We start from the raw sequence: 72,089 nt of genomic DNA, 5'->3' as shown, positions 1-72,089 counted from the left end.
CTGATGACGGAACCGCTCCGTCATCAGCTGCGGTGGCGCTTTGCTGATGACGGAGCGGTTCCGTCATGGCCCGGCCGCCGTGCCTGCGCGGTGCGGATTCCGGGCCTGCGCTAGGCGTTCTATTGAGCGGGCGGGGCCATGACGGAACCACTCCGTCATGAGCACAGCGCAACCGCGGCTGGTGACGGAGCGGTTCCGTCACCAGCATGCGGCCGCCGCACGGCCGCCCCCTTAGCGCTGCGGCGGAATAGCCGCCGCAGCGATGCGGTTAATAACATCCTCCTGTATTTTCTTTGAGCTCAATTCCCCATTGTTCTTTTTCCGTTCTTTTTCTTGTATTTCTGTTAAACTTTGTATTTTAATTCCCAAATCAAATATTATTGAAGATATCACAGAACAATTGTAAACTTCATCTTCTTCCAGTCGGCAATGGTCAGCTGAAACCATCAGCCCATTCAAACGGAAGAGCGTTGCGAGGTAACCTCTGTTGTCATCTCCGCAATGTCATCTGACATCTTAACAAGCCCAATCAGCTTTAAAAACATACCCATCTAGTGAGACGCTCGCTCAACAGGCTCTATTTCCTTTGGAAATAGGCCCCACTGCTACGCGTCCTCTGACTCTATGGTCAGAAGAATCTAGACACGAACTCGAGACAGAATTTAAACAACTCACTGCTCGCGCTGCCTCTAAACTGTAGGCCCCTAGAAAATGCGGTTTTAAAATATATTTTCCTCTTTTCACTCAATTTCTTTTTTTTTAAACTTAGGTTTTTAATTATTTAAACAAACTTATAAATAATCAACCCTATCAAAACAATACACTAAACGCTTGTCCTATTACACGTAAATTGGGTAAAACATTCAAACATTCACCTACACACATAACTACCCTATCAATTAACATTATCTATGTTTTGAATTTCAAATCACCAGAACATTCATTTCTCATACAGAAACCCATACTGAAAAAATATACTTCTCTGCTCAGAAGCAGCAAACAAAAGAGGATGAGCCTGGAATGACGGGGACTTATGCTATGTTGGATGTTCTTTTTATTTTTTACCTCACTTTTTTTCAATTTAAAGCATTTAAGGTGCTGCTCAGAAGTGGCTAAATAAAAGGTTATGCATAATGCTAGCCTCCTGTCTTGCCATAAAATCAGTAATGGTGGGCCCACCTCTATAGCAACCGATTTGCTGTGGGATCAGGAGGTTTCAGGTCGCAGGGAAAATCAGTTGTGGCGGCCCCACCTCCAATGCGACCCTCTGCTGTGAGGTCACAAGGTTCCAGGTCAAGGGGTGAGGCAGGGACATTTTAAGGACATTGGGGGTTCTGGGCAAAACATATTTTATGTTTTAAATTTATAATACAATTTCAGCTTTCTCATAACTTCTTTTACGAGGTTACTGACACTAGATAGGCAGACTGGTCCAAATTCTGAATGTCTTTCCATCTAATATTTAGGGATAGTGATGTTTGTTTTCATTATTGTAATGTAGCAGTAGCTCACCAATAATATTTCACATAATCTCTACGACCCCCTGCCATTTTGCATATGTGAGATCCTGTTTTCATTGAAAAGTAACCTTTTTATAGATGTTGCATGGTGATGAAAAACATAAACGTTATATTCCCAATAATCACAGGAATATTCCCAATTATCACAGGAACTTCAATAATTTTTATCAAACAAACATTTGCCTGCGAACGCAATTCCGCTTACTTCCTTGACTCCTTTGTACAATATTTCTCTTGAGTCTAATCCTAAAGCTTCTTTTATATATAAACTTTTATCTACTCCTAATTCCGAAAAGACCGAAATCCCCAATTGAACCAGCTTGGGAACTAGGGCCCCGATTCACAGAACTAACTTAAGACAAAATCCTAAACTTGCTACCATTTTGGTATTTACAGAAGGCACTTACTCATTTTGTTATTCACAGAAGGCACTTAGGGCCATATGTATGAAAAACTGAATTTGTGATTCCCAAATTGCGATTCATAGCGAATTGCATTTTAAGAATCGCAAATCAGTATGTAAACAAAAAATCGCAAATAAATAGCAATTTCTTAAAAATCACAGATTTTTATGCGATTACCCGTTTTGCGATTCCTTAAGTGAAAATTTGCAGATTTTGAGAGCTCGCAATTAAGGAATTGCAAAACGGGGAACCTGAAACTCAGGTGCAGCTTGATGACATCACAACCAGGAAGTGTGACTACCCATGCTGCACCTGAGTTCCAGATTCAGAGTGAGAGCCTGGAAGGAAGGCTGAGGCACCAGTGCAGTGAAACAGAGAGTGGAGAAATGGCTGCACAGGAGCAGCAGCAGGGTGAAAGCCAAAGAAAGAGAAAACAGAAGTTTTCAGAAAGGGAGCAGGAGGTGCTCATCCAGATGATGGTGCAGAGCCATGAGCTTTTATTTGGAAAAAAAATCCCACAGAGTGCCAGAGACCCGGAAAAGGAGAATCTGGGCGGAGACCCAAGAAAAGGTCAATTCCATAGGCGTCACCCACCGCAGCGTCGAGGAATTGAGAAAACGCTGGTACGATATGCGCCAGTGTTTGAAGGAAAGGGTTGCTGCCAGGCTGCAGGAGACAAAAGAGACTGGTGGAGGGACATCCACTGCCCCCGCTTCCACGCCAATGGAGGAATTGGTGGAGGGTACTCTACTACCGGAGAGTGTGAGCGGCATGGCTGACCTCGACAGCTCCGACTTACCAGGACCAAGACAAGGTAAGAAGTATGCCATCACACCACTGATACCAACCTACCCCCCCCCACCCCCATGAGAGACCCAGGCACACATCACGGATGACAATCCAATGCAGGCACACACACATCCACAGCAATGCATTATGGGAGATGTAGTCACATCAAACAAACAGTGTAACAGTAAAACCCAGCTAGGCTCAATCAGTATGTGTGTATGAATGAAGGCATTATACAGACAGGCAGGATCCACGTAATAAACCAAATAGTGCAATTTATTGCATTACCAATGCAAGGCTGGACAGCAAATTAATGTGTGCATTTACGTCCACAGCACCACAAGAAACACAGGGCCAGAGGCCTGGATGGGAGGAAGAGTCCCACAGCGCAGCAGTACCAGGGCAAGTGGAGGAGGAGGAGGAGGGCAACCCAGTCATCTCACCCAAACGCCCTCGGCGCATTGCAGTGGCTCCATTGCCACCACTGGAGTACGAACTCGGTGACACAGATGACGAAGCCAATGAAGTCCAGGGACAGTCTGTGCCACAATCGAGACCACGAGCAATTCAAAGTCCCACACCTGTCATTCCATTCAGGCGCAGGTCCCGTCCATCCCCAGGTACATCTGCGGTAGGAGAGGAGTCAGTGTTCCGCGGCCTTGAGGGAAATATGCTTCAGGCACAGCTCCTGCAGGAGAGAGGAATACGGCAAATTCAAAGACAGCTTAGGGTGGGCTTCAGGGGCATTATGGGTGGCCTGGAGGCACTCTGTGCGGAGATACGGGCGGACTGTCCTGCTAGGCGCCGTGAAACTCAGCGCCTCCACACACACCTTGAACTCTTCACAAGGGCTGTTAACCGACTGGCTTCAGCCACCTCTATCCAGTCCCGGCCCAGCATTAGCATGCAGCGGGAGGTTGCACAAAGCAGTCAGGACATGGCCAGGGGATTACTACAGGTCATATGTACTGTGGATCAGCTGCACACAGTTGCTACAGATGGGACAGGAGTCCTCAGTTCCCTAGAAGAGGACGCACAATCAAGCCGTAGCCGCCTCACTCCACCACCCCAACAGGACAGGCAGCATAGTGAGCATCATGGCAGGGCTGCAGATGCCACTGATGAGGGGAATGTGCACTCGGGGCGCAAAGCAATGAGACTTCAGCGCCGCCATTGAGGTGCCAGGACGTACTAATGGCAATGGGTGGATCAACCCATTGCACAAAGAGAACAGTGACAATTTATTGCTTTTGCACTGTGAATGAAACATGTGCGTGATACTACTATCCACATTGTGTGCCACACAGGCTGTGTGATATTATGAATCCTGACTTAAAGGATATTAAACACAGTTTATCCTAAATACATTGCATTGTGTCAACATTTCTCACCTAGAAATAGTTCTTTGTTATGTCATCCCGCCTCTCTCTTTCGGCTGCTCTCCAATGACATCGGCTGGCCTGCATCCTGGAGCTGGTCTCTCCTCATCTGATGTGTCTGAATGGCTGAGCTCCACCGGGGTGCCTTTCGGGTGGCGATGTTATGCAGCATGCCACACGCAACCATCATCGTGCAGCAGGTCTCAGGGCTGTATTGCAGTGCTCCCCCACTCTTATGCAGGCATCTGAAACGGCTCTGGAGTATTGCCATGGTTCGCTCAATGGTACTGCGGGTGGCAGTGATGGCACTGTTGTACCTCTGCTCCCTTGCGTTTGCAGGATTTAGGTTTGGGGTCAATATGAAGTCCCGGACTGCATACGCACTGTCACCTGTGAGGGAAGAGGAAATAGGTTACACACTGTCCCGCCACTGCTGTGCTTTACTATTATGTCACTGTTTCCTATGCAATTACCTAGAAGATAGCCTTCTCCAAACTCCCCATTAGTGAGTCGACGGTGGATCCCACTGTGGTGAAAGATGAACGAACGAGTCATGGGTGCTGCCTGGGTATTTAGCTACAATGTCAGAGAAAATGTGCTTGGCATCACACACCACTTGTATATTCAGGGGATGGTATGACTTGCGATTCCTGAACACATACTCATTCTGGGAGGGGGGGATACGGCGACATGGGTTACTTCTATGCATCCAATGACGTGGGGAAATTGTGCTATTTGATAGAACTCCTGCTTGGTCTGTTCTAGTGCCTGTGGGGTGCAGGGGAAGTGGATGTGGTGGGGCAGCCTCTGAACCATGGCATCAAGGAAAGCATGGAAAAAATGCAACAATGCACTATGTGACACCTCTCCAACTGAGGCTATCACCCCCCTGGAAGCTACCTGATGCCAAGAGGTGCAGTGTGCACAGGACCTGGATGTGGGTGGGGATGGTGTGTGTCCTGCGTGTGGGGTGTTCAAGAATAGGCTTGAGTTCCTCAATTAAATCAAGGATGCTCTCTTCATCCAGCCTGTAGTGTGTATGGATGTCCTACTCAGTCCGCTGGAACAGGGTAATGCGAGCACGGAATATCCTCTCCTGGCTTCTCCTCTGTGCAGCAGCTCTGAGTCGCAGCCTCCTGGCTATCACATACAGCCCAGCCATTGTGGAAAAATCTGTTGCATTGTGGGACTCCTTAAATAGTTTGCACCTGATTACCACCTGGTCATACTTGGTGTTAATTGTGATTCTCTAATTTGCGAATTTCGTGAAATAACTATTTGTGATTTTTTCATACATTGCATAGCAATTTCTTAATTTGCGAATTCCCGTTTGCGATTTTCGAAAACTGAGAAAATCGCAAACTAAGAAATCGCTAGGGAATTCACAGAATTCTGGTTATCGCAACATAAGAAATCGCAATATTTGCAATTTCTACTTTTGCAATGCGATTGTACCTCATACATAGGAAATAGCAAATGTTTTATCGCAAACGCTGTTTTTTGCGAATTGCAGCGTTTGCGACTAAAAATTTGGTTGATACATATGGCCCTTACTTATTTCGGTATTCACAGAAGTCATTTAGGAGTCCTAAAGTTAGGAGTCCTAACTTTACTACTCATAAACTGTGAAAAATCTTAACTTTAAGACTTTCGGTATTCACAGAAGGCATTTGTGAGTCCCAAAGTTAAAACTCCTAACTTTAGGACTCCGAAATGCCTTCTGTGAATACCGAAAGTCTTAAAGTTAGGATTTTTCTCAGTTTAGGAGCAGTAAAGTTAGGACTCCTAACTTTAGGACTCCTAATTGACTTCTGTGAATACCAAAATGAGTAAGTGCCTTCTGTGAACACCAAAACGAGTAAGTGCCTTCTGTGAATACCAAAATGGTAGTAAGTTTAGGATTTTCTCTTAAGTTAGTTTTGTGAATCGGGCCCTATATCTCTTGATGACCTTTTCAACTCAAAAATGGAACAAATTATGGCACAAAGTTTTTACCACCTCTAGAGCTGCCAATATCACTCAATCACAATTTTTCTTGTATAATAAAGTAGTTCAGACACTCTTCTTTATGAATAAAATCAACCCCTCTTCCTCTCCTCTCTGCTGATCATGTCTTTCCTCTACTGGCACATTACTTAATTTGATATATCACTGCCCTAATGTTTTAAAGTTTTAGGAATCTATTTGGTCTTAATGTTCTAAGATATTTCATTTTTGTATTCCATTATCAATTCAAAATGTCTTTCTTGGATCTATGGCTGTTGATTTTTATGACACATGGTTCAAGTTGAAATTATTTGACGGTTTGACCTTTTTACTGCCCTTGAACTTAAAGTTATTCTTACTTGCTGGAAAGATAATTCTAAGATATGTACACTAACATGGTGGAATCTTATTTGTGACGAAAACAGAATTTCTACTGTTTCAACTTCATTGTGATCTCAAAAAATCAAGGCTGATTTATTTTGGTTACCTTTTACTACTTTCTTATTTTCACACTCATCCTTACACTGGTAACTATTCAATTACCCCTTTCCCAACCCTTCCCTTCTCCTCTTCTATTCATTTCCTTTCCCTTTTTTCTTCCTTTTCTTTTCTTTTTTCCTTTCCTGTGTCCTAAAAATATATAAATAACTAATAATTAGTATGTACCCTAATCTCTTTTCTTGTAATCTATAGCATAAGGTTGTATTTTACAGTCCTTTTCCCACTATATGTAGTATCATATCTTCTTTTTTTGTTATCTTTCTGGTTTTTGTTGAGCGTTTTTTAACCATTTTATTTATCTTCCTTATGCTGTTTGTAACTTTGATACTTTCCTATTTATTAAAAAAAACTATATTTTTTTGAAAACCAACAAACATAAACACAACATTTCTCTACAAAATGTCTCTAATGGACACCCACACATTACCTGTATTAAAAACAAAATAAAGGAAAATGGTATTTAAAATAATGTATGTTTGCAAATTATTCAAAGACATCAGGGCAGAACTGTGTGGAGATCAGAGCAAGATCTATCAGGGTCCCCCATGAAAGGCTGGGGCCCTGGGCCAGAGCCCACTTTAACCGTACCTTAAAATGTCTTTGTGGTGAGGTTCCTTCTAGATCTGAAGGCAAAATAACGATTGGACATGACTTTTGAGGAGAGACCATGTGGATGTCTGTGTTTGTTAGGTGTAATGTGATGCTTGTCCTTGTGTAGAGACACCCATTCTTTCTAGGACTGCAGCTTGCTTCTGCAGGTTTTATTGCTTCTATTTGGGTAAACCATGGATTGCTCTCCGTGATTTGTTTGTGCCTGGCTTTACACTCAGAGAGATCAAAGTACTTGTATTTCTCTCCCAGCCTAGGTGGTGATTTGACCAAACGCTAAACACAGGAAAGTGGATTTCCGGTTATGTGTCGCTAGTGGGCGAATATTCGGCCATATTATCAAGGAAGCTGTGGTAGTTTATCGCCGCTTTACCAGCAGGAAACTGCCGATAAAGCGGCGATAATGGGCTTGATAATATGCGATTCGAATTTCAATCGATGCCCAGGTTAGATGTGTGAACATCTAACCTGGGCTTCGATTGAAATTCGAATCGCATATTATCAAGGCCATTATCGCCGCTCTATCGGCAGTTTCCTGCCGGTACAGTGGCGATAAACTACAGCAGCTTCCTTGATAATATGGCCCAATATTTTACTGACAAGAGAAATCAGACCTGGCTTCAATGTTTCTTTTACTCAACCAATGCCAAATGATTGATGTATCCTGAGGTGTACTTCATTTTTACGGTCTGTCCTTTGGGGATTGCCATTTAGGGGTCATTTTTATGTATTAGGTAAGTTATAAACAGTGTTAGTGTTGATTCACTTTATAGCCTTTAGATGCATTCACCTTCTGCCAACGAGTTAGCTGTTGTCACCAGGATCTGTGTAAAGGATTACCCATCGTTGTTGCTGTCTTCCATCCTATTACCTGCCAAAACGTGCTCGTTAAGTATTGCACTATTAAGAAGCGATGCATTGCGTATTGTGTACAATCGAAAAATAAACGTAGAAAATGATTTATTCTCCAATTGAGTAAACAGCTGATTACATGTTGTGACCATCTCAAGAGTATGTTTCAGTGTCAGGAAGATGTGTGAGCCCAGAGGGCGTTCACTGAAAGACACCAGTAAATAGCAGTGTCACATCACTTAGAAAGGGGTGGGACAGCAGCTAATAATCCCTTACCACCATGACTGATGTAAGCATGTGCTTGGTTGGCTGTTAAGTGGTGTCCTGCAGTTTGTTTGGCGAGAGAGTGTTTTGGAGAATGGGTCACTTAATTTTCTGCGGTGTTGGAGAGGCCCTAAGGTGACAGCTCATCAGCAACTTCAGGGGTATGCTCCGAAGGAAACGTTTCGATACCTACACGCACAGGTTGGGAGCATGGCCCAGGGCTGGTCCAAGAGCTGAACATCCCAGGGCGAAACCAAGAGCTGATTGTCTGTACATTAGATCCATCCCAGGCCACTTAACGATGCCCCACTGTGGCCACCTTATGAAGTGACCTGGACATGTGTGGCATTACTATACAGTGGATGTCAGAAGAAAATAGTAGGGAACAATCAGGTGCAGGTCGCTAGACAGGGCAAATGACTCTATGGGTGGACCTGAGATTGGCCAACCCGCACCGTTATCGGGGGTGGCCTTGGTTCTTCAGATCCTCGTAGGAAGCCGGGCTCTGCTCCTGATAGGTTAACTTAATATGGGTTTTTGTATAATTTCCTAAAATATGAACGCTTGTGGGTTTGTAATATTTGTATCATGCTTCAGACAAGCATGATACAAATATTACAAACCCACAAGCGTTCATATTTTAGGAAATATTATTATTGCGGCTTTGTTTAGCAATAATACCAACAGAGCATTAGGGAAAGAGTACTCACTGCTATTATAGTACCTTTGACATGCACAGTTCTCTCGTACTTCAAGTATTTACTGTCCACGTGTGTTTACTTTGTAAATATGGTGGAATGTGGTTAAATTGCCCACATCTCAATATCATTGGGACACCTTGTCATGCAGTGACTTTTCATGCTCTAAAAAAAAATCACTCTGAAACGCTAGGCTTTTTTACCATCAGGCACGAAGGCTATCAGGATTACTACTTCACTAAAAATTCTCATCTTAAGATATGAAGATAGCCCTATTTATTAGAAAAGTATCCTGTTAGCTGGGAACAGTTTTAAGTCTATTATGCAGAAAACCTGTGGGAAGCATTATGATGCAAGTCTTTACTCAAGGAGTCACAATTCTTTCCCCACCTGTGTTCATGTTCATCATTCTTTACCTTTTACTGGTATCTTGGGGCATATTACCAACAACTAGCGATAATTTTTGTCTCTAACTTGTTTAGAGACAAAAATTATCGCCGCAAATCGGCGATTTGTATCGCAGATAAACCTTGCTATTAGCAAGGTTTATCGCAAATGCGATAAAAAACGGTCGCAATGCATGAATATCGCTGAAAAGTCTGCGATATTCATGCATTATCAAGCAAATGCTCTTATCCTTGTTATCCACCTCCCATTGGATAACATGGCTAAGAACTGCTCAGGGCAGGTGTTAGCTTTTGGAGATATTCGCGCTTAGCGTGAATATCTCCAAAAGTTGGTAATAGGAGATAGCGATGTTAGCGACTGTTTCCAGTCGCTAACATCTTGGCACGCCCACTTTGCATGTCATTAGTGATAAATATCACTGACATGCAAAGTGGGGCCCATGATGGTCGCTATCTCCTATTAGCTGTCGCTAACTGGTGTTAGCGACAGCTTGGTAATAAGGAGATAATTTTATCTCCGCTTTCTTGGCTTTTAAAGCCAAAAAAGCGGAGATAAAACCCCTTGCTAATATGCCCCTTAGTTTCCCAACATATGTTTACTGTAGTAATCCATTTAGCATTTATTTTCAGGTTTACAATAGCTGAATGCCCTAAGAAATAATTACAAGTAAATAATAATAAACACAGGTTTTTAATGCTGTCAACTAAACCAACATTAGGTAATTTGATATTAAAAGGCTGCATTGATCTGTGCATGACGATCAATGTTTAACTATCTTAACCCATTCATGACCAGGTTTCGTGACAGTGCTTGAGTATGTTTATCACTTTTGCGTTCTTTGTGGTGATTAAAGAGATGTATCAAATTACTCTGGCTCAACTAGAATTATCCTGTAGCGCAACTTCTTGCTAATTTACTAAAGTACTAAATAGCACGTTCTCTTTATTGCTGTGGCTACAGTGATCTCAATAGTCCTATTCTTCCTCCTTGTCCCGGTACTAAGTCATACACTGCGTCTGCACCTGTCAGACAGGTTGACCTCATCCCACCAGGGAACACAGGTTATAACCTACCTCTAGTTCCTACGCTAACGAGGACAGGAGGCCAGAAATAAAGGACAGAGGGAGAAGTGCATATCCAATCCCAAACTAAAAGGTGAAGTTATTCAAAGGGAAGTGCAAAATCAGAATAAAACAAACGGTCTACTTACAGCAAAGAAACATGGAAGGCAAGGATGACAGCCTGTTGGAAAGTGGGTTATTGGTAGGGGCAAATGTAGGTCTACCACTGGCAATAAGGCCACTAACACATGGTAGGACTGTTATGTTGTTATGTTATGTTATATGTGCTTATAGAGCGCGTAAATCACACCATAAGGGTATCTCTGCGCTAGCACCGCCTAAGGACTCAGCATAGGTCTTAGAAAATTATTCCTATGCTCAACCCTGGGTAACGTGGTTGTGACCAGGCAGGCTTAACTTCAAAGACAGGTATGTAAAGCATTTAAAAACACCACTTCAGTAAATAATTAAGACACAACACAAAATGAAAATCCAACACCAATTTATAAAAATAGGTAATATTTTTATCTTTTAAATGACACCAAAATGAAAAATATCCTCTGGAGGGAACCAGAGATATGAATTTTTAAAGAGTAGTCACTGTCTAGTGCTTAGAAACCAACAGTGCCCCTTTTAGTCATTTTGTTTTCTCTGACAGGGACACCTTTAGAAATTGTTCTGGAGAATCTCACCAAATGTGTTGTGCGGCGTTCTCCAGCAGGCGGGGTCCAGTTAGAACTCCTTCCTGAATTTCTGCTTGCGGGTCCCAAAGTATCCAACACACAATCCAAGGTTCTGGAATCTCAAAGAGGGTCCTTGAAAGTGTGAAACTTCAATTCCCCAATCCATTTGAACAAAACCCTTACAAATCCACTGGTACTCTAGGCTGGCAATTCTTTGTGGGGATGTCTAGGTGAGCTCTGTTAACCTGTAGCTTGCAGAGGCTCCACTCTTTAGTCCTTTTGCAGCAAGGTAATCCACAGGGCTGCAGTTTCAGTTGGTGCAGTCTTCAGATGTCAGGCCTTAGAAATCTTTGCACAGCAAAACTTCTCAGCAGGGCACATTTTGCTTCAGTACGTTTTAAGCATGCTCTGCCCCTTTCAGATACTTATTCATAAAATCTCTAGGCCAAGCAGCAGGTCACTCCTGACCAATGAGAGGAGGGTAACTCCTCAAGGCGATGACCACATCCTGTAGAGTGTGGCATTATTTTGTCCCAGAGTGCATCAAATCTTCCAAATCCATAATGTCTGATTTTCCAGCAGAGAGTCAAGACCTGGCTCAACACACCCCCAGGGGTGGCTTATTTCCCTAGACTTTCCCACTACCATCTGCACATACCTTCCTTAAGCCTAGCCCTGACTCAGGGACAAAAGTGTAAAAGTGTCACTGACACCCAGGCCTCCCCTCTGCCTTTGATGAGTATGGTTTACGACTCCACCCCCTGGCCTGGCATTCCTATGGACCACCACGCTGCCCTCCCAACAGAGCTGGTAACCCCAGGGGCTCTTCATCACCTCTTCAAAGCAGCCTGGCTAATCCAATTAACTCTGACCAATCAGGGCAGACCACTGGAAGGCTGAATTTGGACTTACAAACAAGAAAGTCTTATAACTTCTTGTATGTACACTTTAGAAGAAATTCAACAATATGATATTGTTGGATTTACTACTACCATTCTGGGAAGTCTTTGAATGGCCAGTCTAGTCCTCTCCTATCAATAATTATTAATCAATAACTTCCTACCATGTTAACCTATGTAACAAGGGATTTGCATTGGGAAAAATGACTTAAGCCATTTTTCCAGTACCGGGACTTACAAAAACATTTTATAAGTACTTGCCTTATATCTACATGAACTCCACCCGATGGGCAACTAGGGGAGACTTTAGGGGTTCTGAATCTGTAGAAATATTGCAGATTCTCCTTTTACTGTGCTCCTAGCATCAACGTCGAATTTGAGCAGCACTTTACCACAATGTGGGGAGAGAAATGTTAAATGTCACTGTACCCAGGCATATACAAACTCATTTTATAAGGGTGTACTTTATAGATAACTGACCCCCCTCCCCTGGGATACCTAGGTGAGACCCTGGGGGTCCCTAATATGCCAAACATTGTAGGTTATCCATAAGTGCCCCTACCACCAAAGTCGAGTTTGGTCACAATTTTTAAAGAGCAGTCCTGGCACCCAGGGCTATTTTTAAACTGACCTCAGGCTTCAGCAGTGCACACATGCAAGTGAGGAAAAAGCTGCTGGCCTCTAAACTGCCATGCCCCAGGGTACTGGGGACTTCCAGGCAGTTTCAATCCCCTGCCCTATTATATAATTGGGGCTTATGAGGTACGTCATGCCAATTACAGGGGTACCCCACCATATCAAAGTGTATACTAGTGTATGTTAGGTGTGCAACTAGGGGAGACTTTAGGGGTTCTGAATCTGTAGAAATATTGCTGATTCTCCTTTTACTGTGCTCCTAGCATTAAAGTCGACTTTGAGCAGCACTTTATCACAATGTGGGTAGTGAAATGTGAAATTTCACTTTACCCATGCATATAAAAACTCATTTTATAAGGGTGTGCCTTATACATAACTGACCCCTTCACCTCTGGGATACCTAGGGGAGACCCCGGGGGTCCCTTATATGCCAAAACATTGTAGGTTATCCATTTGTAAGTGCCCCTATCACCAAAGTCGAGTTTGGGCACAATTTACTTTTAAAGAGCAGTCCTGGCACCCAGGGCTGTTTTTAAACTGACCTCAAGCTTCAGCAGTGCACACATGCAAGTGCAGAAAAAGCTGCTGGTCTCTAAACTGCCATGCCCCAGGGTACTGAGGACTTCCAGGCAGTTTCAATCCCCTGCCCTATTATATAATAGGGGCTTATGGGTTAGGTCATGCCAACTACAGGGGTACCCCACCATACCAAAGTGTACCCTAGTATATGTTAGGTGTTTTAACTGTATTCAAATGTGTTCCTTTCAGCTTAAACTGGCCCTGGGCCTGGTTAGGCAGAGCCCAGGGTCAGTCAAAATCAGTTACCACCAGCATCAGTCAGCAAAAAGTTGGGGGGTGCCCAGGGCACAGGATGACTTTGCAACACAATCACTTTTAGAAATGGGGTCCCAAGTTGGCAGTGGTTTGTATCCTGTCCAATTAGGGACCCTCGCTCTAGTCGGGGTAAGGGAGTCACACAGCTAAGATAACCCCTGCTCACCCCCTTGGTAGCTCGGCATGAGCAGGCATGCTAGTCTCAGAGGCAACGGGTAAACTATTTGTGCACACACACGGTAACACAGTGAAAACACTACAGATGGAGTCCACACAAGTTTAGAAAATTTGCCAATATTTATCTGAATGAAACAAGACCAAAACAACAAAAATCCAACAAACGCAGTCAAAATATCACTTTTAAAAGGTTAACCAAGTATAGTCCATAGAAATCAATGGATGCATTTCCTTTAGCACATAGTAGCTTAGATGCGTCAAAAATCAAAGATAATGCAAGGCACAGGGGAGATGAGCAGCCGGAAAAGCAAAGCAATGCGTCTGTTCCTCACTGCACAGGGGAGGTGATGCGTCGGTTCCTTACTGGCAGGGGAGGTGATGCATCAGTTCCTTACAGCTAGGCAGGGGAGATAATATGTCAGTTACTTACTGGCAGGGGAGATGATGTGTTGGTTCTTTACTCGCAGGGGAGGTTATGCATCCATTTCCGGACATGTGATATGATAGAGGCGAAGGAGGTGCTGTGTCGATTTCACAGCAGCAAAGCAGGTGCTGTGTTGATTCCACAGCCGAGAAGCTGATAATAGCTTTACGCCAAGCGTGTCTGCAAATACCTTAAACACGCTGGCAAATTACACACCTCCCCATCTGCCTCTTCCCTCAGCTTACTGTCGGCCTTACCTCGTAACACGGGTTCTATGACTCGTGTTCCAACTCTGCTACTATTGCTGTGTTTGTTGTAACTGCAAGGGGTAACCACAGATTTACTCCATCCGGAGAGCTTCAAAGAAAGTCAGCTGTCCACCTTTGGACCACGTACAGTGGAGGGAGTATCTGAAACGGAAGAGGCTGTTTTCCATAATTCAATTGACGCAAATCTTGTAACTCCAGCGAAGGACAAATCCGGGCACAGACTCCAATTTACTAAGTGCAGTGTTTATTTCATTTTCTCACTCATGTCCATAACGTGTTTCGGCCAAATCCTTGGCCTTGTTCACAAACGTGCTGCATAATTAATCAGTACCTTTTGTAATCACCACATGACCTGTGCATAAAAATGATGGTAACTGACAACAGACTACTATATTATCAAAATAGCACATTCTCCAGAGGAAAAAAGTTGGCGAAACACTGTTGTTGGTGTGCATATATGGGTCGAAGGCCTCAAATAACATTCTATGCAATAATTGAATTCAATACATATCTCAGTACTATAAAATCATTTGCAATGAATAAATATTTTATTTAAAAGCCGCAATAATCTTTATATAAATATTTGCAAAATGTATAGTATCATCATTTCTATTGTTAAAATTATATATTGACATATTAGATGGTAAATCCTAGAAAAAAGGCTTCTTATTGCATTGATTGTACTCAAATACAATTGTACTAAAATATATATATATATATGGGAGAAGACTTTGTCCAATTCTATCTCGGCATGGATGGCACTGTACTAATCCTATGCTTAAAGGCTTTGATAGAAAAGCAGACATTTGAGGTGAGCAGATCTAGAGCGTCGCTGGTAGTGAGGGTGCTCTATACAGGAACTGCTTTCCACCTAAACTTGAGATCTACCCAGAGCGCTCTGCTTCTTTTTTGCATAATTTATGCATCATTCTATGCCTGAAAGGGTATTGTTTTGATATATATATATATATATATATATATATATATATATATATATATATATATATATATATATATATATATATATATATATATATATATATATATATATATGTATATATATATATATATATGTATATATGTAGATATATATATATATATGCGTCGTCCATCACGAAAGGAATAAAGCCTTATCCTTAAAAAAACATATTCCACGGAGTCAGCGCCTTTTTTTTCATTGTTTGAATCAGGATTGGCAACATATATATATATATATCTAATATATAAATACATACATGAAAAAAATACATATATTTTCCTCATATAACAAAATGTGTGTACATATAGTTATAGTTACGGCCAAAGTTTCCATAGGAAAAGCATTTTCTTTCAGTAAATTTGGCTTGATAAATCCACAATATTTTCAAAAAACTTTCCCTTTTTGGTTCAGCTGCTGTGCTGAAAGTTTTGGGGTGATCCGTCAAGCGGGGGCGAGAAAAAGGGGGTGTTTCCTAAAATGCACTTTTCCCATTTTAGGTCAATGGGGATTTTTCATTTTTGAACACGACTACAGCCCAACCTCTGAATGGAACTACACCACATTGGGAGAAAGCTAGGAGTTGCGATTTGGTGTAAATCCATTCAGTAGTTTTTGAGATATTTAACTTTAAAAGATATAGATATCTGGGGATGCGAGTCCTTGCAGTGGACTTGTGAATCTCACTAAAATTTGATTGGCTGCCAAAACTTCAACCTGATGTGTTTGCAGCATCTTGAGACCCGGCTTGAAGCCGAGCCCCAGAACAAAAGTAAAAAAGAAAATGGGATAGGATAGAAATACCCTGACCATTCAGATATGGTGGGCGGGGGGGTGGTGGAGGTCTACCAGGGTCCCCACCAGGGTTTAAAATGATTTGTTTTAAAATTTGGGCTGTGAATTTGCGGATGGATCTGCCAATCCACAGCAAAATAAAAAAAAAGATGCGCAGGCTCCCGCATGTCTTTTTTATAAAGCATCCGGGTGGGCCAAATCCCAGGGGCATGTTAATAATAAAGGAGGGGGTGCATAGGGCCCCCTCCTAGAGTTTAATCTAACCCCTAAGACCACCACCTCCCCAGGTTTTTGATTTAAATTATGTGGGGGGTGTCCTGCATGGCACCCCCACGCTTCGGGGGCACCACCTCCCTGGGACTTTAACTTTTATTAATGGGGGACCACCTGACCACCCCTATCCCCGAGGACCACCATTTCACTCCTTCCGTTTATGTCTAAAATTTTGAAAGCCTATGTGAACACTGCACTTACGCAATTTCTAAACACTAATAACATTCTTGACAACTCACAGAATGGCTTCCTCTCCCGGTATAGTACCGAGTCGGCCCTGTTAACAGTGGCTGAACACCTCAAATCCGCGCTGGATGCAGGCAGCACATCTGTCCTGGTGCTGCTTGATCTAAGCGCGGCATTTGACACAGTGTCACATGAAATACTACTCCAATGCCTGGAGGAAATTGGAATAGGAAATACGGCACCCGCCTGGTTTGCCTCTTTCCTATCGGAACGAACGTTCCAAGTGACAGCTCCCCCTTTTGCCTCCCAGACCCACACACTCCGCTGCGGGGTCCCTCAGGGCTCCACTCTAAGCCCCACACTCTTCAATATTTATGTGAGCCCTCTGGCCAGAATAGCCAAAGCTAGAGGAATGTCCCTGGTGTCATACACTGATGACACCCAATTGGTGTTCACCTTCTCTAACAACCCCACTCAAGACAAACAAAAATTAAAGAGGATATTTCCGCTATTGCGGAATGGATGACTATCAATTGTTTGCAACTGAATTCTTCCAAGTCTGAAATCCTCCTGGTGGGTAAAGATTCCCATCTGTGGATTAATGAATGGTGGCCCCCGGCACTTGGCAACCCCCCGGACCCTAAAACCATGGTTAAAAACCCGGGCATCCTACTAGATAAAGATCTGAATTTTGAAACGCATGCAAAACAGTGGCCGGAAAATGTTTTGGGATACTCCATGGTCCGAGACCGATCCTGGGTCTCTTTGATGCTCAAACACGCCAGCTGATTGTTTAGGTGTCCATCCTGGCCCATCTGGACTATTGCAACGCTCTTCTTCTTGGGTTCAACAAATCGGTGATGAAGAGATTGCAATGAGTCCAGAACGCGGCATTACGTGCTATCTTTGCTACACCGAAGTTCAGTTGCGCCTCCAACCTCCTCCATCGTCTTCACTGGCTACCGATTGAGCAGCGGATAAGCTTTAAGACACTCAGTATCATGCACAAGGTACTGATAGGTATAGCCCCAGATATTCTCAATGGCATGTGCACCCTATATGCACCAGCCCGAACACTGAGCTCCTCAAACCAGTGCCTTGCACACACTCCGCGTATACGTAAGGCCAGATCGGGTGGTCGGTCTTTCAGACGCCTGGCACCTAAATTATGGAACTCTCTCCCTTTTTACATCCGTGCTGAACCCGACCATAACACCTTTTAGACGGCACAAAAAAAACTGGCTCTGTTCTCAGACTTAGTTCCCTCTAAAGTTCTCTGCTCTGATCTGCTCTTAGCGCTGGGACGCCTTTTTGCCAAGGCAGCCATGCGCTCTATAAATACTCTAATCTAATCTAATCTATTTAACACACACACACACATAATCCCAAATGCAAAAATCACAATTTAAAAGTAATCGCTAAACTTCCAATTACTTAAATTGCGATTGCATGTAGGGAATCGCTAATTGCGATTCCCTAAATGCAATGCATTATCCCTGAAACAATTGGTATTTTGCAAATAAGAATCACAAAATACCATAAATTCCAAGTTGATGGTAATTTGCTAAAACTTTGAAAAATGCATAAAAGGGAATTTTTCAAAGTACCATGTTGCACACATATATACCCTTGGGGCATGTGTGTGCGCATCGTGTGGTCACATGGCAATTTCAGGGGGGCATCAGGGTGTCTTTTTGGCACCCTTGCACCCTTCAAATTGCATGCGCAATTTGCGAGTACCTATTTGGTACTCGCAAATTGGGCATGCAATTCCCATTCATTCCTATGGGCCTTTAGGGCCATACGAATGAATGGGATTTAATTCCTTAATTACATAAGCAATTGCGATTCCCAAATTGCGATTTCTTAAAAATCGCAATTTAGGAATCGCAATTGCTCACTTTAATGCATGTGGGCCACAATCTTTTTAAAAACACTCACAGTCACTGGATGATGGGTTCAGTCATGCCATCAGTGATGTCATTAGAGATGTCATCAGTGATGTCATTGGAGATGTCATCAGTGATGTCACCAGTGATGTCACTGACCATGTCATGAGTGATGAAATATGTGAGGTCATAAGCAGTGCATTGCGGAGGCACGAGTTATAGTTATCTCACTAACTATAACGGCTGAATTTATACAACAATAAGCACCAAAGCACACATTGGTAGTTCATACAGTGATGTTAAATCATGCCATGTAGAAACTATAAAGTAGAAAAACAAGTGTAATCCGTAGTATTTTCTTCTTCTTTTATGCGTGTTTTTTATTCTTTGTGTACATTACACATCTTGATACACATAGCACAAAGGAAGGCAGCCAACATGTGTTTCGTCCTTTGAACTTTTTCAAGGCTAGACTGTCTTCTCCAAAAGGAAAAGACCGAACCGTGTTGCTGTTGTTTGTCAAACGTGCTGAGTCCAGCTACATCTGTGCATAATATGCAATCAGTCTTATATTAATGAAGAGTATGTTCTGTACATATGAAGGAACGTACATGAAGATTGCGAGTACAAAATCCGGAAAGTCATAAAGCGAACACCTAAAAAAACATAGCTGGCGGATGGCCCCCAAAGTTCGAGGCTGAGTCACATCCAACTGGGTGATAATCAGAGAGGCCGCGATAAGCCTGCATCGAGTTCAGCGTGAGGCATAATGTGGAATCTCGAAGGCGCAAGTTAAAGTTATCTCACTAACTATAATGGCTGAATTTCACTGGTTTTGTACGAGTGGAACCTGAGCCTACATATAACGTCCTTGTAACCTTTGGTTTTTTCAGTGAATTTATGCCACACACCATTGCGTTTTGACAACAAGTCTTGCTAACCATGAGCATGACTGGTTGTCGAAACGTGTCAGTGTGTGGCACAGATGTGATTGCTTGGCTAAATACATTGCTGTGCAACACAATAGTCCCATGAGTGTAATGTTCTTTCTTGTTTTCATATTTATCTCGAAGACTGGTCAATCTACGATGTGCTCACCGACTTGGGTTTGCTTTTCAAATATATATATATATATATATATATATATATATATATATATATATATATATATATATATATATATATATATATATATATATATATATATATATATATATATATATATATATATATATATATATATATATATCATGTGATCAAGGGCTCTCGAGCCCGAAACGCGTCATTGCTGTTACCTGTACCTGTACGAGTAAAAGAATTTCCTGGTCAGATCCTGTGGTCCGTCTCCTGCTTCGCCGGTCCGTGGGGATTGGAGGTGGCTTTGGGAGTGTTTCCTGTATATAATATATATATATATATATGTATATATATATATATATATATATATATATATATATATATATATATATATAATATACATATATATTCACTGGAAAAAAAATATTAAAGTACTGTTATAGTTATGTGAATATGTTAGAAGCAACATTAACGTTTTGAACTAAAAAAAACACAGAAATTCACCAGTGATATTTAGCAGGACTAACAATAACTTGGGCCCCAGCTTGCACCCCTGGTTAGCACTGAATATGAGCTCACATATGACATCACTCATGACATGCTCTATAACATCATCATTTATGACATTACTGATGACATCTAAAATGACATTATTGATTATATCACTGATGACATCACTGATGACAACATCCAAGCTTCTTTTGTACACATTACTTTTTAAAATATTGTGGCTTTAGAGGCCTGAAAGTAAGTGCAAAATAGCTCAGAATAATATAAAGCATCATTAATGCCATCATAGATACAACTCTCTTAGGTGTAGCAAGCCCGTGTTATGTGCAACTTTAACCCTATACCATACACTTCATGTGTAGCTGATTGGCAGCCAACTATCCAGAAGGCAGTCAATCCCACACTGCGCACAGCTTGGGGTTGACCGGAGGGCTTGGCTTACAACTAGAACCTGCATCCAACTCCCCACAGGTAGCCACCTGGAGGTAGCCAACACCTCGCAGTGCTCGGCCTTTGGTTTGGTTGTCCATGGCGTGGGTTAGCTGCAGGGCCCGTCCTGCAGCCAGGCCCTGCTTCCAACTCACTGTGGGCAGTCAACCTCATGTTGCACATAGCCTTTGGCCATGTGCAGCGTGGGGTTACCCACAGAACTTGGCCTGATGCCAATCCCTGTGGCCGAATCCACAGCAGGCTGCCAGCCCCACACCACACACAGCCTTTAGTGTGTGCAGCTTATGTGGCAAATACAGTAAATCTATAATTGTGCGGGAAAACACCTAGGCTGCAGAATTGCTACAGGTAATTAGTGAAGGCATTCTCACTATTAGGGAGAAAATAGCCCAAGGGTAGGCCTGTAACCTCGAAAAACATCACCCCATTAGCCCCTTTAGGAGAATTCGGACCAGCCTGATCATACACAAATTGTCTAAGGAGGAAGTTCCCTAAGAACACTAAAAATGCCCTAGGCTTTCCATCAGAAGGCTTACTGCCACTTCGATTCAGTTTAATGTTGAAGGGGAATCGGTGCGCTCTCTGGATTTCATAGTCCCAGTTTGTTTGAGTCGGGAAAGCTTTGCGTAGTAACTGTACGATGTAGCACCTTGGGTCATCACCTTCAGGTGCTTCCGGAATGCCTAGCAGTTAGAAATTGTTCCTGCCCTGTCGATTTTCTTGTTCCTCCATTTTTATCCTAAAATCAGCCAGACATGCCTCATGAGCCGACCCCTGATTCTTCAAAGTGGCTACCTCTGTTTCTAAGCTCTCTGTGCGACCCTCCACCATGCTGACCAGGTCACTTATGTCGGTAAATAGTTTGTTTCATTTTCGCAGGCTCCCCTGTAGATTTTTGGCTGCCCCCTTAGCGGCTGGATTGTCAGAGCGAACTTCTTCTTGAAAGTCCTTGATAGAAGCCAAGATTGAGGATGAGGAGGGTTCTGTCATAGGTTCTGTTGCAATTGCAGATTTAGCATTTTCCCAGATAGATATCTGTTCACCTTCTTCACATAGGGGATAAGACATTTGCAAATCTGTATAGTCCCACTTGAGCTGGCTCTGTCTCTTAGGGGGATTTCTATTCTTTTCTGATGTTGTACCGTCCCTGTGTTTTTAGAGAGGTCAATACTAATGTCTTCGCTAGAACTGGAACTGATTTGTTCTTCGTCAGAGGGGGACAGAGAGCCGCCTGAGACCGAGTAGAAATGTTCACCACTAACCTCTGGAGTCTAAGGGGCTCTGAGGCCAGGATTGGATTCTGCTCTGAGGATGTAATCTGTAATGCCTTTTGCTAGATGGTTTAGCCCAGTTTCGCTTGCGGCCATTGTCTTGGTAGAATCTGGGTTTAGGGGGCTAGCAGCATCTTCAGAAAGTGGTGCAGGAGTAAGAAAATCGGCAGGTAACTTTTCCAAAGCCACTAGCCCCTCTGTGCTACTTTGGTCCATAGACTGCTCGCCGAGAAATGTTTCCCTTTGTAGAAGAGTGCTACTTTCTTGAGACTCCCCCGTGTTACCTCCAACCTCCAAGGTTCAGGTGCTCCCATACGTCTACAAGCAGGTGACCGGGTTCGGGCTCTGCGGGGGGGGGTTGTCGCATCACTCAGAGCAGCGTCAGGATTAGTAGATAATGTCTTAGGTCCTAAAAGCATTTCTACAATTGTTGGTTGAGAGCCCTCCTTAGCCCCTCCGACACCCCCACCACCCCGCGTTTTCCTGTAGCCCGTTTTAAACAATTAGTTTCCCTTTTACCTCTTGTTAAATTTTCCGGTGCATCAACCTCCCCTGAAGTGATGCTGTTTGGCGTGGGCTGGGGGACATTTGGCTTGTTGCTTTTCCCAACTCTGGGGCCCCTGGACGACATTTGCCGTCTAATTAAATTAAATATTCCATCATCATTTGATTGTGTAGCAACTGCCCCTATCCCCCATAGGGCTTCACCTCTCTCTGCTTTATCCCAGAATGAAAGACTCATCCCTCTATCTCCTAACAGGGATCTTCCGTATATCCGCAGAACAGGCTTGGAGAATACTTCCACACTAGTATAGAACAACCCAGAGACCCCTTCTCAAGAGATCGAGAACACATTCTTAAATCCACTGCTAGGTATAGACACTGTTTCTGAGCCAGGGGGAAGCAAAAATGGTAAAGCTCGCGGGCAGTTGGATTTAACTTTGTAACATTTGAATCAAACCACCAAAATACTCCTTCATCTCCCAGGCCCAACAACTAGAGGCCGATGTCATGACTCTGAAAATAGTGTAATGGAATGTGGCAGGGATAAGGGGGAAATAAGACAACCAACACTGGCTCAATCTCATTCACAAACACAAGATTTGCCTTTTACAGGAAACATGGAGCCAGACCCCCGATACACATCCCTGGGTTTATGTCCTATCACAGACCAGCTATTCCATCCAAACATGGCCGGCCAGTTGGCGGGCTGCTCATATTAATTAGTACTTTACTTAATTGCATTGTTAAGGTATTGGACACCAACAGCCCAGATATTCTAGGGGCCCGGATTAATAGTGGCAAGGGCAAGCCCATAGAAATCTACTATGTGTATGCTAGAAGTGCAAGAGGAGGCAGCTCTCCAACTCTGACTGCGCTGGACAGTCTTTTGGAAGCAAGGTATAATGATTATCCCTGACTAGTGGGCGGCGATTTTAATGTCACCTTTGAGCCGCTCGATTGGGTTGAGTCTCATGATGTGAGTGCAGAGGATAATGTGTGGTCGGTCCTACCCTTTGAGCTAAGCCCCATTAAAAATGGTCAAAAGGAGCCCTACAGTTGAATGCTATATCCTGAGAACATAGGCTAAGGGCTGCTAATGGGAGAACTAGCTCTGATAAAAGAGGGAAGATGACCTTCTGTGGGACAAAGGGGTCTAGCAAGATTGCCTATCTATTAGTGGACTTGACTTTCTGGCCTTTGGTACAGGATATGGTCACCAATCCAACCTGTGAAAGGGATCATAATCACCTAATCCTAACCATATCGCATCCCTGGGAGGGAAGGGAGAGGGTTACCTCGACTCCATTGTATACCAAGGAGGTACATCCCACTAATGATAGATGTCGGCTTAAATTGCCCACTATCCTGGCAGATGAAACCAAGACCAAATCTATTACAAATGATCTGGGAAAGCATTTGGAGATTCAGGCTGCAGACACCAGTAATACGACTATGCAGTTTGGCTGCAGCATCCGGCATAGTGATTTTGTTAAACACTTGGCCAGTTATTTTTATGTTCAACAGAACAAGACCAGGGAAAACAAAGGGAGACCATTAGGCTCAAACTTGTGGTTTAATAGGGAGTGCAGGGTGCTGAGAAGGATGCTCTCTGTAGCTAGAAGAAACAGGGATGTCCTAAGGATATGAGGGGTTAGGAAGGAATACAAACAGGCTCTAATCTAAGCTAATAAAGATTGGGAAGAAAGGAGATGGGAAGATCTGGGGGGGCATCCTGCATCCCAATGGCAGGCTGTTCTGGTCTCTTTTGTCTAAGGGCATATTTGAGAGATTGCCCCCTCTGGCTAATAACATTCCTGCGGTTTAATGGCATAAGCACTTTAGCGATCTGTATACTTTTGTCGACCATCAAGCCAGCCTTCAGTCACCTTGTGACATAGGCCATCCTATATGCATCCTCTCTTTTGCTAAAGAGGAAATTCTATCTTTTATAAATGCCATTATGCCTGCAAAAGCACCAGACCCGGATGATGTCCCTAGTGATCTCTTCCGCGAGGACAGGGACAACTGAGCACTATACTTTATGGCATTGGCTAATGATATTGCTGGTGGGGGAAGGATGCCTGACTCATGGAGAGGGGCCGAAGTAATACCAATCTTTAAGAAAGGGGATAGGTCAATGCCCTCCAACTACCGACCAATCAGCCTGATCGATTGTGCCCAAAAAGTCTTCTGCCGCTTGCTCCTGGCCAAAATCCAGGACTGGATGGATGAGAACAATATTCTCTCTCCACACCAGGCAGGCTTTCGGAGGAGGACTGGCACAATCGATCAGGTGTTCCGGCATATCACACTATATTGGAAAGTTTTTGTGTTGGGTAAAGGTAGTTTACATCTTGCCTTTATCGACCTAAAAACAGCCTTCAACCTCGTCCCCTGGGATTCGCTCTGGCAGGTACTCAGGGATATCTGAATGCCACTAGCAATTGTAGACATTTTAATTCGATTGAACAAGGGAAATGTTGCCACTGTAAGATGGGGGGAACAGGGACAGACTACTGATCCTTTTATGATCCAGCGGGGGGTTCGACAGGGATGTGTTTTAGCCCCCACACTCTTTTCCCTGTATGTCAACCAGGTAGCCGACCTTCTGTGCTCCACTCCTGCTGACGCTCCAAAATTGGCTATTCGCAAGGTTTCAACCTTGTTATTTGACAATGTCACCTTACTGATTTCTAAAACTCCCATGGGTCTTCAGAGATTGTTAAATCAATTTAATGCCTTCTGCAACGAGAGGGCCTTGGTTATCAATACCACAAAAAACCAAGTTAATGATGCTGAACCCTCACAAATCCTTCAAGGGCACCTTGACGCTGGACAATGCTCAGCTTGAGAGGGTCAGCTCATTTGATTACTTGGGCATCAAGCTGTCAGAGGGCATGGCTTGGAAGAACCATTTTAGGAAGGGTACTGTAGAAACTCTCACAGCTCACGAGGGCACTGAAGCGAGAGCACTGTCAATCTTACACCTAACCACTGGCTCCTGTCCTAAAATTGTACAGCTGCAAGGCCGTGAGCAGTGCCCTTTATGGGGTCGAACTGTGGGGCAGCGCATCTGTTGGCGACCTTGCAACTGTGGAAAATAAGTTTCTCAGGACTTTAATATACCTTCCTCAAAGTACCCCTCTACTTCCCCTAAAGCTAGACTTGGGTATCAAGTCTATTAATGACCTTGTGAAACTCCGTCCCTTGCGGTTTTGGCATAGATTGACTACCACACCCGAATTTGCATTTTATGCCGCAGCTTTGAATGAAGTCATAAATCTTGATAGCTCAAGAAAAATGGACTTGATAAAACAGGTGGCTGGCTTATTGTCCAGCATTGGGCTACCGGGGCAGGCTATCGGCCAATCGCTATAATTTTCTAAGGGCCAATTGAAAGTAAGGTATTGGGCATGGGTGGAAGCGAATATTGTCTTGTACAGTCATCATGGTAGGTTGACAGAAGCTTTTATTGACTCGAAAAACATCTGTTGCCTGAAGAGTTATTTTGATATTACTAAGTGCCAGCAGATAGAAAACTATATACACAGTTTAGATATGGCACCTTACCCACCAAGTCCTTCACTAACTCTTGGCAGAATATTAAAATCAAACCCATGGTGTGTCCCTCTTGCCCAAGCCCACAGGAATCTATAGGAAATGTTCTTTTTACCTGTCCAGCCTATGTCAAACCAAGGAGAAAATGGTTAACACCTGTGTGCAGGCAACTAGGGACCTGAAGCTTCCAAGAAGCCCTACAAATTTTAAAATCGGATGCTAGACCCGTCTTTGTCTGTGCAACAGCTAAATTCTTGGGCCAGTTTTGGGCAATAAGGAGGAGAGCTCAGTCAGCAATGCTGTCATTACCCTGTCTGGAAGGCGGAGATGGCCCTGATCAGTAAAGTGGGTCTTAATCATGTTTAAGATGTTATCTGTACATAACTGTTGTTATTGCATTTTTATGTTTTTAAAAATATATATATTTTTTTATCTTGACCAAGGGCATTTTTAGGCAATAAGAGCTAATCAATGTTGTGCTCGAGAGTGTATTCTATTAGATATTATTGGGCAATTAATTATTGTGTCTCAAGTCCACTCATCTTCCATTTTTTTTTACCTGAATGCTCTTTTTATTCTATTGTGTGTTATCTGTTTCTTGTGAGGTTGCTTCTTTCATGGTTCTTTGTAACCGAAATAAAGAAATGTGAAATACAAATGTGTCAAGACTGAGGGATTTAAAATACATATTAGGCTGCTGATGTGCCTTTAGGTTACCAGTCATGGTTTTCGGGTCTGCCGCATCAGAAAAATTACCAAGAGGTGTGATGATAACACCTCCACAAATGCTTTCGGCAGCTAGAGGCTGTCCACTTGAGGATGCAGATGGACCAGCAGTAATACCAAATTATTTCCCGAAATTAATGGGCATCCTCTTATTGTGACGATGGTGTTGGCTGATTATGTGATCACTGCTCAGCAAAACGCCTCTGAGATCTCACTCAAAATCCAATGAAGGGCAAAAGATTTTACAGTGATGGGGCTCGTTTACTTACTCTCTGTTTACTGCACTCTCTATGTCGACAAAAGTATATTTTTATCAGCTGAAGCAATTTCCTGGCATCATGTCCAGTGTCACATTGGGCGGCCTTGTGTGAGAGTCGTAATTCAATCCGTGGGTCATGTGAGTCAGTAATCCCCACCCAACCAAACACCATATTTCATGTGCTGCTTGAGCGGTGCCAGAGCTGTGCCCTTTGATCTGTGTAACTACCAGACAAACAGATGCTGCTATCCTTGCCACAGTGAGGTGGCTTCGCATGCCGGTCCTCTTCTGTAAGTACCAAAGCAGGTGTGAGAGAGGGAAGAGTGATGCTTCCCACCACAGAAAGATTCCTCTAGGTACAAATCACCACAGAGCTACTGGAAGTAGTGACCACCTGGACAGAGTGGATGTACCATGTTACTCCGCATACTTTTACTCCGCATACCGTTACAACGCGACTTTTACAACGCATACCATTACAACGCATAGCGCTTTGGGGTGCTGGATAGTGGTAAGTATAATTTACTATTCTAACTCCAGTCCCCGTGGACCCTAGGGAAGGTGTTGGATAGTAAATTATACTTATTCCCAATCCTAGAGCGCCCCCCAGCGCAATGCGTTGTAATGGTATGCGGAGTAAAAGTCGCGTTGTAATGGTAGTGCGGAGTAAAAGATGCGTTGTAACGGGTGTATACCGACAGAGTTCTCAGTGGCAGTAAAAATATAACATTACAGGTGGATGGTGGATTCTGGGCAACATTATCTCGGGTATCAATTTAACAGTACATGAATGCAAGTTTATGACATGTTGTTAAAAAAATGGATGAGGATATGTCTGTTAATGAAGCATGCATTAGACTAAAGGGAAGCACATGGAGCTATAAGAGCTTTAAAAAGTTTTCAGAGATCCTGAGTACCAAACTGTAGCAGGGCATGTGGACAGAAAATTGCAGCTGTGCATGCTTCAGGGTCACGGTATACAAACAGTATGGAATTCTACAGAAAAACTGAGGCAGTTATAAACAAAGATTCACATGGAAAACATCAGCATGCACCAGCAGAGACAGCGTGCAGCTCAGTCCCGTGTCCCTTCGGCAAACACAACTGCAAAACCACCTAATGTGTCCCTTTCAACACATATCCATTCTGCAGGAGACAGGATCACATAATTCTCGCCAAGGGTGGAAAGACGCATGGGTCCTCCAACATGTCAAGCAAGGCTGCGCCCTCCCGTTTGGAGCTGCATTTCCGCCGAAGTTAGTAATACCTTTTTACGTTGGCCAGGCTGTCAATCTAGTGAATTTCTTCGCCCTGCATCACCCCCCAAAAGAGGAGCGACTCCACTGTTTGGACCCCAAAAGAGCCCTCAGTTTCTATATTTATCATACCAAGAACAATGGGGTGAATTATCAACTCTATGTTGGCTTCTGGGGAGGAAGAAAGGAGGGAGGTATTTTTAATGCTCGTCATTCTCTTCATAACTGTTAAGAATTTCCCACAAAGGTTATTTAACATCTGATTAGTGTGAGTTCCTGCCCATTATCAGTATGCCAATTGTGTATGTGCATTGTGAGGGAATGTCCCAAGAGCTGGCTTTAAGGAAAGTGATTACCTACTCATGAGCCATTGACTACCACGTTGCGGGAACATCTCTGCACCTACAGCCTGATTTACAGAGTAGGTGTGACCTACTTCTGATTATTCTCAACTTACTCCTGAATTTCTGGGACTATGTCATATCTGCTCATGGCAAAAAACTTTGTGAAGCACACCCGATTCCTGATGAGTTTGCTGTCTGATCCCCTTCAAAGGAATAATTTCTGTTCGCACCCAGAGGGCCTATTGTACTTTTTTTGAGGATTGCGGTGTACGCCCTCAACATATAATAAACTCATGAAACTGTCTTGGGTCCAGTAAAGCTCATTTGTAAAACCACTAGCTCAACCCTGGGTAGCTATGGCTTCAGGCAGCAAGGCAAGGAACTAGTGTAAACGATTTACACACACCAAACAACAGACTAAGAAAGTCACACAACATGAAAAAGATCTGACAACAATTTATTAAAATAAAATATATTTTTATACATTTTTAGACACCAACATTAGCAAAATTCATTTGAGAGTTCCTGAGATATAGATTTGTAAGTAAAACCTAAATCTCAGCTTTTTAAGTACAAAGCACAAACAAGCATTGGTAACCGTAACGTTTGGAAACTTTCATAAACTTTTAAACTACTCTAGCCCAGACTTGGCAATCAATTCTGACAAAGTGAAGGTCAGGGTGGCCAATCAGGAGTATTTGGTCAGTTACTTGGTCACCAAAGCAGCCACACTTTATGGAAGGACCTCCACAGTCTTCAATCGAGAGGTCCTGATGCTGAGGATACAGGATGCTGAGGATGCTGTAGAATGCTCTGGGTGCTATGCGTTCGGTGGGGATCTTCCTGGAGTTATTCCTCAGTTGAGGTGGGGTGACTTGGAACACAGGAGTCGATGCCCCTTGAAGTCCTCTTTGGACCAGCAGAAGTCCAGTTATGACTGGGATACTTGTCTTCGGACACAACAGTTCCAGCAGTTTTCTTTGGCGAGGGCTAGTGTACATCTTAGGTGAACAATCTGCGCTATGACGACTCTCCAGGGTTCAACAGACTTAGGTGCAACTTTTGAGTACCAAGGAGTGGTCTTCTTGGCTGCACTTTGGCAGTCATTGGCGATTCGGTGAAAGTGGCTACTGAATAGCTAGAGCAGGTACTTCAACTTGTATGGCCCTGATACTAGAAGTGTTAGCCACCTTTACTGTCTGGGGTTCTAGAGCGACTTTTCCATGATCCAGGCACCACAGGCACAGCTCTTTCTTTGCTAGTCCAAGGAGCAGCAGATGCAGTCCAGCAGGTGGTGTAGCCTCTCATGTCAGGTCTATGGGTCAGCAGGGGTTCCTTCTTTGGTCATCTCTCTAGTCCAGATGTCATCTGAGGTTATGGGTGCCACATTCAAGCCTAGGAAGATCCCTCGAGGGATGAAGCAATCACTAGCCAATTGGCTACCAGCTTCCCTTCTATCTTATTACAACTTCCGGCTATGTGTGGCATCATAGCTATCCCAGAGTACACTATTCTGCCCTCTTCCAAGATGGCTGAACCCTTCTCTTGGTGTGAGGAGCTTGGTAGCCCACTATAGAGATGTGGCTCTCTGTGGGCTACACATCCATGGAAAAGTCAGTTTGCCCTCTGGTATACCCTCTCTGTTCCCACTGACAATCTGCCCACCCCAACAAAGGGGCAGCCCCTCACTAGTATGGCTGCTATTTGCTCTTCAAAGGCGCTTCTCGTTTAAAGCTTGACTTTTGGACCAATACCCCATTTGGCTTACTGCGAGGGGGAGTTAACACCTCTCTCTGCAGCGGGACTCTATTGTTCCTGATCTTGCAAGTCATTCACACTCCTCCCCAGGAGGGCAGAAGGCTATCTGGTGGCAAGCTATGAATGGTCACTAGATTAATGGGACAAAAGAGTGGTAACTTTCTAAAAGTTGCCTTTCTTTAAAAGTCACATTAAATCCTACTTGGGCATAGAGTTGAGTTTCATGCCATGATTCGTTTGATACCATAAAGTTCAACTTTGGTAGTCCCATTCCAAAGTTAGCAGGCCTGAGATGTCAGCCTTTAACTCTGTACTTGCCAATGAGCTACTAGCCTTTTCAAAGCATAAACGCCAATTTGGGGTTTTTACTGTTAGGACATAGGAAAATACATGTCCTACTTAATATTATACAGCACCCTGCCTTAACCCCTTCGGGGCTGATGACGAGCTGGGCTCGTCATGGAGTAGGGCGCTCGCACACTGATGACGAGCCCAGCTCGTCATGAGCCCCACCCTCGGGGGAAGCGCCAGCGCTCCCACCGAGTCTGTCCGATCGTTAGGTTTTCGGCTGGGATGGCAGGGGAAGACCGCCCCTTGCCTCCCCCCGCCCTCCCCGCCCGCGTCATCACGCGCGCTGACGTCACTGGGGGTTCCTGTTGTTTACCGACGCGCAGGGAAGCCATTTGCTTCCTGCGCGTCGGAGGATTCAGAGGTTAGTTTTGCGGCTGGGGCAGGGGAGAAAGTTTAGAAAAGGCCATCGAGTGAAAGGAAAGGCTTTTCCTTTCACTCGTTGCAAGTTTAGAGCATTCCTGCTGCACGATCGTGCGATCGTGCAGCTGGAATGGTAGGGATTTTTTTTTTTTTCTTTTGTGGACAATTTCGTTGTTCGGGGAGCGGCCCCTTGGGGAAGGGTCGCTCCCCTTTTTGGGGTAACATTAATTTTGAATTGTTTTCATGCCTCTGGTATGAAAAAATGTTGATTTGTTGCAAAAAAAAAACAGATGGGGTCATTTCCAAAATGTGAATGTAGTGCTGATTTTATTGAAGGATGCAAGTGCCTCTGTCCTTCATCTCTTTTATTTTTTGTGTACCTGAAGTGGCTGAAAAACACACCTGTGCTGCCTAGGCAAAGCTCACTAGTGTTTTTGGGCTGATGAATGTTTTTTTTTGTGTGCTGCTTTTCAAACACATGCTTTGTCTCCAGTGACCATGTGTGTGTTACTATGCCATGTGCGAAGGGGTCCCTTGAGTGAGCTGTCCATCATAGTGGGAAGCTCACAAATGTTTTTGGGCTGATGATTGTTTCCTGAATTTGTGCTGCAACTCGAGCGCCATCTTTGTCTCCATTGACCATGTGTGCGTTACTATGCAATCGCACAAATGTGCGCAGGGGTCCCTTGTGTGAGCTGTCCTTCATAGTGGAAAGGTCACAAATGTTTTCGGGCTGATGAATGATTTCCTGAATTTGTGCTGCAACTCGATCACCTGCTTTGTCTCCAGTGACCTTTGTGTGTGTTATTATGCCATTGCACCGATGTGCGCAGGGGTCCCTTGAGTGAGCTGTCCATCATAGTGGGAAGCTCACAAATGTTTTTGTGTTGATGATTGTTTTCCTGAGTTTGTGCTGCAACTCGAGCGCCATCTTTGTCTCCAGTGTCCATGTGTGCGTTACTATGCAATTGCACAGATGTGCGCAGGGGTCCCTTGTGTGAGCTGTCCATCATAGTGGGAAGGTCACAAATGTTTTTGGGCTGATGATTGCTTTCCTGAGTTTGTGCTGCAACTCGAGCGCCATCTTTGTCTCCAGTGTCCATGTGTGCGTTACTATGCAATCGCACAGATGTGCGCAGGGGTCCCTTGTGTGAGCTGTCCATCATAGTGGAAAGGTCACAAATGTTTTTGGGCTGATGAATGTTTTACTGAATTGGTGCTGCAACTCGATCACCTGTTTTGTCTCTAGTGACCTTTGTGTGTGTTATTATGCCATTGCACCGATGTGCGCAGGGGTCCCTTGAGTGAGCTGTCCATCATAGTGGGAAGTTCACAAATGTTTTTGGGCTGATGATTGTTTTCCTGAATTTGTGCTGCAACTCGAGCGCCATCTTTGTCTCCAGTGTCCATGTGTGCGTTACTATGCAATTGCACAGATGTGCGCAGGGGTCCCTTGTGTGAGCTGTGCATCATAGTGGGAAGGTCACAAATGTTTTTGGGCTGATGAATGTTTTCCTGAATTTGTGCTGCAACTCGAGCGCTTGCTTTGTCTCCAGTGTCCGTGTGTGTTACTATGCCATCGCACCAATGTGTGCACAGTTCCCTTGAGTGAGCTGTCCATCATAGTGGGTAAATTTAGGAAAGATGGTGCACTCCGCTAGTTGGTGGGCGTTGCCAAACGGGGATCTTCTGTGTGAGTTCACATGCCTCTTATGTGTATAAATGGTCAGAGACTGATGAGAGCAGCAGATGGGGAGAAAGAAGCTCCTGGTCATAGGAACTGTTTTTGGATTGCGCTTGTGAAAATCAAGGATGCAAGTGCCTCTGTCCAGCATCACAGTTAACCACAGTAATTCTGTTGTCCCCCTCCCCATGAGAATCCCTGATGACGTCAGCGCGCACAGCACGCACCAACATCTTCAGGGATTCCCAGGCGGTCGGGAAGCCATTTGCTTCCTGCGCCTGGAGGTGTTAGGTTGGTTTTGAGATATTTGGGGGGGTTTGCAAAGAGGCATCAGGGGAGAGGTAAGTGAATTTCCTCTCTTCTGATGTCTCTTTGCAGGGCATTTCTGGCTCACGGTCGCGCACAGCATTGCGATTGTGCGGTGGAAATGCCCCCACTAGTACCAGGGATTTTATTTTAGATTGTAGGAAGTGACCCATTGGGCAAGGGTCGCTTTCAGGTGGGTCGGATTTTAAATTTAGATTTTCTGGCCTCCCCCCCGGTGGGCAAATCAACCCGTACTTTTGTCCGTTTTGCCCTTTTTGATGGCCCATCTGTGTGGATGTGATTTTGGGGGTAAATTGGTGTATTGTTTATTCATTTGTTATGTTGTTTGTGAAATGTATTACATTATTTTTTTTCTTCTTTGTTTTTGATCCAGGCTTTTGCTGTTTGTATTGGTGTAGGTTGTGGTTCGGTTAATGCTGGTTTTGCAGCTTGTGTAGTTGCATGTGCTTGGTAAGTAAATGTTTTTTGTACTATTTTTCCTAGATAAATGTGTTTTTATGAAAAGTGAAGTTATTGCTGTTTGTGTGGCTTTGTGTTTCTTAACTTTTTTTTGTATTGCTGCTTGATGTGTACTTTGTCTAATCTATACTTTTTTTTTCTTTTCAGTGGAATTTCCTTTCTTTTTCCTGTGTTTCAGCAGAGTAGGTGCTGGTGAGTCTTCTTATATTTGGTTAGATTTGAATTGTTTTTGAGTGTATTGATTTTTGTGTGAAGACTCTACCTTGTTTACTTCTTACTTTGCACAGTGTAGGTTGTTGTTCACTTGTGTGTGTAGTCTTCTTGATTTGTAAGGATAATGGCTGCTCGCAGGATTACTGCTAAGCAGGTTGTTAGTTTGCTTTTTGAGTCTTCCTCTGACCATGGTCCAGACACTGACTCCGATTCGGAGCATGAGGTAGGTGCAGAAGATTCAGGCAGTGAGTTTTCTCTTCGCATGGTATCATCGGATGATGATTCTTCTTCTAGTGCTGATGAAGTGCCTGTGGTAGAGAGGGACATTGATGTGCCGGTAGAGAGGCAAGAGCCATGTGAGCGGCAGCCTAGGTCCTCAAGGTTTCCCTTTTTTTCTCGTCGGGAACAGGCAAGTGTGGTAAAGGCTGCGCCCAAAAGGTTTCACATTGCTGTGGTGCGCCAAAGGTTATCTGGTGCTGCTAGTCTTCCTGTTGTAGAGCAGCATGAGGCATCTGGTGCTGCTAGTCTTTCTGTTGTTGTTGAGCAGCAAGTGGCATCTGGGGATGCGAGTTCTTCTGTTGATGTTGAGATGCAAGAGGCAGCTGGGGATGTGAGTTCTCCTGTTGGTGAAGAGATGCAAAATGTATCTGGGGATGCTAGTATTCCTGTTGGTGTAGTGATGCAAGAGGCATCTGGGGATGCTAGTGTTCCCGTTGATGTAGTGCAGCAAGAGGCATCTGGCCTGCAGGCTAGGGTGGCTTCTTCTCCTCATGTTAGTGATGACGTCTGGGTTGCCCCTGGCATGGTGCAGCCGGAATTGCCAGACTTCACTGGTGTTCCAGGGTGTAGAGTGAATACTGACAATTTTTTGCCAATTCAATTTTTTCAGTTGTTTTTTGACGATGAGTTTTTGCAGGAGATTGTGGAGCAAACTAATTTGTATGCAGAGCAGTATTTGAGGGACCACAGTGCCAGCCTTAAGCCCCATTCTAGAGCTACCCATTGGTCTACCACATATGTTGAAGAGATGAAGAAGTTTTTGGGATTAACTTTTTTGATGGGCTTGCTAAGGAAGCCATCAATGTCTTCTTATTGGTCCACTAGTCCCTTGATGGCAACATCTATATTTCCAGCAGTTATGACTCGTGATCGATATATGCTTCTTCTTCGCATGATGCATTTTGTTGATAATGATTTAGCGTTGCCACGCGATCACCCTGATTGTGACCGTCTTTTTAAGATTCGGCCTGTCCTTGATCACTTTGTTGATCGTTTTCCTGAGATCTTTGCACCTAGAAGAGAAATAGCTGTGGACGAGTCTTTGGTATTGTTCAAGGGCCGCTTGGTTTTTAGGCAATACATTCCTAGTAAGAGGGCACGCTATGGCATCAAACTGTATATGCTGTGTGACAGTGAGACTGGATATGTTTATAATTTCAGGGTGTACACCGGTAAGGATTCCAGCATTAACACTTCTGCTTGTCCGTCCACTTTTGGAGTGACTGAGAAAATTGTGTGGGAACTAGGTAGACGATTATTTAACAAAGGCCACCATTTATATGTAGATAACTTCTACACTAGTGTGCGTTTGTTCAAGGAGTTGGCCAAAGTGGGCACTGTTGCATGTGGCACGATGCGCAGTAACCGGAAAGGTTTCCCAATAGAACTTGTTTGCAAAAGGCTTGTGCGGGGACAGTCTACTGCATTGCGATGTGGGAAGCTTCTAGCTGTGAAGTTTTCAGACAGGAGAGATGTTTACATGCTGACTACTATCCATGACGAAAGCACTGAAGCTCTGCCAGTTCGGGGTGAGACTGCTGAAGTGCGTAAACCTGTGTGCATTTTAGACTATAATAGGCACATGGGTGGTGTTGACAGAGTAGATCAGAGGTTGGAACCTTATGCTGCTCTTCGAAAGGCTTACGTTTGGTACAAGAAGTTGGCTATCCATCTTTTCCACTTGGCATCCTTTAATGCTTTTGTTGTTTTCCAGAAATCTTGTCCTGAGTCAAAGATGCCTTTTGTTAAGTTTCAGGAGACTATAATAGGCAGCCTTGTACTAGTGGAACAGGCAAGTGTGCCAAGATTTGGAGTGGTGGAGGAAGTGGCTAGACTGAAAGATCGCCACTTTCCAGAATACATTCCTCCCACAACTGCAAAAGACAATCCCACTAAAAGATGTAGAGTCTGTTGGCGAAGAGAAGTGCGGAGGGAGTCTCGTATGCACTGTCCTGACTGTCCTTCAAATCCTGGATTGTGTGTGCCAGCTTGTTTTAAATCGTACCACACACAAAAGAAGTTTTGGGAGTTTCATTGAGCTTGTAAGTGTACTGTCTGGTCTGTTTTCTGTACTATTTTTTAGTTTGCTTTTAGGTTTGCATTAGTGCAAAGCATTTCGTTTTTGAATTTGTGTTAGCAGATTTGTAGGTTTCTACATTTGATTTGTGGTATTTCTTTAAAAAATTCTAATTTCGATGGTGGTGTGTGCAGGATTGTGCTTGGATTGTTGGTGTGCGTGGACTGGCGCTTGGCTGGTGGTGTGCGTGGTCTGGTGCTTGGCTGGCATAGTGCATGGATTGGAGTTGTGCTGGGGGGGTGAGTGGATTTTTGCTTGGCTGGCGGAGTGCATGGTTAGGTGCTTGGCTGGTGGTGTGAGTGGATGGCGCTTGGCTGGTGGTGTGCGTGGTCTGGTGCTTGGCTGGCATAGTGCATGGATTGGAGTTGTGCTGGGGGGGTGCGTGGATTTTTGCTTGGCTGGCGGAGTGCATGGTTAGGTGCTTGGCTGGCGGTGTGAGTGGAGTGGTGCTTGGCTGGCGGTGTGTGTGGAGTGGTGCCTGGCTGGCGGCATGTGTGGAGTGGTGCTTGGATGGTGTTGTGTTTGTGGAGTGGCGCTTGGCTGGTGGTGTGCGTGGAGTGATGCTTGGCTGGCGGTGTGTGTGGAGTGGTGCTTGGCTGGTGTTGTGTTTGTGGAGTGGCGCTTGGCTGGTGGTGTGCGTGGAGTGATGCTTGGCTGGTGGTGTGTGTGGAGTGGTAGTTGGCTGTCGGTGTGCGCTGAGTGGTGTTTAGCTGGCAGTGTGCATGGTCTGGTGCTTGGATGGTGGTGTGGGTGGACTGGCGCTCGGCAGGTGGTGTGTGAGTAGTTACTTTCTGTTGGTCAATACACACACTGCTAGTTGAGTGACACTCCACACAGTCCATCATTTTGTGTAGTTGCAGTGTCAGAAATGTGGGCGTGTGAAAGTGATGGGCCCTTGAATGGCGCTGTTTGTTGGTGTGAGTGTTGAAATGTGATGGGTCCGCGGCTGGCGGTGTGAATGTTTTGTATGTGTCACGCGTACGAAAGGTGTATGAATGGCCTGTAAAGAGGTTGGTGCCTTGACGTGGCTTTACAGCTCACGAGCTGTGAGTCAGTGGTTCAGTTTATCATACGTTCAATTATACGCAGTGTATTTCATTTTTGATGAAATTACTTGCGTATCCAATTGTATGTACTGAATCATCACTCACCCTCGTGCCAAATCCAACCAGTATGTGTGTGTGCTTGCGGATTAGATGGGTGTGCAGTAATAATTGTTTTTTTTCTCTTTCTGCAGTAGGGTGTACCTTGCCCCTTATTGTGATTGTTGTTATGTGTTGCTTTTCCATTCGGATGGTGTCAATGGTCTGGTTTGTATCAGGTATGAAAGGTGCGTGAATGGCCTGTAAAACGGTTGGTGCCTTGTCGTGGCTTTACAGCTCACGAGTTGCGAGTCACTGGTTCAGTTTTTATGCATTTATTTATTGACAGAGCATTTCATTTTTTTGAAATATCTTGTTAATAAAATTTTATGTACTGAACCATCACTCGCCCTCGTGCCAAAACCAACCTGTATGTGTGTGTCTTTGAGGAATAGATAGCCGTGCTTGAATGTTTGACTTTTGAGTAACTCTGTTAAGGTGTGGTATCCTTTTACTCGGGAGAACAAGGGGAACGCAGGGTGGTAGGACATTTTTGCCGGCACGGCGATCCCACGCCAAAATGTTTGGAAAAGTGCTATTTTTACCTATTTTTAAGGTTTGCAAAGAGTTCTGGGTAGGAAAACATTGGGGGACCCACACATGCCATACCTCCCTGGACTCTCCCGGGTGTCTAGTTTTCAGAACTGTTTGGGTTTGCTACTTTCCAAAGAATACCACCCAGCCCCGGGCCAAAAACTCAGGTGCCCCCCCCCCCAAAATCAAAGTTATATTGCTTCAGGGTATTTTATATTCACCACCGTTAGATTTGGACCTTTTCCTGTTGCAGACACTATGGCTACCCACGCAAGTGAGGTACCGTTTTTATCGGGAGACCTGGGGGAACGCTGGGTGGGAGGTAATTTGTGTGAGACCAGTGATGCCACGCTTTCCCAGACTACAACGTGTGAAAAAATTGATTTTTTTCTGCTAAAATTGAGGTTTGCAAGGGATTCTGGGTAAAGGAACGTTGGAGGATCCACGCAAGCCATGCCTCCTTGGAAGCCCCCGGGTGTCTACTTTTCAGAAATGTGTGGGTTTGGTAGGTTTCCATAGATGGCTGTCTCGCACGGGGCCAAAAACCCAGGTAACCCCTCTTGCAAAAGCTGGTGAATTTAACAATGGTGAAAATGTTAAGTCCACCAGCTTTTGCAAGAGGGGTTACCTGGGTTTTTGGCCCCGTGCGAGACAGCCATCTAGGGAAACCTACCAATCCCACACATTTCTGAAAAGTAGACACCCGGGGGCTTCCAAGGAGGTATGGCTTGCGTGGATCCTCCAACGTTCCTTTACCCAGAATCCCTTGCAAACCTAATTTTTTGCTTGGAAAAAATCAGTTTTTTCACACGTTTTAGTGTGGGAAAGCGTGGCATCACTGGGCTCACACAAATTACCTCCCACCCAGCGTTCCCCAAGGTCTCCCGATAAAAATGGTACCTCACTTGCGTGGGTAGGCATAGCGGCTGCTTTAGGAAAAGGCCCAATTCATACTGTGGAGACCAAAACATTACCTTTAGCCAAATAATCTTATTTTTTGAGGGGGTCACCTGAGCTTTTGGCCCGGGGCTTGGCAGGCATCTTTGGAAGCTACCAAACCCAAACAGTTCTGAGAACTAGACACCCGGGGGAGTCCAGGGAGGTATGGCATGCGTGGGTCCCCCAATGTTTTCCTACCCAGAAACCCCTGCAAACCTGAAATTTTGGTCCAAAAACACACTTTTCCATACTTTTTTGGGTGGGATCTCGCTGCCGGAACAAATGTCCTACCACCCAGCAATTCCCTTGTTCTCCCGAGTAAAATGATACCTCACTTGTGTGGGTGGGCCAAAGGCATGTGACTCAGGCTGGGGTGCTTAATTTGTAAAACTTAAATATGACAAAAAACTACTTTTTTCAAAATACATTTTTGGCATGTTCTGCTTTGGGGCACCCACACAAGTGAGGTATCCTTTTACTCGGGAGAACAAGGGGAACGCAGGGTGGTAGGACATTTTTGCCGGCACGGCGATCCCACGCCAAAATGTTTGGAAAAGTGCTATTTTTACCTATTTTTAAGGTTTGCAAAGAGTTCTGGGTAGGAAAACATTGGGGGACCCACACATGCCATACCTCCCTGGACTCTCCCGGGTGTCTAGTTTTCAGAACTGTTTGGGTTTGCTACTTTCCAAAGAATACCACCCAGCCCCGGGCCAAAAACTCAGGTGCCCCCCCCCCAAAATCAAGGTAGTTTTGCAATGAGGTAATGTAAATTCACCACCGTACGATTTGAACCGTTTCCTGTTGCAGCCACTATGTCTACCCACGCAAGTGAGGTACCATTTTTTTCGGGAGACCTGGGGGCACGCTGGGTGGGTGGAAATTTGTTGATCCACGCAGATTCCAGAACTTTCCACCACAGAAATGTGAGGAAAATTTGTTTTTTTGGTCAAATTTTTATGTTTGCAAGGGATTCTGGGTAACAAAACCTGGGGGTAGGCAGACGAGTCACCCCATCCTGAATTGCCCTGGGTGTCTAGTTTTCAAAAATGTATAGGTTTGCTAGGTTTCCCTAGGTGCTGGCAGAGCTACGGCGCAAAAACAAAAGGTAGTCTTTTTGTCCGAATCGTGCTAAATTTCACTGGGAAATTGAGGTGCAACCGTGCTGCGTTTTGCGCTGTTTCATGTCGCAGCCACTATGCCTACCCACGCAAGTGAGGTACCATTTTTTTCGGGAGACCTGGGGGCACGCTGGGTGGGTGGAAATTTGTTGATCCACGCAGATTCCAGAACTTTCCACCACAGAAATGTGAGGAAAATGTGTTTTTTGGGTCAAATTTTTATGTTTGCAAGGGATTCTGGGTAACAAAACCTGGGGGTAGGCAGACGAGTCACCCCATCCTGAATTGCCCTGGGTGTCTAGTTTTCAAAAATGTATAGGTTTGCTAGGTTTCCCTAGGTGCTGGCAGAGCTACGGCGCAAAAACAAAAGGTAGTCTTTTTGTCCGAATCGTGCTAAATTTCACTGGGAAATTGAGGTGCTACCATGCTGCGTTTTGCGCTGTTTCATGTCGCAGCCACTATGCCTACCCACGCAAGTGAGGTACCATTGTTTTCGGGAGACCTGGGGGCACGCTGGGTGGGTGGAAATTTGTTGATCCACGCAGATTCCAGAACTTTCCACCACAGAAATGTGAGGAAAATGTGTTTTTTTGGTCAAATTTTTATGTTTGCAAGGGATTCTGGGTAACAAAACCTGGGGGTAGGCAGACGAGTCACCCCATCCTGAATTGCCCTGGGTGTCTAGTTTGCAAAAATGTATAGGTTTCCTAGGTTTCCCTAGGTGCTGGCAGAGCTACGGCTCAAAAACAAAAGGTAGTCTCTTTGTCCAAAGAACATAAAATTTCACTGGGAAATTGAGGTGCGACCACGTTGCATTTTGTGCCGTTTCCTGTCGTAGGCACAAGGCCGACCCACACAAGTGAGGTACTGTTTTTATCGGGAGACCTGGGGGAACGCTGGGTGGGTGGAAATTTGTTGATCCACGCAGATTCCAGAACTTTCCACCACAGAAATGTGAGGAAAATGTGTTTATTTTGTCAAAATCTTAGCTTTGCAAGGGATTCTGGGTAACAAAACCTAGGGGTAGGCAGTCGAGTCACCCCATCCTGAATTTCCCTGTGTGGCTTCTTTTCAAAAATGTATAGGTTTGCTAGGTTTCCCTAGGTGCCGGCAGAGCTAGGGTGCAAAAACTACAGGTAGGCACTTTGCCAAAAAAGGGTCAATTTGTAACTGCTAAATTTAGGTGTGACCACGTTGCATTTTGCGCCGTTTCCTGTCGCAGGCACAAGGCCGACCCACACAAGTGAGTTACCGTTTTTATCGGGACACTTGGGGTAATTCAGATTTGTAAATCAACTGTTATTACCAATTGAGCTTTCATGCATTTCTCCCTTTGAATGAAAGACATTGTGTAAAAAAAAAATCTTTATGAAAAATGACCAATAATTCTCATGCTAGTATGAGTATTCCCAACTTTGAAAATGTGCAATTATATACTGTTTCTGAACTCTATAATTTGTACCCAATTCAGAAATACATAGGTGTCTTTCATACAGATTATTCCATGTATACATTTTCCAAGACAAAGTGCACTATACCTAGTAAATGAAAAAATACCATTGCAAGTTGCTGCTCAGTTTTTGGATCTGGGTTCGTCGGGTTCTTGGTGAAACTACAAGTCCTATATATCCCCACAACCAGGAAGGTCTAACAAATGTAACGGTATATTGCTTTCCAAGAGCTGTCAAAATTAGAAAAAGTTATAGGTGAAAACGTTGAGACAAAAGGCTGTTTTTTTCAACATAATTTCAAATATTCCAATATCTAACTGTTAGTTTCTATAACGAAACCTTCATGGATTTAGACAAATGACCCCTTTCTGAATTCAGAATGTTGTCTACCTTTCGAAAATGTAAAGCTTTCCAGGATCCATTATTGCTTTCAAACTCATTTCTACCATTACCTGGAAGGAGGTGGAAAGCTCTAAAAATAGCAAAAATAGGCTATGTCCCAGAAAAATGCCAAAACTGAGTGAAAAATTTCGGTTCTCTGACAAAAGTCTGTCATTCCCTGAAAGCTGAGATAATGGAGATTTCAGCCCCACAAACCCTTTTGTGATACCATTTTCAGGGAAAAACCCAGAGGCTTTCATTTGCAGCCCGTTTTTCCCATTTTTCTGAAAAAAACAAAAAAATCACTATATTTTGGTTAATTTATGGGACCCCTCCAAGGGAATCCACAAACCCTGGGCGCCTTTAGAATCCACATGATGTTGGAAGAAAAGTACGCAAATTTGGCGTGGATACCTTATGTGGTCAAAAAGTTACAAGGGCCTAAGCGCGCACTACTCCAAAACACCAAAAAAAGCCTCAGCACAGGAGGGGAAAAGGCCTAGCAGCGAAGGGGTTAAGGCTTGCTAGGCCTTCCTTAGGGGTGACTTATATATCATTAAAAGGGGGGTTGGAATTTGCCATAAGTTTAAATGAAAAATCAAACTAGCAGTTTTAAAACTTCTCTTCCAGTATGCAGTGGCAGGCTGGGAGCCATGTTGTGCTTTGTCACACTCGGGGAGGCACAATAAGTGCTGCAGCCTTGGGTGGACATTTTAACTCACATGCCTTGGTACTACATACTAAGAAAACTAACATATGCCAATGGGGGTAGCCAATTCAGCACATACTTTGTAAAGGGTTAGACACTGACTCTGAGGTCTGGTTAGCAGGCCTCAGTGCACTCTCAGAGTAAAAAAACCATCAGAATCAGTCCAAAACTTTGGGGGTGATCATGCAAAAAGAGGCAATTCCTTACACGTATTCATACAGAGCTCGCTCTACCTATGCAACTAGTGCAGGTAGAGGGGGCATTTCACTATTAACCACTGTGCCCATCGAGGTGGGGTTATTTATTATCAATAAATATATTGATGTATGGGAATGCGTCGGTCCATCCCATAGTTATTGAATACTTAGAGTTCCCTCTAATGTAGTAGGTTTAAGCAGGTGGCAGCGTAGGGACACATCCTACACAAACCAGCAGAATTTAGGGGGGCCCTCCTCTTTGAGTATGGGACTTCCTGCCTTCTTCAGGACACAGGCAGTGCCAATACCCACCCAAGGGTACTTATAATGTGTGGAAGTGTTACCCCAAACATCCTCAAGAATTTGGGCTACACGAAGATTGTTGTAATTAGCAAAGGTGGACATGAACTGTTTTCCAACCTGCTTCATTACAAACAAAATAATATTCAACTTTACTAACTTTACTCTCCTTAATAGACAAGCAAGAGATTCAGAAAACATACCCAAACACCCAGCAGTTAAAGCAGTCCTTGGGCTGATGATAAGAGACGCCATTGTCAGTTGTAACTAGGCTGGGCCTGATTTACAAAAGAAAGCAGTAAATCGACATGGCAGGCTTACACCCTCCATTGGTGCAAATTGAGCAGTCACGGGTTTCCAGATATACTCCCGGAAACATTTTGTGAATTACCATTCAGGACTATGTGACAGCACTTCACCTGAGCAATTATTCCACAAGGGGTGTATCATTCATTGCATTTGTGTAATTACACCTTTTCGGGTAATTTTATTTTCTCCACCAGAAAAATATTTTCCAATGTAGAAGCCCCTTCCCCTACACCCACACCAATTGTGTGTGTATTACTGAAAATGGGTTTATTCCTGTGACAGGATACATCTCTGACCAGTTGCAGAGTGAAAATGGGCTTGTGAATAACGTGGTTCAACAACTTACTGAACAGTCCCACCCTGGAACACCCACTCCCTGCCTGGATTGGAATTTCATCGGTGCCAAGTGTTCAGTTTGAACATGTGTGAACTGCTCATGCTTAGTGTGTCTGTGTGTGACATTTCAATGTCTTATGTGACACCATTACTGACACTTTATTGTGGATAGAAAAAAACACTTTTGTCCCTGTAATAAGATACATTTCAGAAATAACCTAATTTTGTACAATGCAATCACCTTGAAACGGCCCTAAAACATATGTAATGCTGCTGGTACCTGATTATGTTTACTAACCTACTTTTTTCTAAGAAAGATCTCCTGGGGTGGCATAATAAACAATATAATGGTAAAACAAGCCCAATTTTTATCTCCAACTGGCTGCCCACAGGGAGCATACATTCCTCTACCAGGGTGTTATTTTATTTGCTACAAAAAAGGGTAGGGGGACCAGACCAGGCATCAGACCTGGCTCCCACCACAAAAAGGCCAAATATAGGGGGCAGAAAGCCCATTAGATACCAGGGAAATTTTTATTTTTCATATATAGAAGGTTGAGGGTGTTAACCCACAATCTGCCCCAGGAGAATAGAAACACTGTTGTGTCCATTCTGGACTAGGGCAAGACCTGATTTTTTATTTTTTGGTCCTATGTCCCCTCTGGGGTTTAGTAGCCTTTTTGTGAGAGTACCTCCTCCTCCGATCAGGTTGGTTCCCAAACGCTCAATGCCTCTGGGTAAAAGTGTGCTGTAGAAATGTATCATTCAACAGACAGTTAATTGTGTAAATTTAACTTACATGTCAGTGGCTGCCGGTAAGCTTTGGAGGGAGGGGGTGGACAGAACACACACATGCACACGCACACACGCACACATACACATAACACTCACAGCCAGGCATTCACACACACACACAAACACACACACACATACACACACATACACATACAAACACATCCATTCACAACACTCTTTTCCAAACATTCATATATACACACACACATGCACCAAACTTTAATTTAAAAGAAAACAAAACACACTTACCAGCAGCCATCTCTGTCTCAGAGGTTCCAGGAGGCTTTGGACTGCTGCCTTTCCTCATTGGCTGACCTAAGGTCAGCCAATGAGGGAAGGCAGCCGTCCCAATGTCATCACAGAGTGGGGTGGGGTCAGTGAGACGGCTGACCCCACTTCACTCTGTGATGAAGTGTCACTGATTGACACTCGACCCTGGGCAATTCAGGGCCTACAACTGAGGCGCCCAGGTGCCTTACTCCTCCATTTTTGCTGATCTCGTTTTTGCTAGCCTTAGGACTCTGCACACTTTTCCACTGCTGACCAGTGCTAAAGTGCATGTGCTCACTGCTTAAAACATGGTAACATTGGTTCATTCCCAAATGGCATATTTCATTTACTTGTAAGTCCTTAGTAAAGTGGTACTACATATACCTAGGGCCTGTAAATAAAGCTACATGTAGGCCTGCACCACTTATTGTGCCACCCACTTAAGTAGCCCTTTAAACATGTCTCAGGCCTTCCATTGCAGCCTGTGTGTGAAGTTTTTAAACTAACATTTTGACCTCCAAACCTTTCTTTTTGATACAAATGTCACCTTAGGATAGGCCCTAAACAGGCCACAGGGTATGGTACAATGTATTTAAAAAGTTGGACGTGTACTTTTAAGCTTTACATGTTCTGGTAGTGAGATACTATATGTTTGTTACTACTGCAAGGCCTACCTCTCCCATAGGATAACATTGGATTTACCTTATTAGATTCAATAAGCTTTAATGTTCAAAAGGGAGCAGGTGACCAGTTCATATTTGGTGTCTTTGAAATTGTAATGAAAAATCCTCTTACATTGTAAAGTCAGATTTTAAATAACAATTTTGAAAATGCCACTTTTAGAAATTTTGCATTTTCCTGCCTTAGCCATTTAGTACCTGTAGCCAGTTCCTGGGTCACATGGCTGGGATGTAGCTGACAACTGGGCTTTGTGTATTCCTTCTAGACAGACACACAGCAGAGAGCTTAGGTTGCCTGTATGGGCCATCATTGGCAGGATGGGAGGGTAAAGCTGGGCCCAGCCCTACTGACACTTGAACAGGCTGTGTCCTGCCTCCACACGGTAAACAGACATAATATCGACTACAAAATATCGAATGGACATAATATCGAGTACAAAATATAGGCTGGACAAAATATCGAATGGACAGAATATAGACATCAAAAATATCGTTTTGAAGGTAAGTAATGTAATATCGAATGTTAAAAATATAGAAAGTTAAAATATCGAAGTATATAATATAGGTTATTAAAATTATCGAATTTTTAATACTATCGAATTTTTTATAGTGTTTGTTATGTTATTATATGTGTGAAAAGTGTGTATTTATGTTATAATTAATTGTAATTAATGAATTTTGTTTTTTAAATTTTTGCGTAATTTAATTTTGTAGCGGGTTGTGGGTTTATAGGGGAATAGGGTGGGAAGTAATTTAATTATAATTAATTAAATATGTATATTTATATATTGGTATTCATTTTTAATTAATTGTTGATTATTTTATATTTGGTAATTAATTACATTTTAATTGGCAATTAATTTTAATTAATTGATTAATTGTTAATTATGTTATGGGAATTGGGTGGGAAGTAATTTATTTATAATTAATTAAATATGTAAAAATATTTATTGGTATTTTTTTAGAATAAATTGTAAATTAATTTTTTATGGGTAATTAATTAAATTTTAATTGCAAATTAATTTATTTTAATTGATTAATTGCTAATTGTACTAATTTATTTTCTGTAGCGGGTTGTGAGTTTATAGGGGAATAGGGTGGGAAGTAATTTATTCATAATTAATTAAATAATTCAATTTATTTAATTGTTTTTAATTTGAATTCATTGTTAATTTTTAATTGTTAATTAAATAATTGTTAATTTGTAATTAATTTGAATAGGTAACTAATAGTAAAAATTAATTGTAATTTGTAATTTTAATTGATTAATTATTATATTATATTAAATTGGTAATTACTTTTAATAACATTTTTATAGATATTAATTTATACTGTTTTAAAATAATATAAGAAGTATTTACTTTCCCTACTGTTGCACCCACTGGAGTGGGAATAGTAATTTTTACCTCTACGCTATCCAACGCTTTCCCTACTGTTGCACTCTTTGGAGTGGGAATAGTAATTTTTACCTCTACGTTATCCAACGCTTTCCCTACTGTTGCACCCACTGGAGTGGGAATAGTAATTTTTACCCCTACGCTATCCAACGCTTTCCTTACTGTTGCACTCACTGGAGTAGGAATAGTTATTTTTACCCCTACGGTTTCCAACGCTTTCACTACTGTTGCACCCACTGGAGTGGGAATAGTAATTTTTACCCCTATGCTATCCAACGCTTTCCCTACTGTTGCACCCAGTGGAGTGGGAACAGTAATTTTTACCCCTACGCTATCCAACGCTTTTCCTACTGTTGCACCCACTGAAGTGGGAATAGTAATTTTTACCCCTACGCTATCCAACGCATTCTCTACTGTTGCACTCACTGGAGTGGGAATAGTAATTTTTACCCCTACGCTATCCAGTGCTTTCCCTACTGTTGCACTCTCTGGAGTGGGAATAGTAATTTTTACCCCTACGCTTTCCCTACTGTTGCACTCTTTGGAGTTGGAATAGTAATGTTTACCCCTACGCTATCCAACGCTTTTCCTACTGTTGCACCCACTGAAGTGGGAATAGTAATTTTTACCCCTATGCTATCCAACGCTTTCTCTACTGTTGCACTCACTGGAGTGGGAATAGTAATTTTTACCCCTACGCTATCCAGTGCTTTCCCTACTGTTGCACTCTCTGGAGTGGGAATAGTAATTTTTACCCCTACGCTATCCAACACTTTCCCTACTGTTGCACCCACTGGAGTGGGGATAGTAATTTTTACCTCTACGCTATCCAACGCTTTCCCTACTGTTGCACTCTTTGGAGTGGGAATACTAATTTTTACCCCTACGCTATCCAACGCTTTCCCTACTGTTGCACCCACTGCAGTGGGAATAGTAATTTTTACCCCTTACGCCATCCAACGCTTTCCCTATTATTGCACCCACTGGAGTGGGAATAGTAATTTTTACCCCTATGCTATCCAACGCTTTCCCTACTGTTGCACTCTCTGGAGTAGGAATAGTAATTTTTACACTTCTGCTATCCTACAGTAATAATATTGGATATTATTTAATTATATTATGTTACTATATATATATATATGTTTTAACAAATATGATTGTAAACATTTTTTTATAACTTTCCTTAATTATTTAATTATTATAAGGTAATTTAAGTATTTTTAAGTATATTTTAGTAATACATTTTTAATATTAATTTAATTTAACATTGTTTTTAATAAAGTCAATATTGTTATAAACTATATTTTTGTAAACGATATTTTTTACTCAATATTTTTGTACTTACCTGTTTGTAGATACAAAGTCGATATTCTGTCTGTCGATATTTTGTCGCCGATATTTTTGATAGTCGATATTATGTCCCTCGATATTATGTCAGTGATCCCTCCACACAAATACCCCTGTAGTTAGTCTGGAGCCAGGACTGGGAAGGCAGGATGCCTGGGGACTACAAAGGGAAAACTCTTGGATCTTCTCCCACCTTACAGAGGAAGGGTACCAGGTATAAATATTGGACCTTAGACACCAACTCCTCAGTACCCTTCTGGGTCTTTGCATACTCTGTAGGAAGAAAGACTGCTGTACTGCTGAAATGACTGCCAGCCTGTTGGACTGCTGCCCCGCTGGACTACTGCCTAGCTGTGCTGACCTGCTGTCTGCTGCTCTCTTACCAAGAACTAGTTGCCTGGCCTCCTGACTAGAGCCTCAGGAACAGAAGACTTTTATAACCTGAAGCCCAGCACCTGGCCCAGCACCTGACATCTTTGAGTCCTACCCAGCTGAGTGGGGCCACCCCAGTCCTGGACCCTTGGAAGTGGGCCTAGAGGTCCTCCTCTACCCCATCTGTGTATCCAGCAGAACTGACACATCTCCCCTGCTCTGTAGTGCAAACCCCAGCAGAATCGCCTGTGTGAAGCTTTCCCAATGCAGGTCCTAGCATCTCTCGTTGACAGCAGCCTTGATCATGCCAGTTCTCGCATCGCAGCTTCGCAGCACCTCGGATTGCCCCAGATGCACAACGCATCCTCAGCACTGGACATGGCAACGCTCCGCAACTCAGGACTTATGGTACTCTTGCTCAGTGGGCCTAACAGGGTCCTTGTAGATGGCCAGTGTGCCATCCCCGTCTGTCTGAACTTGTGACTTTGTCCCGGCCCGGCACAATCAGATATCAACACTAGTCTCTTTGTGATTTTTGGTGTTATTTTTACTGAATTCCTCAAAATTGAATATCTTCATTCTCCTGATTGTTTTGGTCTTGTTTTATTTATTAAAATGTACTAAAATGGTGTGGGATCCTTTTGTGGTGTGTTTTCACTATGTTACTGTTTGAATTGTGCACAAATACTTTACTCAGTGCTTCTGAGTTAAGCCTGACTGCTGTTTGCGAAGCACCCCAAGAGTTGAGAACAGGTTAATTTAGGGTTGGGTTGTGGCTTCACCCTAAGAAGAATTGTGATTGATGCTTGAGAAGGGGTTCACCCCCCCTCAACCAGTAACCCAATTGATTACACAGTGCATACATAGAAGAAAATGTCACACAAAACAAATACAATTCCAAATCAATTTTAAATAAAGAAAAGGAAATTATGAGAAAATAAAGACCAAAATGAAAAAAATAAAGTCCAAAATGGGTATCGCAGATACGAATGTTATAAAGATTTACGTGAGAATAGTGACAAAGAGTACAACACGTTAATGATAGCCTATGGAAGTTGACGATTGGAACCTAAGCACAATTTTAAGCTGCGATGGAGCCCTGATCAGATGCAGCAAGTGGATTGCTTGGAGAAAGTCTAGAAGTAAAAAAAGTTTTAAAACGTTTTTAAGTTCACACGCAGAAAGGGACAGTCACTTTTTGAGAAGAAAATCTTCAGCCGGCCATCACTGAAACTCAGCCACTGCCGTGGAACCAAAGGCTTGATACTTGAGGCAGGTTGGTCCTGCTTGAGCCCTGGAGCGTTGGGGATTTCTCACCTAAAATTTCTAAGTCTCAGTGCGGAATGGGCCGTAATAATTTTTTCAGAGGTGCTGGGAGCCTTGACTCAGGTGAAATGAAATGAAATCTGTTGCAGCAGAAGAGCCAATTGGATCCTTATTCCCGCAGGTCCCCCTGAAGCTCTGGAGGAAACGTTTATCAAAATATTCAAACTTTTGTTTCTGATGTCCAAATAACCAAAGGAGTACACTTCTAAAACCACCAAAACCTCAGGGGATGCACTTAGACACTCTCGGAGTGCCAGGCAGAGGTCAACAGCAAAGTCTAGTCCAGTTCCAGTTACCACTGGTAGGCTGGGAACTTTAGAGAAAATGCCTCTTGCAGCTTGGCGTGTCCCTGTAGCCACAATGGAGGTCAGCTAACTCTTTTTAAATTAAAATATTTTTATTAAGTTAAGAAGGTCAGGGGCATGGCTTGGCACCCAAGGATCATGGCGGCGTCCGTGTGAGACTCCGGGCTCACCTCTGCGAAGCCACGCGTTAAGCAGGTTTACTGCGAAGCCTTTCATCACCGGAACACGTCGGAAGGTATGGAGTCAGCGTTGCGCACTCAACTGTTCGTGTGCGCATGCTGTTAAGAAGCATTTTACATTCTTTTCTGCATCTCAGGAAACATCGCTCTGTAGCGGCCGCCATTTTCTTTTCTGCCGCGCACGGAGTTTGGAAACAATGAAGCCTGCCTGTAGTATGTAGGTGTTATACTGTTCAATATGCAGATGTGTTTCTTTAAGGAATGTTTTACATGTAATGTGCTGCATGATATCTAGTGTTCTAGAATACATTGTGTGTTCTGATGTAGATTTGCCTGAGACCTCGACCTGTACAGTCGTGGGTCCTCTCCTGTGAATAAATCTCATCTTTCAATTCACCTCTTCACTTCGTTGGATTTCCTCTCTTATTTATTTATTACTTTACTTTATCAGAGGACTTCACTACATTATTTGGTGATGTTTTGTTTTACTGTATTTTTATTCTAAAGACGCTGCGGAGCCGTGGAGAAAATTGGACCCACGGACCACAAAGGAAAATATATGAACTGTATCGGAACATCTGTCTTTTTCGCCTGCAAAGAAATACAGGACCTGTGAGTTACTTAGTTTTTTTTTTCTTTACTTGAACATAACTTTCCTGACCTTTAACGGTCGCGTATTTCAACAGCCTCTCCTACCTTGCATCCTTTAACTTTGGCTGCCATTCTGTGCGCAAGCTGTCTGACATTATGTGCGCTAGCAGTACACCATTCCGTGCGCAAGCTCTTCTTTCCACGGTTGTCTGCCATAATTCACGACATTGTGTTTGTTCGCGTGGGAGTTCGCGAGAAACACGTCATCGCGTCATCACGTCGGCGGCCATTTTAAGTGGTTGGTCTAATCTGCATTGATTTACAAGTGCAGCAAGGTATTCTTTTTCTCCCCGATTTCGTGGATTGCCTCACTTCTGTTATTTACATCGTTTTGCTTGTTTGGTTGGACAATTTCATCGCTACGATTTCATCGTCTGGGTCAGCAAAGTAATAAGTAAGATTTATATATTTTTTTTATTTTTATTATTATTATTCATTTTTTTCTTTTTGACATCATGGCAAATTCGAATAATGGCATTGTTGCTCCACCTTAATTTTTAAAGATACCGGGCAAACCACCCACTCCATGGCATACATGGCTGCGTGTTTTTACTAACTATTTAGAGGCAATTGATGCACTCGAATACTCACCGAACAGGAAAAGAGCAATTCTGTTCAATCATTTGGGTGATGCTGGTCAACAACTTTTTGACTTTTTGATAATTTAGCAGTTTTTCAAAACCCTTCTGATGATGAATCCTGGAATGTGTACAGCGAGGCTTTAGCACGTTTAGGCAAGCAATACAAAGCTGAACCGTCAGTTATGGTTGAACGTCATGTTTTTTTCAAAAGGAAGCAATCACAAGAGGAGTCTAGTGAAGATTAGTTGGCAAACTTGCGTGTGCTTGCTTCCAAGTGCGAATTTGGATCTTACATCGACACTGCTCTTCGTGATCAACTTGTTTTCAATTGCTACAATAAAAAGATTCAAGAACGGATTTTGACTTGCAAAAATCCTAGTTTCGATGAAGTAACGATTATTGCCAAGAGCATTGAATGTTCAGTTTCTTCATCAAAAATATTAGCTGACTCTACACCTATCACACCAACTTCTACTGTTGCGAACATTTCGCATGATAATGATATTGAATACAATGTTAATGCTGTTTCTTCACGTTATAAAGATAAGAAGCCATTTGATCGTAAACCTAACATTTTCTGTTACAGGTGTGGTTCCAGATTTCATGTCGGCAACAACCCCAAATGTCCAGCACAAGGTAAAAGGTGTACCAATTGCAAAAGAATTGGCCATTTCTTTAATGTGTGTCGTGCACCTAAGGATAAAACAAAGGTTAATGTGATTTACACTGAAGATGAATTGTGTGATGCACTTAATGTTTCATCTTTATCTGTTCAAATAAGTGCTCTTGATGATCATAGAGTAAAAGGTCCTATCTGTAGAGTGTTAATTGGAAATATTAACATGGAAGTTATGGCGGACTCGGGTTCGCCAATCACTATTTTAGATGAGGGAACATTTTTTAGCTTGTGGCATAATACAGAATTATGTCCCACAGATGTTAACCCCAAAGCTTTTGGTGGTTATGACATTATTATGCGTGGTTATTTTTCTGATACTATTGATTTTAAAGGCAGAGTTATTCATACTAAAGTGTATGTTGCACTTAATGGCAAAGACATTTTAGGCTGGATTGATCAGGCCAGTTTAGGCATATTGTTGAAACCTGGTCATCCCGAGCCAGTAGTTTTAGGTGAATTAGAAAATGTCACGCAAGATCCCATTTTGTGTAAAATTTTTGACAAATACAAAACCGTTTTTCGTGAGGAAATTGGGTTGGTCAAAAATTTTGAACATACAATCAAGTTGAATTAGTAGTTCAAAAAGTGCTTGCTGTGCCACTTTCTGTCCGACAAGATCTTAAAAAGCACATCAAACAATTGGTGGCTCAGGGCATTATTTGTCCTGTGGAATCGTCTGAATGGGTTTCGGCAGCAGTGGTCGCACGAAAACAGTCTGGTGAGATTCGTTTGTGTGCAGATTTAAGGGTGCTGAATCGTAACATAGTTGTAGACGCACATCCGTTGCCCAAGATTCATGATATGTTGCCTAATATTGGTTCCAGTAAATTTTTCTCTACCATAGACTTATTGTCAGCGTATCACCAAATTCCTTTGGCTAAAAAATCAAAATATTTGACCACTTTCGTTACACCATTTGGTGTATACATGTACAAAAGACTCCCCTTTGGTCTTGCTTCCGCAGCCAGTATATTTCAAAGGATGATGGATACTATTTTTGACAATTGTCCTGGTATCCAAGCTTTTCAGGACGACATTTTGATCCACTCTGAATCGTTAGATCAACATTACATTTTGTGTGAGAAGGTATTGAGCACATTACAGACTCATGGTCTCACAGTCAACATAAAGAAATGCGAGGCGCTAGGGGGCGCACAGCGCGATGGCTGGGTAAGACCTCAGCTCCGCCGGACGGCCGATAGCGCACTGTCTGTAAACCACCTTACTCTGCACAAAACACTCACCAAATGGCAGCAGCAGGTGTCGGAATGCAGCGTGCATCGTTTGGGCTCTGAGGCAGAGAACTGAGTGAGCTCGGGTGCGAGAAACCGGAGTTAACTGTCACTGATGCGGAGTAGCGGACAAAATGGCGGCCACTGCATTACTCTGCGATCTTCCTCACTGGACCTGGCAGTAAGTGGACTGTGACGATCTTACCTCATATGAGTTAAGGTGCCCGCGCGATCAGCGAGCGGTTAAACTGCCCGGATAACTACATGCAGGCTCATTAAATGGACAAAAGTGATACTATTGGGCTTCCAAGATTGAGCTCGGGCTGAGACAGAATGGCGGCGCCCGGCGCGAAAAGGCTCCGCAGACACTCACGGAACTCATAGAAATGGAGAAGTTGCAGCGACGTGATATAAAGCAACAGCGTTATGTGGGAGGGCGGAGCCGCTGGGAGAAATGTCCAGCTCGGTACTTTTGTATATGACGCCCATTTCCCATGATCACCTGTACACGGCTGGTTCCGCTACCATTTAGACCACCACCCGACATCGTAGCGTGGCTGTCACTACAGGAGCTGCGTCGCGCGGACCCCCGGCAGTACATGCGGGTATTGGACATGATTCATGTGTGACGTGTCTTGCCTGGAGCTCGCAGTGGATGCACTGCGCGCCTCTCGCTCCAAGCTGTGTGTGACAGAGAGCATTTTCCACTGCCTCGTTTATTACCGCTGCTGACCCTTCGCACAGATGTCCCTCACTGGGGAGCATGGGACCCGTTAGGCATACGCCAGGACCCGATTCCCACGGTATGGGGCCTCACTGGTGCTGATCACATAGTCACGACCCTATTCACACAAACCGCCACAACAGCGTTTTATTTACTCCCCGGAGGCACGCCATTGCGGTTCAATACCCCGAACATCGTGGAAGGCGGCAGGGGGTCTGTGTGAGTGAGAGCCCACAGGAAGACCGTGTAGTGCTGGTCCAGCACCAACCAACCTTCACTCTACGTGCTACGATGGCGACGACCACGAGACTGACAAGGTCCTCCCTGCCGACCATTAAAACACAACCCCAGCCACGAGGGAGGATGGTGAAGCCAGACAGGCAACAACAAAAGATCAGCTTTGAAGCCAAGAGAACCCCTAAAAAAAACTCTGAACAAATGGCGGAGGGTGGTGAGTCACCTGAGATGGCGCCCAACAACAACATGGAGAAAATCCTCCCGGCCATTCAATCCAACCTGCAGGATATTAATGGTAAGCTAGACCACCTGACGTGTAGAATGGATGGAATGTCGGATACAATTGAGAAACACGAGGAAAGGCTGGAAACGGCGGAGACCAGAATCTCGAAAGTGGAGGACGAGGCGAGAGCCACCGCAACAAAATGCAATGGAATGGATAGAGTCCTGGAGGTTATCCTTGCGAAGGAGGAATGGAATGGATGTGGATTTATAAAGCGCAAATTGCTGCCCGAAGGCGTCCAAGCGCTAGGAATAACCAAGAACCTGCGAGGGAGGCTAGCTGGGATTAGCGGGGCAGATTAAAAAGAAAAGTTTTCAGCTGTTTACGGTAGGTGGGGAGAATGCAATTGGCTCTCAGGTGCAGGGGGAGATTGTTCCATGCCAAGGATGCGTTGTAGGCAAACGTCCTGCCGCCAGATCTAGATCTTTTTATTCTTGGTGTCGTGGCCAAGAAAGTCTGGCTGGAGCATAGGTTTCTGCTGGGGAGGTAGTGAGTAATTAGGTCCCGGGCAATCCCGGGGCCCGTATCCCAGAAGGCCTGATGTGCAATGCACATGGCCTTAAACAGAATCCTCTGACGCACTGGTAGCCAATGAAGGCTAACCAGCCCGGCCCTCACCGATTGTCTGCGCGGGATCTTGAGCAGCAGGCGTGCTGCGCAATTCTGCACTATCTGGAGTCTGCGTATGGTATATTCTGGGGCACCGAGATAGAGCACGTTGTTAAAGTCCAGGCGTGATTGTATTAGGCCCTGTACAGCCACCTGTTTTGCCTCCATGGGAAGGAGAGGGAAGATCTTATTTAACATTCTCATGAGTCCAAAACAGGCGGCTGAGAGTTTTGTGGCCTGAGTACTAAATGATAAGGATCTATCCAACCAAACCCCAAGGCTCTTGATGTTGTTTTTCGGGGTTGGAGGAAGGCCTAGACAGGGGGCCACAAGGTGTTAGGGAAGTAGGGATCCGGGGAACCTAGGAGCATCAGCTCTGTTTTGTCCCCGTTCAATTTGAGAAAAGAGGAGGACATCCAGCCCTTGACCTTCTCTAGGCATTCTTTGAGACCGCCTGACGCAGGCGTATTGGCCTCCTGCACCAGTGAGACCACCAGCTGCGTGTCGTCCGCATAGGAGGAGTTGGAGGCGCGTTCAAGACGCAATAATGTGCGCATAACGGGAGTTCCCGAGACGACCAACACCGGGCGCATGGAACTGTATGTAGAACAACTATGCACTGAACTGTTCGGGCGGAAGCCCTGTCCTCCATCTTCATAGTTGAAAGAGCTCACAGGTCTCTAGCGCCTCGTCCTCCACCGGGAGCCACGCCTAGACCCATCGTAGCACGGATATTAAATTATCGTGACAGAGATACCATCCTCCAGTTAGCACGGGAAAAGGGGCCCATCACCCATCAGGGCAACAAGCTAGAATTCTATCCGGATCACACAGTCGCAGTTCAACAGGCAAGGAAGGAGTTTGCATCTGCGAAAGCCAAGCTCAGGGAGCTCCATCTAGAATACTCCATGCTGTACCCGGCTCGTCTGTGGGTGAAATGGGAAGACAAGGCAATCATTTTGACAACTCCTAAAGCAGCACAGGAGTTTATCAAGAAGGTAAGGAAGCAGGCCAAGACCAAAGCTCTGGAAGAACGGCACACGGAGTCAGACTGAGAGCCACGGATGACAGACAAGCGAACTCTGCTGACCAGCGGTAAGACCTTCACAATCGCTTTGACAGGAGATTTCTTACTCTCTACTCCTAGTACGGGGGTGAGGGAGGTCCTGGCTCATGGTCGCCACGAAACTTTCTTTGCTAAGTTGCAGGGGTGGAACTATTCACTTGCAAAGGCTGGGAGCCATTACTTATACAGTAGATGTATTACCAAATACACTGATGAACGTGAGTGCTTTATTTAACGTTATTGCACATTTACAATCCTACCCCAGCACGCTTAATTCCCTCTACAGGTGCCCCCCGGTGCCTTAATTGACAATTACCGATGCGCTGAACCGTGTGGTGGCGACAAGGGCCCCCTCCCACATTGAACTAGACGTACGGATTAGTAAACTGTGGAACAGTACGATTTAGAATGATACCAGTTGCAAATGTTCTTTCCGTTATTCTGTATGTATTGTGTTCCCAGCGGCTCTGACGTGCACTATCTATGTGCACTACACTTACACGTGTCACCTCTGTGAGTGTTTCAACAAGCAGGGATATGGCCCTAGATATGGCGAGGTACAAATCATGATGCCGATCTCACGGGTTGTGGTACTGGGTCAATACATCATATACGGGAGTCTGGCACATTCCATCGCTCTTCCACATTGCCTGCTGAGGGGGTGCAATGTTCTCTGAGAAGGGCCAGGTACAGATTGCCGTAAACCATGAGACTTGAAATGTCGATATTGGGTCATGCGGACACTACACACAAAGTACACAGAGATCGACGTCAGTGTCGTCCACATCCACTCGATTGGATGTTGAGTTGTGCCCCCAGCGGACCTCCACAAGGGTGTTCCCCAAAAAGTTTTGTTTCAATGGGAAGAGCTACGGTTCTTTCTAGATTACATGGGAACTGTTACAAGGGTACATGGCTTCGGCAGGGTTGGGTTGCTGGAGTGGGTGGGGGTGGGGAGGGCGGGAGTTTCGTTACTGTTATGAGACCTATTCATCTGAAATGTACTGAATGTAAAACTGTGGTGCACCTCTGGATTACTGTGATGTGTACTAACACACACCTTGCTTGGAACACTGTTCACACTTACAACTGTGAGGACCTTCCACTGTTATTGTCTTTGCTTTACCAATGTCTCAAATGACTGGGAAAACAGGCAGAAATCAGATGAATCTCCTCACTTGGAACGTTAGGGGTTTCACGCAACCCAAAAAAATACGGCAGATATTTGCTTACCTGAATAGATGGGGTATAGACGTTGCCTTGTTACAAGAAACACACATTTCACCTCACTCTCATCACTCCCTGGGCAAGCGCTGGGCTGAATCTACCTACACATCCCATTACTCATCCTATTCTAGAGGGGTGATAAAACTGATCCGAAAAGGGACTAATTTTACACAACATCAGGTATTACAGGACCTTAATGGCAGATATGTTATTGTAACTGGCATGTTGCGGGGACAAAATATAACACTTCTTAATGTTTATGGTCCGAATGTGGATGCGCCTGACTTTATCCAAGAGCTATGGGACCGTCTTCAACCACTAAAAGACACTCGCATAATATGTGGGGGAGACTGGAATGTGGTCTTAAATGATGAGTTAGACAGATCCCCACACACCTCTGAACCACACAAACAAGCACGGCTGAAGCTTCAACATATGCTGCAGGATTTGTCTTTGACAGATCTTTGGAGACATAGATACCCTGATGTTCCAGGCGCCACTCATATTTCTGCCGTACACAACAGCTGGTCACGCCTTGATTACTGGCTGGGTACCGATAGCATCGCATTCTGGGCCCAAGATGTGCAAGTGTTCCCTAGGACGCTTTCAGATCACAATCCTGTCCTGCTCGGGCTCACGATTCCGCACTACACTCCGCCCCCCTTTCATTGGAGATTTAATTCCCGTGCCCTCACAGACACGATCTATGCCCACACTATCCACACTGCGATAATGGAATATTTTCAAATTAATGAGCCGGTAGTGGATGATCCTGGGCTCCTATGGGAAGCTTTTAAAGCAACAATTCGAGGTGTATGTATGAGCACTACTGTGGGCATTTTGCGGGACATTAGGCAACAAATACAGCGTTGCGAAACACGGATGTATGACGTTATAACGCATACTTTAACAACGCATACCTTTACAACGCTATTTTTACAACGCAGGAACCATTACAACGAATTACCATTACAACGCATTTTTTTACAACGCAATACTTTTACAACGCAATACCTTTACAACGTAAGTATTGGTAAGTATATAATATTTTTTTAAATGTAATTAATTAAATTTTATATTATTTATTTTAATTTAATATTATTTTTATTTTATTTGTACCCTGTATCCTTGTATTGGTAATTATATAATATTTTTTTTTAAATGTAATTAATTAAAATTAATATAATTTATTTTAATTTAATATTATTTTTAATTTATTTTTACCCTGTATCCATGTACCCCAAAACCCAAACCTGGCCCTGAACCCTAAAAATACCCCTTTACCCAAAAACCCAAACTTAGCCCTGAACCCTAAAAATACCCCTTTACCCAAAAACCCAAAACTGACCCTGAACCCTAAAATACCCCTTTACCCAAAAACCCAAAACTGACCCTGAACCCTAAAAATACCCCTTTACCCAAAAACCCAAAACTGACCCTGAACCCTAAAAATACCCCTTTACCCAAAAACCCCAAACTGACCCTGAACCCTAAAAATACCCCTTTACCCAAAAACCCAAAACTGACCCTGAACCCTAAAAATACCCCTTTACCCAAAAACCCAAACTTATAACATTTTTACTATAATAATATACTTACCAATACTTACGTTGTAAAGGTATTGCGTTGTAAAAGTATTGCGTTGTAAAAAAATGCGTTGTAATGGTAGTTCGTTGTAATGGTTCCTGCGTTGTATAAGTTGCGTTGTAAAAGTAGTCCGTTGTAAAAGTTTCGTTGTAATGGTAACCTACCGCGAAACACGTATGAAAGAGTTAGAAGACACTTTTGAGGCCGCACAAGACGTCACAGCACTAAGGGAACTACGTGAACTACACACAGAACACCAGACTTTTGTAGATGACGAGATAAAATATCTAGACAAAAAACACAAGGCCAGAGCTTACGGTGAGGGAGGTAGACCGGGCAGAATCCTGGCATCTAAGATTTGTGATGGTAGGAGGCCAACATCCATTCTGCGTGTCAAATCGGGGGAGGGTGAATTCAAGACACAAGCATCAAGCATTCTGGAGTGTTTTGTTGACACCTACGGAGAACTGTATAAATCACGCCCCATTGCACCCGTCGAGGAGATTCTTAGTTATCTAGAGGACGTAGCCATAGCTTGGTTGTCGGACGGGCAAAGGGAGTACCTAGCTGCACCTATAACGGTGGAGGAGGTCACGGAAGTGATTAAGTCATTACCAAATAACAAATCGCCGGGCCCTGACGGATTCACAAACGAATTCTATAAACAATATGCAGATATTTTGTCCCCCCGGCTGGTGGCAATGTATGGCTCCGCCTTTGATCAGGAGGAACTACCTCCCACCCTAAGGGAAGCAGTCATAATCGCATTACTGAAACCTCACAAAGATCCGGATCTTTGTGACTCCTACAGACCTCTATCGCTTATTAACGCTGACTCCAAGATACTGGCAAAAATTCTAGCGGTACGACTGACACCCCTAATGACCAATTTGGTACTCCCCGATCAGCGGGCTTCATCCCCACACGCTCCACGGCGCACAACACCAGAACGCTATTTGCCCTCTCCCACTACCTGCAGCCCTCCACAAAGGCAGTAGCGGTGATGCTAGACGCCGCCAATGCGTTTGACTCCATTGAGTGGAGGTACCTGATAACTATCCTTTATAGAATGGGTTTCCCCAAGAGATTCGTGCAATGGGTGTCTCTGATTTACACTAAACCACGCGCCAGAGTCCGGGTAAACGGATACATGTCAAACAGCTTTGCAATTGAACGGGGTACTAGACAGGGATGCCCATTATCACCCCTCTTATTTGCACTAGCACTGGAACCGCTGGCTTGCAGGATCCGACAAAAGTATAAATCATCTGCCCTGCAATTTCCTTCCAGACCACTTAATATCTCTTTATATGCAGATGATATGTTGGTGTATGTACGGAAACCTGCTATCCACTTAAATCTGCTTATGAGGGAAAATGTAAAATTCGAGGGACACTCTGGATTGGCCATAAACTGGTCCAAGTCCTACATCATTCCTCTAACTGACATGGATTACCCATTAGAATGGCAGACGGACCCCATACGATATTTGGGTGTAATGTTTCATAGGGATCCTGAAATGGTGATCAGAGCGAACTATGGGGTGACGATTTCCAAGTTGGAGGATAAGGTTCGACGATGGATACAGCTACCTCTGTCTTTGGCGGATCGCATCGCGATCGTCAAAATGAATATTCTGCCCAAACTATTATATCTCTTTAATAATATCCCAATCACCCCTCCGGGAGAAGTATTCCGGCGCATTAAGTCACTAGTGCTACAGCTCATTTGGGCAGGTAAACAGGTGCGTATAGAGCTTCAGACTCTGACTCTCCCATATTGCAGGGGGGATTCGGCGTACCTGATTTTCTATTATATTACCTCTGCGCGCAAGCTCAGTATGCGGCTTATTGGTATCACGAAGTGCCTTACATTACCCACACGGCAATAGAAGAAGGAGACACAGATCCAATTCCTCTCACAGCCATTCTGACACATAGACGACAACCTCTACATGCCCAAGACATTAACCCCGTAGACACCGCAGTAAGGGCTTGGCATAAATTGGGGCAACTGACGCATAAAACGCCACTATATGCTCCAGCGATGCCTTTAGCACACCACCAAGCGTTGTCGGTCACAGGAGAAAAAGTGGGTCTGTCACTACTACAGCAGGTAGGCATAGAGCGATTAGGAGACCTATTCCACGAGAGTCATTTTATAGACATAGAAGAGTTAACTTACATACAAATCAAATCTCCATTGTTTTATTTCACGTATTACAGGCTGAAACGTGCTTTGAAGGAACACTACCCCACCTTTCATACAGAACCGGACAGTCTAGACACGCTACAGCTGATCATTACTTCACAAAACACAACACATCTAGTCTCTAGGCTGTACACGACGGCACAGGCAGAACTGCCAAACACGACAGAGAAAGCTATGGCGAGGTGGAACTCGGTGCTAGAGCTCCCATTAACGGAGCAAGAATGGCAGCAGACTTGCGCTTTGATTCAAATTCTAACACCAAATGGTAATTTTAGAATAATACATTACAAATTCCTTCATCATGCATATTATATCCCGGCACCTATGTGTAAATTTGGGCTACTGGTAGAAGACAGGTGCAAAAGATGTGGCGGAGAAGGGGCGGATTTTATGCACTTAGCCTGGTTCTGTCCTGGTGTTCATGAATATTGGATAAAAGTGCTCGCCATATTGTCTACTATGCTGCAGTCAGATATTTCATGCACTATACGTGTGGGTTTGTTGGGCATAACACCGCAATTTACAGCCGCCAAACGCAAATTTTGTGTAGTGGCTTTACTACTGGCCAAGAGACAAATTGCACAATGTTGGAATAGTACTAAAAAACCGACCACTGCCAGATGGTTACGAGACATGGCTAGCTGCAGGGACAGACTCCTAACATATGAAGAAGAACTTCCTGCAAAATCCAGACCCACGGATTTCTGGTGTTACCTAACTGAATAGCTAAACACCCTGGTGGTTGGGTCAAACGAGTGTACTGTAGACAAGGATCAACACCAGTAAGACAGAACTACTGAGTACTGTACGACTCATGACTCCAGCGCCACAGTTGGAATCGGTATGATTCAAAATGCACTGCTTTGGTTGTCAGAGGATACAGGTCTCAGTTCAATAGTTATGTATGTTTGTTTTATGTTCACTTCTGTATATTGTCCAAACCTAAAATCAAGACACAATTGGATGTTTCACGCCGCCGGACCACATGTTGTCGGCTGATGGGCTGTGTACTAACGCCACGATACTGCGCTATGTCTGTTGTTGCAGCCAGCCCCAGGGTTGTAGGCTCCTGGCTGTGTAATTGTCATTTGCGATAATAAAGGTCTTGAAAAAAAAAAACAACATAAAGAAATGCAATTTTTTAGCTAATGATGTTGATTATTTGGGTCACAATTTATCTAGTGTTGGCATTAAACCCAAGAGTTCCTTGTTGGTTGCCATTAAGAATGCTCCTTGTCCATCAGACAAGGATTCTTTGACAGCGTTTCTGGGTGTAAGCGAGTACTATGCTCGGTTTGTCAGGGGTTATGCTTTTGTGGTTCAACCTCTCAGGAATCTTCTAAAAAAGCATGTTAGATTTGTGTGGTCTTCTGAAACTCAAACTGCTTTTGATGATATTAAAAATATGATTGTTACTTCTCCAGCGATTAAACCTTTCACTCATGGTATTCAAAGTATAATAACTGTCGATGCTAGCTCTAGAGGTTTGGGAGCTGTTCTCAGCCAGATGATCAAAGGTGAAGAATGTACCATAGCTTTTGCCTCGCGCACTTTGTCTCCTGCTGAACTAAATTACAGCACCATTGAGCGTGAGGCCTTGGCCTGTACCTGGTCTATTGAAAAACTTTGTATGTACATTTGGGGTACTAAGTTTCAGTTGCTTACTGATCACAAACCTCTAATTTACATGCTTGGCGAAAGTACTTCAAACAAAGCATCTTCTCGTCTGGCTAGATTGCTTGCCAGACTTCAAGAATTTAATTTTGAAATCAAATATCTTCCAGGCAGGAAAAAAATAAGAGCTGATTGCTTGTCACGTATTCCACTTCCTGTTCATGATATGGTTAGCTCTGACGTTGAATGTGTGTTTACTGTTGAGGATGTTGTACAAGATTTTAAGATTGCAAAGGAAGATTGGTTGTGTAATTTTGAGCAAGATGATTGTTTACAAAGGGTTAAAAAATACTTGGTTTCTGGTTGGATCTGTCCATAGAAGGGAAGAAAGAAATTTTTAACAAGTTGCTTCCGAATTGTCATTTTCTGACGATATTTTGGTACGACAAGATAAATGTGTTCCTCCTAGGGGTATCAGAGACCGCATAATCTCTTTAGCACATGAAGGACACCTGAGCACCACTGCTACTGTTAATAAGATTAAACAAACCTATTGGTGGCCAGGGATTGATAGTCAAGTTAAATCTTTTGTCAACCAGTGTACCCAATGTCTTTGTTCAGACAAGCATTGGAAGTCTTCCAACTTGCCTCTTAATCCTGTAGAATGGCCAAGCAGTGCTTGGAAGAAAATCGGATTGGATTTTGCTGGTCCTTTTTCTGTTTTCAATTCTGAAAAGAAATATATAATTGTGGCCATAGACTACTTTTCGAAGTGGATATATTTCGCTTTTGTAAAGAGTCCTGATGCTATGTCTGTCATATTGTTTTTACAAAGATTATTCTATTCTGAAGGTTCTCCACAAGAGATTGTAACCGATAATGGTTCTCATTTTGTTGCTAAAGATGTTGATATATTTTTGAACAAATCTGATGTTAAACACACACTTGTTACCCTGTATAGTCCATCTTCAAATGGTCTAGTTGAACGGGCTAATCGTTTACTGAAAGAAGCTGTACAAACGGTTTGCGCAAATGGTTTGAATATTCCAGCATTTTTATGCCACAAGTGCACCTCACAGCACTACAGGTGTTTCACCTTTTATTTTACTTAGAGGTCGAACACCAACTTCTAAACTTAGCCCTGCATGGTTAATGGAAAATGCTTCTCAAATTTCTGTTGATTTGAATAAAGTTCGTGATCAGGTTAAAAAAAACCAAGAATGTTACAAACAGAATTATGCTAAGCGTATGCATATGTCTGAAAAACCATTATTTTCTGGTGATTGGGTTATTATCAGAAAACCTGGTATAATTTCTAAAGGTCAATCAAAATTTTCAGCCCCTGTGCAAGTTCTAAAAGTTTCACGTGCAGCTGCTCTTCCTAAGGACAAAGGTTGGTGGAATAAAAATGCTCTAATCAAAATTATACCCAAACAAGCTGATATAATTCGAAATAATAAGCGTGATTTGTGTGTTTCAAATGCTTCAGATTCTGATTGGTTTGGTGTCTGTGACAATTTTAGTGTACCTAATACTCAGTATTCAGATGGACAACTAAACTCTTCAGCTGAATTCGCTTCAGTTTTTGCTGAAGGTGATTCATGCAAAATTGTTCCTCATTCCCTTTCGCTACCTGTAACATCTCACGGTGGAAAGGGGGATGAGGGTAGTATAAATAGAACGAGTCGAGTTAGACATGCACCATCTCGTTTGCAAGACTATGTAATGAACTAATGAAATAATTGCTAATATTTTGATTTTTTTTTGTTTTGTTTTTGTTATTTTTTTACATTAATGGTTTGTTGTTCTCTTTTCAATAAAAAAAGGGGATGTGTAGTATGTAGGTTTTATACTGTTCAATATGCAGATGTGTTTTTCTTTAAGGAATGCTTTACATGTAATGTTCTGCATGATATCTAGTGTTCTAGAATACATTGTGTGTTCTGATGTAGATTTGCCTGAGACCTCGACCTGTACAGTCGTGGGTCCTCTCCTGTGAATAAATCTCATCTTTTAATTCACCTCTTCACTTCGTTGGATTTCCTCTCTTATTTATTTATTACTTTACTTTATGAGAGGACTTCACTACACTGCCTCACATGTATGCTGCATTTTCGGCTCAACAAGTAGTTAATTGGGCTAATTTTGTATCCTTATAACCTCTCTCCTCTGCCCAAACCTTCATTCTATATTTTCAATGCATTTCTGTCAGCTATAAAACAATGACTCTGGCAGGCATTTTATAGACTTTTTACTCGTGAAGTACCTTAAGTATAACATTGCTTTTATGCTGCCTTGCAAGATTGAATACCAGTTGACTCATCAGCCCAATTAAACATTTCTCACCTCAAGCTTTGAGCACTATTAACTTTTTTATCAATCGTTTGGTTCATTCTCTCTGTCACACTTTCACCTCAAAAAGCAGATAATTGGGCTAATCATGTATCCTCCTAGCCTCTGCACAAACCTCCATACCATATTTTTTAAGTGTATTCCTGTCAGCTACAAAACAATGATTTTGGCAGTCATTTTTAGGACTTTCCACTCGTGAAGTACCTTCAGTATTACAGTACTTTCATGTTGCCACGCAAGATTGAATGCCAGTGACTCATCAGCCCAAATAAATATTTTTCACCTTATGCTTTGAGCACTATAAACTTTTTTATTAATCGTTTGGTGGAAGTCATAGCCAACTTGAGTTATTCTCTCAGCCAAATTTTATACATCGCTTTGCTTCAGCGTAACCAACGCTTTTTCATGTTTCTCACGTTTTTCCATTCTTGACATCTTTAATGGGCAGAACTAAGACATTCTCCCCCACATTTCCAAAAGCGAAGCAATCTTTTATTAAAAATTCGAAAGTCTTCACAGCATTTTCTAAACTTGAAGACTCTTTATTGTCAGTGCCACAACCTCCGGAGTCTACAATGGATCCTTTCTCTACAGCTTCAGGAAAATCCATCACAAAATGCTTAAAAAAGGATCATCCTTCTCCTCCCAAGTCAGTCTCACTGGTCTCTATGGAGCTCCTGTTGGAAGAAATTAGAGCTCTTCGACCTTTTGTGGAAGAGACTAATGTTAAATTGCAAATCCTTACGGACAATTGGTCCCAGCTAGACACAAGAGTTTTTTCAACAGTTGAGCAAAGTGTCTCCTCACTCAAGGAGTCCTATGCTAATGTCTCACAACTTCATTCCCAAGTCTCTGTGCTTCAACGACAAGTCGAGGACCTTGAAAATCGAAACCGGCGGAATAACCTCTGAATTTATGGCCTGGCGGAAGGACTTGAAGGGTAAGATGCTCTTACTTTTTTTAAATCCTTCCTCCCTAAGCTACTTCATATGCCAGATGGTACTGTACTTAATATTCAACGAGCATACAGATTGGGTCGCGCTCATTCTAATGCTTCTAATGCTTCTCCTCTGCAGCGACCAAGATGGGTGATCCTATATTTCTTAGAGTGCATGGACTTGTTAAAAGTTTTATCAGCGGCCAAATCCATTAAAAAACTCACATGGTCTTGCTCTACTTTATTTTTTGCACAGGATTACGCCAAAGCCACTGCTAATAGGCGCAAAGCTTTCCTCAATGTGAGATCTGATCTTCGGTCATTGGGAGCTCGCTATGGACTTTTTCATCCATGTCTCTTTAAGGTTACCCACAATAATAGAACAACTACGTACGAAGATCCGATGAGACTTTAAAGCTTCATAAACTCCTGCAAACCAGTTAACATGGATTCCTCTACTCCTTCATCGTCATTCAACACTTAATGTTATACTGTCACTTCCAAGGTTCTGTATAAGTTTTGTATTATCCCGGAAACACTATTTACATCAGTATGGATAGTTGTTGGTTTAATTAAGAAACTGTTTCGTATTGGACTCAGATACGAATAGCTTAATAGGTGTGTTCTTAATGTTTTTTTTTTGTTTTCTGATATGTGGTATGTCTTGTTATTTATCTTCCTAATTGTTATTTTCTGCTTCCACAGATCCCTCTTCCTCATGGCGTGGTCTTCCCCTGGTTTCCTGTGTGTCCACGCTTGGATGTTCTGTCTGTCCATGTGGCTTCACCTCCCCCCTCCATATCTCCCTTTTGTAGGTATATTTCTTGTTTTGTTATTCTTTCTGCGTGTTGCATTCCCCTTCTTTACTCAGTATGTCTCACAATTTAGGTTCACTTGCTTTCTTGGTGTCCTTAGTATTTATCTCTATTATCCTTTTTTCTATCTCCTCTTTGCATTCATTATTGCATGTCCATCTTTTGTCACTTTATTACATTCTTTTCTCTCAATTATAAAACCTACCTTCCATGCTGTTGATATAACTTGTTCACCTCTTGATCTTAATTCTCTTTCTCAGTTCTTGTTATGTGATTCTTATATCTTTTTTTATTTTGAAATTGAATCCTTCCTTATTTTACTCTCTTCTCATATTCTTTTTTGTTCTTTGATTGAATTGGGCTTTTATTCAATAATTGTAGGTCAATCTGTTTTAATTAATCTATGTCATTAAAATTGATTACTTGGAACGTAAGGGGCTTGAACTCTTCCATTAAAAGGCAACGGGTCTTAACTCATTTAGCCAAATTAAATGGTGAATATTGCTTTTCTGCAAGAGACCCACCTTTCAGAGGCTGAATCCTCCAAGTTGAGGAAGGGTTGGGTATGGGAGGCCTTCTTTTCTTCAGGAGACGGCAAACGTAATGGAGTAATGATATTATGCCGCAAATCCCTTTCATTTTCACTCTTATCCCAAGAGTCAGACAATGATGGTAGATGGTTGAATGTTAAATTATCTTTAAAGGGTGTTCCAGTCTCTCTTCTAAATGTCTATGCCCCTACAAGTGGAGAATCCTCCATCTGGCCTACACTTGCCAAGCAAATTTCTCATTGCAAAGAGGATAATTTTATTCTGGCTGGCAATTGTAATCAGGTATTTGATCCATTTATTGACAGGAACTCCACTTTCTCCTTTATACCCAATAAGCCTCACAAATCTTTTGTACACGCCATCAATCAGCATAAGCTCCTTGATGCCTGGCGACTCTGTAATCCAACTACCAGAGAATTTACTTTTTATTCTCCATCTCATCATTCTCAATCTAGAATCGATTATATTTTTGTTTCCCATAATATTTCGCAAACTCTCACCCATGTGGAAATTGGTCTTATTTTGTTATCAGATCCTGCTCCAGTTTCAATTGGTCTCGATATCCTACCGAAAATTATAGGTCCCAGGAGATGGCTTTTTAATAACGCCCTTCTTTTAGACCCAAAATTCACTGCTTCCTTCTCCACTTTCTTTGATGAGTTTTACATGTTAAACTAAACTGAATACATGCCCTTCTCTACTATATGGGATGCATTCAAAACCTCAGCAAGAGATTTCATACTATCCTTTGTTGCAAAGAAACAAAAAAATGCCCGTAAACATACTATGGATCTTCTTCAAGACATTAAGAGACTGGAACACTCTTACTATACCTCATGATTAAAAGATTGTCTAACAGCCCTCATCAATGCTAAAATGCAATTCAATAAAAAATCCACGAAGGATGCCTCAGTGTATTTGTTAAAATCTAGTGCCAAATTTTATGGTGGCAAGAATAAAGCTGGAACATTTTTAGCCAATTATCTGAAAGTCAAGCATAATGAATTAAATATTGAATCTATTTATGATGCAAATTCAGACCTAAAGTTTAAGGATGATGATATTTTAAATGAATTTTCCTTTTTTTACAAAACATTATATACTTCTGAAACACAACCCACTGACCATTCCTTACTGCATTTTTTCTCTAGCATTCAACAATCCCAAACTGACCCTCCAGATTTATCCTCATTGGAATTGGATTTAACACAACAAGAGTTGCTGAAAGCCCTTCAATCTCTCAAACATGACAAAGCACCAGGACCTGACGGTTTCACTGTTGAATTTTATTCACACTTCTCCAAACTTTTATTGCCTAAATTACATTCTCTAATAAACTCCTTTAGCAAGTTAGGATGCTCCTCTAGTTCTTTCTCATATGCTTATATTTGCATATTCCCCAAGGAAGGTAAAGACTCCAAACATCGTAAGAACTACAGGCCTATATCTTTGGTAAACAACGATTGTAAGATCTTTTCCAAGGCATTAGCCATACGATTGGATTCTTATTTACCAGGCCTGTTAGGGATAGAACAATCAGGATTTGTTGAAGGTTGTTACATAACCGATAATACACAACTCCTGTTTAATGTCTTATCAAAATCCTCACGTCTTAAAGAACCACTAGCAGCAATAGCGCTGGATGCTGAGGCATTCGATAGAGTTGAGTGGACATACCTGTTTTACACCCTCAAATGGTTTGGATGTGGTCCCAAATTTACATCTTTGATTTCTCTTCTTTATTCCAATCCTAGAGTGGCTGTCTGTGCTAATGGATTGATATCTCCATTTTTTGATTTAGGAAGAGATGTGCGTCAGGGATGCCCTCTCTCCCCTTTCCTTTTTAATTTGGTTTTGGAACCATTTCTCTCCAAATTACGACATACATCCCCATATTAAACTTGCAGCATACGCGGATGATATTTTGCTTTTTATCTCTAAACCAAATTATTCAATACCCGCCTTCTTAACAGAAGTACAAGCTTACTCCAACATCTCTGGCTACAAATTAAACAATGATAAGTGCGATATTCTACCTTTAACAAAGTACACCTTTAAACCCAATTTTAGTGCCTCCAATTTTACTTGGAGTTCTAACCATATTAAATATTTAAGTTTACATGTCACCTTTTCAATTTCGGACACTGTAACATTGTGCATGAATAAATGTATACAAAAGATCTCAGCTCTGGCTACCAAATGGCATCCTCTCGATCTATAATGGTGGGGTCGTTTGGACACTATAAAGATGATGATATCACCCATAATTATATACACTATCATCAATATACCCATTATCATTCCAATCAAATTCTTTAGAAAAATTAATTCAATTCTCTCTTCCTTCCTTTGGAATAATAGGAAACCTCAAATGTCTATAATTAGATTAATTCACCCAAAAAAGGAAGGTGGAGTCAACTTTCCCGATTTTCCAACATCCCAAAAAGCATTTCTTCTACGTCAAGCCGCTTTATGGTTATGTGATCCAAAAGAAGATGGTCCTTTATGGATCACAATCGAACTTCTTTTCTTTTCCCCCTTTTCCTTTGATGAATACCTTTCTTTTACATGTAAACCACCAGCCTTATCTACTGCCATTATTAAACTAACCTCTAAGCTTCTAATGCCTTTATTTTCTTTTCCTCCTTTTACTATAGATTCCTTTCTTAACTCCACAATAGGGTACAATAAAAACCTACTCATTCAAAATAAACCATTTTACTGGAAAACTTGGCATCAAAGAGGTCTAATCTGGATTCATCAGCTTTTCTCACATTCAGACTTTTTATATTTTTCCTCACTTAGTCATTCATTCAATTTACCAGCTTCATTAATTCATAAATACCTTCTACTAAAAAATGCTGTGATGAATACACGCACCAACTTAATAGCAACACTTAATGTTTCCATTTTTCATCATCACAACTGCAAACCCTATTAAACACAACACCCAAAGCATCCACAATATACGACTTTTTACATAGTACTGAAAAGGTCCTGCAGAAATCTAAAACAGTAGAGACTTGGGAATGGGATTTTGTATCCTATTGGCCAGTATCTCTTTGGAATAAATTATGGGACAAGATTCGTAAGACCCCTAGAGCCGCAAGCACCATGCAAACGCTGTTTTTTGTTTATAACAGACTCTTGTTGTCGCCCAGTGCTTTAAGTAGGAATTATACTACTGTTTCTGATATTTGTTGGACATGTTCTTCCCCAAAAGCTGATTTATTCCATATGTTATTTTCTTGTCCTATTGTGTCTAATTTTTGGAAACAAGTTTGGTCTCAAATTAATTTGATTTTTCATACTACATTCTCTTTCTCTTACACTCATGTTTTTCTTGGAAGTCTATCCTCCTGCTGGGAGAATGTTATGCTCAACGTTAAAATTGTTGATTTATTACTAGCAGTGGCCTTTCAGCAAATCACAGCATATTGGAAAGATTTCTCAAAAATTCCTTACAAGGCATGGTGGTATGCTGTTTGCCATAATCACAGGTTAGATATTTCCTTTGTATACCCTATCCACATGGCGTCGAAAAGGGTGGAATTATGGTCACCTGTCACAATCTCTTTAGATGTTTGTGCTGCTCGTTCTTTTCAAGTACATCCAATTCAACAAGAAGTCTCAAACCCCCCGTGAAATGCCCTAAATGTTCCTATATTTGATTTTTTAAGCTTTATACATGACAGTTTCTGATATTTTATAACTTTTAATTCTATCCTCAAACACGATCCGTTAATTACAATGTAATTCTTTTTTCTGCACAACATGCATTTAATATGTTGAACTATGTTGTGACACATTGTGTTCTTTATCAATAAAATCTTTTTAAACTAAAAAAAAGTTAAGGAGGTCAGCTTACTCTTACTTGGAATTATCTTCTTTGTCCTAGATACAAGAGAGACCAGGTCTAGTCTTTCGAGGATCCTATCAGGTCACAGATAATAGGTTCAGTCCTCTATCTGATCAGTAAATGTTCTGAGAACTTGTTTTGTGGTGCCACGTTCATACCTGGCACCATCTAGAAGGTGGGGTGGTTCTTGGGCACTCCTTAACCAATAGGAAAAAAGTTCCTGGAAGCAACCCTGCCCATTTCTTGCAGTTCCTGTTTGCCCTACAATCCCACAGTGCCACTTACTCTAAAAATCCAAGATGGGGGCAGCCTTCTCTCCATGTGCAGAGCCTATGTGCTCACTCAGAGGTATAGCCAAGGTAATAAGCAGTCCCTCAATACATGGTCCCTCAAAACCTGGTATGTGGGTAGCTTTCCTTACACTGGGCTAGATGCCAGCTTGACTAGCGAGACAGAAGCTAAAATGTACTTGTGACAAGGCAGGTCATTTTGAAGTTAATTGAATTCCTTGGCCCACCCCAACTGGTGTACTGCCAGGGGAAAAAAACCTTGCCCTCTCCCAGGCATGGACTTTATTCTGGGAGGCACTTTCACACCTCTTTTACACCTAATTATTGCCAAGGATAGGCTGGGCAGTTGCTGGAGAGCTAATGCAAATTAACCTCCTGCAGCTTCAGGAAGCATAATGTTAACTTTCTAACAGTAACATTTGACATATATTTAATACAAAAATGGCTTTACCATTAGATTGGATTTTAATTATATATAACAATAAGTCATTGAATGGTGGCTATTGTTGTCACAAGTCA

This window comes from Lissotriton helveticus, chromosome 4_1, assembly GCF_964261635.1.
Source record: "Lissotriton helveticus chromosome 4_1, aLisHel1.1, whole genome shotgun sequence".
Taxonomy (NCBI): Eukaryota; Metazoa; Chordata; class Amphibia; order Caudata; family Salamandridae; genus Lissotriton; species Lissotriton helveticus.
The sequence above is the reverse complement of the archived record's forward strand: the minus strand, read 5'-3'. Positions refer to the sequence as shown.